The sequence below is a fragment of the Magnolia sinica genome, chromosome 13 (assembly GCF_029962835.1).
Source record: "Magnolia sinica isolate HGM2019 chromosome 13, MsV1, whole genome shotgun sequence".
Lineage (NCBI taxonomy): Eukaryota > Viridiplantae > Streptophyta > Magnoliopsida > Magnoliales > Magnoliaceae > Magnolia > Magnolia sinica.
Window position 1 is genome coordinate 50,199,703 of NC_080585.1, and position 72,089 is coordinate 50,271,791.

At 42.1% G+C, this 72,089-nt stretch overlaps 1 non-coding gene and 1 pseudogene across 1 annotated transcript; one reads left to right on the top strand and one right to left on the bottom strand.

The window, feature by feature from the left end:
* Positions 1–33,074: 33,074 nt before the first annotated feature.
* LOC131224279 (uncharacterized) lies at positions 33,075–39,828 on the bottom strand (annotated as a pseudogene).
* Positions 39,829–40,564: 736 nt separating this feature from the next.
* On the top strand, positions 40,565–40,671 carry LOC131224615 (small nucleolar RNA R71). The gene has a single exon (XR_009161085.1). It is a non-coding gene; the product is annotated as a small nucleolar RNA R71 (small nucleolar RNA).
* The last annotated feature ends 31,418 nt before the right edge of the window (positions 40,672–72,089 follow it).

A 72,089-nucleotide genomic window follows, 5' to 3' on the forward strand; every position in this document is an offset into this window, starting at 1 on the left:
ATACCGTAAAATGGATGAACGACATGGCTGTTGCTGTCATGCTTGCTGCACCGTCCAGCAACTAGATGGTGCAGATAGAGCCATACATCATGGTGCAGTCCACGTAGTGGCCCACTATACATATATTATATAATATAATATAATATAATATAATATAATATCATATCATGTAATATAATATAATATAATATATTATAATATACATATTGTATATGAATTACAAAAAGGCCACTGTCCAGACCCCAAGGTGCTCTAGACGGTGGAGGTTTAGTGCATGAAAATATGGTGGGTCCACACAAAGCAGTGGCCCACCATAGCATATATTATATAATATAATATATTATAATATATAATATACAATGCATTTATTTATATATGTATGTGTGGGTGTGTGAAACCATCTGGGTGGCAGCGTCCAGTGTCCACGGACACTAGACGGCTTGAAAAAAATGGGCACACCCCACTTATAGGCCCCACATGGACAGTTTAGATGGCCCTATGAAATAGGGCGGGCCCACGTCAAGTGGGCCACACTCTTGGATCAAGCTGATATTTGTGTTTTTCCTTCATTTGGGCCCATCCAAACGGATTTGCATGTGAGCCACTCGGTGGATGACATGGATAAAATACATACTTTATGGTGGGCCACACACACACACACACCATCCATACAAGAGAGAGAGAGAAAGAAAGAGAGAGAGAAAGAGAGAGAAACGGTGAGATAGAGGGACCCCGCCACTATGGGCCCCTCTCTACATTGCGTACATCAAAGTGGGTCCCACAACAAGTGGGCCCTAAAATTGAAATTGACGATGGATCACCCACCTGTTGCACTCCTCCTTGGTCCCTTGAACTCCTATGCTCCTTGCTTTCAACTTTGATGGAGGTTGATGGAGATTGGAAGGTTGAGATGGGAGATGAGAAGGTAGGAAAGTGGGCCACACTTGGCTTGGTAGATTTGGAGAGCTTTGGACGTTGGAAGCTCTCTCTTGGGAGTTAGGGGAATTGCTAGAGAGAGAGAAGAGAGAGATAGAGAGAGAGAGAGGTAATGGATGAATGGGATGGATGGATTGGTTGTTGTAAGGGATGGGAATGGGAAGGCGTGGGTTGGGTTGAAGTTTGTGTAAAAGAGGGATGGGTGGAGAGAGAGAGTTGACTTTGGGAAAGGGAAGGGGATGGGTTGCTTGTACTTGAGGTATGGAGTGTACTTGACTTGATTAATCGATTGATTGATGTGACGGGTTATAGAGATTCTCTCAAAATTTGCAACGCGTAGCATTTTCTTCGAAATGAATGTGGGCCCATACCTCCTGACTCGGGTATCTCCTCAATGCGCAAGTGCGGTGTCGGAACTGTGGCAACGGCACGATCGCAAGGATACAAGTTTTAAGTCAAGCCGACTTTGATACATGGGACACGACTCAGGATCGCGTGCAAATGCCGATAACAGATCGCGGGTTGCCGAAATTCGACCGGGAGGACCGCGGAGGCATACGGAATGGTACGAGCTAGGATACGGGTCTCACAAAAGGTCTGAGCCACGCTACTCCTGGCAAGTTGTGCTGGCCCATGCAACTTCTCAGCCCGCTCAACTCTCATAAGTTGCACAGGTACTCTTTGAGGCGGCTGCCATGTTGTAATTTTTTAGATCCTCAGGCCATTCCAGATATTTTAAAGGGATCCAAGCACTCCTTTATCATGCTAATAAGGGACAAAATGCATGGGAAGCCCGCACAGCTCATCTCCCTTGGAGATATGATCCATATGAGCTGGAATGCTACCGAAATTTATATTTTAAGCTTTACTTAATACTTGTATTTTTACATTTCTGAGAAATTCCATCTTGGAATCAAAGGATCAAAAGGATGTAATGAATTTAGAATGAATAAAATTGATGATTATTCTCTTTGCTCTATCTTTCGTCACTATTGAGTAAGATAATTCCCCAAATCAAACAATATTCGTTTCTGGTTGAAACAAAATGATGACTCTACTGGGGACCATATCTTGCTTAATACTGACATAAGGATGACTTGGAGAATTTCATCACTGTTTGGCGTCCTATAAGGTGCCAAAATGGCGACTCTCAGGGGGAACATCCTTCCTTTCATCTCCGAGATAGAATACATTTACGAATAAACACTAATTAAATTTTATTATTAATTTCTGACAAGCACAAGAGTGATACATCTATAACATGCGTACCGATTGTTCAAGAAATCACTGGTAAAAAGGCGAAAGGGTAGGAGAAATGGATGATGGTCATTTTCTAAGGTGAATAGGCAAAGCCGCAGTAGCTATGTTACGCTTAGGAAAAAGGATAAAGAGCCCCCATAAACAGAACACTGAGGTAACAAGAAAAGAAACATTTAAAGAATGACATGACAGTATCAAAGAAAAAGGAAACAATAAGGTTAAGGGGGTAACATACGATGTGGTGAGTCACCTAAAAGGCATACCAGCTCGACTAAGTGTGTATGATGCATTACGATAATCAGAAGATTCTCGAAACAGTCTGATTTAAGCTCTACCCGATGATAATGTTAGAAAAGCATTATTCACAGAGATGGAACACGAAAAGCGAAATAATTGCATGCCAGTCATCTCTTTCTCCGATGATGACCTAATTTCTGGTGAAGAGCATAACAGACCGCTAATGGTTGTGGGCCACGTCGGCAGTAAACAGATAAAATGCATAATGCTAGATAATGGGTTCGTGGTGAATTTATTGCCATTAATGATGTTAAACAAACTGGGATATTGTCGTTCTCATTTGCGCCCTAGTGGGATGATGATATAGGGGTTTAATCAAGATGGACAGTGGGCGCTCGACAACAGTACATTAATGTTGGAGATAGGGGAGTTAATGACATATGTTATTTGTCATGTGATCAATGCGGTAACTACATACAATCTCCTCTTGGGAAGGCCTTGGATGCATCAATACAGCATTGTACCATCGACCCTCCATCAATGCTTTAAATACTATAAGGAGGGGATTCAACATAAATTGATGGTAAACGTAAAACCGTATATGAAAGCAGAGTCTTTCTTTGCTAATGCCGGTTATTATGATGAGTTCGCTGCAGGAAATCAAAAGGAAAGTAATGAGAATAAAATAGCAAGAAGCGAAACAAGCGCAATGTGGGATGGGGTCACCAAAATAGAGTTGTCTGGGAAAGAGAATGTGAAGTAAAAATTTATTTCATGCCAAGACACCTGAGACGACTAGGGCAACCTCCGCTAACGTTGTTATCGCCTAAGCAATTAGAAATTATGCAATCAAATTACATGATGCCACTACCACATGCAGAAAGGAAGAAACCATTCTCAGTCATTCCTAAGAGGTTTCACGTTGTAGTTAACTCGAAATACCCCGAACCCATTAAATTCATACGGTCTTAGAGGCAGATATAGAAGAGAAGGTAGATAACCAGATAAACATCATGAAGTTGACAGCTGAAGATCTGGAAAGATATAGGTCTGTAAGCAGAAAATAATGACGAATATGGGTTTCGATTGTGGAGAGTCGACTGGGTTGAACAGTGTAAAAGGTATCTTGACCTCGATCAGAGTCAATAAAGAAAAATGAATGAAGTTTCGCAGATTGGGAGGAGAATTGTCAGTAAATATGGTCACTATAGGATCAGTAGAAGAGACGGAAGCTAATATGATCAAGCATCCTGAGGTGGCTCCGAAGCAGATAGAAGACGGGGGGTAACCGACGATTGATAGCTTGCAGGAAGTAAATTTGGGGATAGAAGAAGAACCCCGGAATACATTTATAAGTGCCAGTCTCCCTGAATAAGAAGCTAACCGGTGTATTGAATTGTTGAAAGAAAACAAAGATGTGTTTACTTGGACATATGTAAAAATGTTAAGCCTAGAACCATCAGTGGTGATGCATCGATTAAATATTTCTAAGGATAAAAGACTGACCAAACAAGCGCAGAGACGATTCCATCCAAATCTGATTCCTTTAATTAAAGATGAGGTGAATAAGCTAATTAAAGTTGGGTTTATCAGAGAAGTCAAGTATCCTAGATGGATATCAAATATTGTACCGGTGAAAAAGAAGAATGGACAGATTAGGGTATGTGTTGACTTCAGAGATTTAAATGAAGAATGTATGAAGGATGACTTCCCATTACCGATTATTGAGTTATTGATTGACAGTATAACTAAGTATGCCATTATGTCTTTTATGGATGGCTATGCTAGGTATAACCAGATAAGAATGACACCGGAGGATGAGGAAGCTACGATATTGAAGACGTCGCTGGGAATTTACTGTTACAAGGTTATGCTATTTGGACTCAAGAATGCTGGTGTAACATATCAGAGGGCAATGCAGAATATATTCCACAACATGATAAATAAATATGTTGAGTGTTACATGGATGATTTAGTGGTCAAGTCAAATGACCATGAGGAACATTGTGAACATCTGGTATCAGTGTTTCGTCGGCTCAGGAAAAAGCAATTGAGAATGAATCCGTCTAAATGCGCATTTGGTGTCTCGTTGGGAAAGTTCCTCAGTTTTGTTGTCAGGCACAGAGGAAATGAAGTCGATCCAGGAAAGATCAGAGCTGTTCAAGAAATGCCACCTCCAAGGACATTAAAAGAATTGAAGAGTTTGCAGGGAAAGTTGGCCAATATCCATCGTTTTATCTCTAATCTCGTAGAAAGATGTCAGCCGTTTTCCCATCTAATGAAGAAAGGGGCAGAATTTGTATGGGTCTAATCGTGTCAAAACGCATTCAATTTGATCAAAGAACTGTTGAAACAGCCACCAGTACTAGCAACGCCTGTGAAAGGTAAACTCCTCATTCTTTATATTTCTACAGCAGAGAATTCATTAGGGGCCTTGTTAACACAAACACTTGAGTAAGGGAAGGAGATTGTGCTATATTATCTGAGCAAAACTTTGATAGGAGCTGAATGCAACTATTCGCCCATCAAGAAAGTGTGTTTAGCTCTGGTTTTCATAGTGCAGAAATTGAGACGTTTAGCTCTGGTTTTCATAGTGCAAAAATTGAGACATTATTGTCTCTCCCATGATATAATCTTGATATCGCGAGTGGATCATCTGAAGTTCTTAATAACAAGGCCAATGTTATCAGGGAGACTAGCTAAATGGATGCGTTTATTGTCAGAATACATGATCACTTATGAACCGATAAAAGCGGTAAAGGGACAAGTGGTGACAGATTTCTTAGCAGCCCACCCTATGCCGGATAACGATATGATCAGTGATGACTTTCCAAATGAGTGGGTAATGATGATAGAATTGCCTTGTTTGTGGTAGATGTACTTCAACGGCACTTCTAAAACTTTAGGAACGGGTGCTAGAGTAATATCTATCAGTCCGTAAGGTGACTTACTGCCATATTCCCTTACATTAGGTGTAGCATACACTAATAACAAAGTTGAATATCAAGCTCTCATTATAGGGTTGGAAATAGCCCAGAAAATGAAGATAAAAGCATTATTGATTTTTGGTGATTCTAAGCTAGTCAAAAATCAGTTTACAACAGAATTCCAAATAAGGAAGCAAGAGCTACTCCCATATTATCGTCAAGAACAAATGTTGTTGGAGAAATTTCAAGATGTTGAAATCAAGCATATACCGAGGGCAGAGAACATAAGCGCAGATGCTTTGTGTAACGACCCGGAAGATTTTGTGCCAAGACCCGAGTACTACCTCTATTTTTCTTAGAAGCTATTTGTGGGGTAATTAGTGCTAAACTCGATTGCTTGTGATATTAGCATCAATCATTTTAAATTTGATCAGCATGACTCAAAACCTGTAGAATCATTAGCGCTATGTTACTCTGAAATCTGCGATTCATCGCTAAATCCAGTTGCTCTTAGGAATTTTTAGAAGATTTGGATCGGACCTGGACCGCGCGTCAAAAGTCTGATAGCGATGATATTAGGTAGTATTGGTCATCATGTTGGACTTGGCCATCACCTCAAAAATCAAGTCCAAATGATGTCCTGGGTCGATTTGATTAAGTCCGGAGTGAAGAGTGTGAGAACGGTGAGAAATTAAATGTGATTTTATGAAATCTGAGTTGTGTCGCTTGCGCGACGATTTTAAGCAATCTGACCGTTGGATTCTGACCCAATTTCACCCTCTGATCAGGGAAGGTGGCCCAGGTAGGTCATTATGCTCGTGGTCCTGATCGAGTTTCAGTGACCGTTGAATTAAGTGTGGTCCGCTACGGCTGATCTGTAGATCCGATCGGTACGAAAACTCAGCCTGACCTAGATCCATGGTCAGTGAGCTTAAGTCCGACCGCACGTGGAAAAAGACCCACCAGAAGTGCACCGTTGGATCGAGAGAGACCTATTTTGGTTATAACCTAAGTATAACTTGGCCCTGGGGTTATTTTCATCAATGTTAGGCCTATATAAAGACCTTAAAACCCTAACTCTCTTTTCCATACGAATTTCCTAACCCTAGCTAAGAAAGAGAGAGGAAAAGAGAGAGAAAGTGAGAGAGAAGTTGGTGAATCATCCTTAGATTCTTTCCTGTTACTCTACATCCTTAAACCTCCACCTTTGAATCATTTTTTCGGCGATTTTAAGTTCTTTCTTGGGTAAGTTAACCTAACCCTAATCTGTTTTAGAGTTAAAATAGTTTATGTGTTGTCGTATCTCATTTCTATTCTTGCTTTAGGTTATCTTGTCGCCGTTGACGAAGACATATCGTCTGAATCAGTTTGGTGTTCTATTTCTGGTTTAAGGTGCAGACTTTAATCGTATAGGTTATGGTTTTCAAGGCTTTCAATGCTAGTGAATGGTTTATTCTTGTTATGGATGAGATTTCACATGCCAAATGCTATGTTTATTTTGCGTTCCTGATATGCATGTGATATATTGAGGTTGGTGTATTCTATGTGTATGTAGGAAGTACCGTGTATGTATAAAATATGAACATGTACTTGCCATGATTATTTGTCGTATACTTGTGCTAATTGTATGTGTGACAACTCCTTGGTAAAAGGAATTGTCCAAATGTGTGTATTTCAACATGCGTCATGTATGTTGAACTATGTATTCTAAGTGTTTGTAGAAATGTCTGAATGATCTAAAGTGTAATATATTAACCTAATTGCGGTCGTTGAGAAGCGATTCTCAACACTCCTATTGAGGTGTATGATTTACCACATGCAAGTCATATTCCTTGTTGTTTAATTTCAAGTATTACTTATGTGAAAATCCATGTTGAGTTGATATTCTTCAAATGCTTACATACCATATGATTTGAGTTGTTGTTCCATTACTATTCTAAATTGTTGATATGAATATCTGTTGTAGTGGAATGTGTTTAGGACTATGGAATAGTCCAGGAAATCGGTAATCGGCCTTGAGTTCGTGGCTGAGGTTGCTTTCGCCACATAGGACGTGATTTGACGAACCCGAGTCGTATTAGAGTTGTCGGCAGTGGTTTAGCCACATGAAGTGTTTGTGCACTCTATGTCGTTCAACCCAACGTGCACTCGTGCTAGTCGAGCTCGTCAAGTAACCCGATTGTCCGATGTCTGTTCACCATGTATGGACGCTATTGTTTGAATCGAGGGTACCAAACTTACTGATGAAATCCTATTACCATGGTACCTTGATCCGCTAAGACTCATGAGCCAGACATGGTGATATGAGACACCGTGGTCGAGCTGTTGGCCTACGCTGGGGTGACGAGCCTCCCTGTAGTGAGCAGTGAGCAACCAAACTCGTGAACCGATTATGGTGGTATGGGACACTATATTCGTGCTGTCGGCCTACATTGATTGGTGACGAGCCCTTTGTAGTGACCTGGAGCATACCCGGATACCGCATTGAAGTGACAAGCCTTATTGTAGTAACGAAGGTATGATAGGCGTGCATTGATTGGTGACGAGCCCTTTGCAGCGACCTAAAACCATATGATCATATGAGATTGTCTAGGACTGACGACCCTAGAATGGATCACTATTTGGACGTTGATATGAGGAAGGTACCTTAGCTTCCCAATCCTGCTATATGAAAAGGACTAATAAAAACTTGGTAATCATGTTCATGCACCACATTGCATGTGCCTGGAAGAGGTGGAGTACTTTGAGGTGATGTCATGCGTTACGTAAGATGAAGACGCTGAGGGTGTACCGGCGAGGACACGCATCATTCTACATACATCCTTGCACTAACAAGAGTAATTAGGACATGTTTGATTATTCTGCTTTATCATTACTGCTTGATTGAATTGATAACATGTTAACCTTTGCTTTATTGTTCCACTGAGTTGATCACTCACTCCCACGTTCTGGGACGGTGTGTAAACACCCACCAGACTCTGTCTTAGTTGCAGATATTAATGCGACCCCTGAGGCAGAGCAGGAGTTCGAGGATGATGAGGCTGCATTTTCTTTCATGCAGTTTTCAGGCAGGTTCTAGTGAGCCTTGTTCTGATGTGTGGGATTCTGGGATTTCTTTTTGGGAATAGATGATGTCATTTGATACTTGTAATATTTTGATAGTAACACTTGTAAGTATGACCTGGTATGTATATGTATTTCAGGGATTTGCATATGTACACATATATTTCTTTAAGTCTTCCGCTTACGTTTCTCACTCATCCCTGAATTATCTTTACAGTTTGGCTTAATCTATTCCATGTTTTATGTACTCATACAGACAACATATATCCATCATTAAATATGTTGCATAAGTGATGTTTTGAAACTCGAGAGCTGAGTTATGCTCGACCCATAAATTTTAGGGCGTTACAAGTTGGTATCAGAGCATGAATTAGATTAAACCGGACCTGGGTTATGGTCACACACCACACGCTGTCACCACTTTAGTGTATTTAGGTGCGAGTTTATCGTAGATTTTGTGTTTGTGTCTCGTTTCTTCTATCGGCGAAAGTTAATTGAAAATGATCGCCTAGATCGAGTTTGTGCTCTCTCCTGATCACACACAGTGATCCAAAATCTCTTCTAGACCATCTATTAATGGGTCTAGATGGTTTATCTTCCCATCTCAACCCTTCAATTGTCAATAAATCTGTGTTTGTATCAGATTTTAACTCTAATGGCCCGATAGGCGTCGAATCTGACAAAGGGGCCGATCGGGGCATTTCCAGGGGGACTCAAGGGGGACCCACATCATTTTCCACATAAGGGACTAAGAGGACCTCGCCCAAATGGCGAGCCATTGCCGGACGGTCTAGAGACCGGCGATGTCCTTGCCGGTTCGGCGAGCCCTCACCGATCAGCGGGCCGGCTCGAGCCGACGACTTTGTGGCCTAGTGTGCCCCACCCCTCCACGGTTTGCTGATTAAAACCTTCCCTAAACCCTATCTCCTTCATAATCCACCCTCCCAAGCTCTCCTTTTCTTCAAGTTCCTCTCAAAACTCCACCAAATCCCTCCCCAATCTCCTTCTTATTCCATTTTCGTGCACACCCCACCAACCCATCTCAAACCATCATCCCCATTGCTATTTACACTTTCTTTTCTTCTCATTTGAGCTCCCAAATCCTCCCTTGGGATCTCAAGTGTGTGGAAGCTTCACCATCCTTCCTATTTTCCCCTTTCTCTCATTTTCCATGGCCCTCATTGAGTTTATCATGGCCATTTTTCCATCTCCACCCTTTTTTCTTTGATGGGGAAGAAGAGAGCGCCCATGGATGAAGTCGGGCCTAGTCGCCCAACCCGTGCACCGAGGCCGAGAGGTGCCGCCGCGAGCACGACTGCCCTCCATGAGTTTCAGACCAAGCGGGACCTTGATCCTTAAGCTCCCATTGGAAGAACCTTATTAGCGGAGTTATCTCATGGAGTCTATGAAGGCCGTAGGGTCCTTTTTGAGGCTCATGTTGATCCGTGGCTATTTGGCGAGTTTTTGTTGTTGGCGAGTTTTTGTTGTTGGAGTGTCTGGAAGGGGCGGGTTGGTGTCCCTTGTTTGAGGGTGAATATCGCGCTAATGCAAGCACTGTTCGAGCTTTTTATGCCAACATTCATAATCCTTCGCTGGAGCCTCTGCAGTTTAAGATTCCTTGTGGTAGTGGTCGGGAGGCCATGGTCAACGTCACTTTGATATCCCGACTCCTGAATGTGCCACTTGGTGAGATGCATGCCAGTGAGAAGAATTTGAACAGTATGCGCGAGAGGGATCGTCGCACCTGGCTCTTGTGTGGTCGTCTGGTCGAATGGCAGCCTAATATAAGTCTTCTAGCTAACAACATTACGGACGACTTCCGCTTGCTTCACGACATGTGTACATTCAATGTATATCCAAGGTGGAGCAACCGCAACGAGTGTACGAGCCTGATGGTAGATTTTATGTATCAGGTGGGGCAAGGAGTGAAGTTATGTGTGTCGACGTACATCTTGCGTCTGATTATCCTTATCGCTCGTTCGACTAGGAGGACCGAATCGCTCCCATTTGGCCGACTCATTTGTAAGCTTGCACATGAGTTTGGCTATAAGCTTGGGGCAGAAAAGCTAGTACCGGTTCACCACATTAATCTGACGACTCTTAAGCAGATGGAAATTGGTCCTCGTCGACTGCCCTCAAAGAGTGAGGATGAGTCAGAGAGTGATGAGAATGAGAGTTATGTTGAGGGTGGAGCTGAGATTGAAGAAGAAGCAGAGTAGGACGAGGAAGAGGTTGAGGCACAAGATACGAGTGAGAGTTCTCCTCCTGTGGCACTAGAGCAGAGCGCAGATCAGGTTGCCAGGGATGCCCGTATCGCTCGGCTTGAGGAAGGGTAGGCTGTTCTACGCCCGGATATCATGGATCTTCGAGGCCTTGTGAAGCATAAGTTCAAGAAGGTGACTCGAACTCTAAAGTCTATCCTGTATTGTTTGCAGGATAAGGGTGCCCCGCCTCTATCTCCTAATTTCGACGAGTAGTTGTCATTGTAGTCGTCCTTTGCTTTATTTTGTGTGTTGCCGTTGTTGGCTTAGTATTTGGAAGTTGTTTGCTGTTGTTTGAAGTTTTAGATGTTTAGTTCACATGTTTTCCCTGTTGTGATTCATGTAATGCTGCACTACTTGTATTGCGACAAATTAATTTGTCAAATGGAATGCATGTTGTTTATCTTTGAAGTTGTGCTGTGATTGCTGTGTGGGTGGATTATGTGGATGTAGAATCTTACAGGTTGCATCCTCTGTTGAATGTAGGGTATGCCTCCTAAGGGTTCGAAGACTTCAGCCTGTCTCTCCTTGGTTGAGTCGCTTGTCGAGGTTCCTCCTCTGAGCGATAGCCAGACGGATCCACAGTCGGGCCCGTCTCATGCTGGTGTTGGGCCGACACCTGTGATTCCACCTATGGCTCCTCCAGTCATGCCTTTGGTTCCTAAGCCGAACCGTGCATCTTCGTCTGCTTCACCTTCTGATAGGTTTGAGCAGATGATACTGTTGATGCAGCAGCAGCAGATTCAGCAGCAGCACCACCAGCAGCAGTAGCAGATTCAACAGCAGTTTCTGTCTTTCATGGCTGGCATCTTTGCTCAGTCAGTGGGGGCGACTCCACCTGCTTCACCTATGCCCCCATCTGGGAGCGCCAGTGCGAGCGGCACATTTGAGCGATTCCAGTGCTTACGACCTCTCACATTTGGGTGTTCTCATAGACCTGAGGAGACCGAGTACTGGATCGATTGCATCTCTAAGATGCTGAGACCGCTGCACTGTTCAGAGGTTGAGCAGGTCGAGCTTGCCTCCTTCATGTTTGAGAAGGAGGCCAGTTTATGGGAGGACAGTGTTCTTCGCACTGTCGAGGAAGGATATGAGTGGTCGTGGCAGGCGTTTGAGGCACGCTTCCACGAGAAGTATTTTCTGGTTACGTACCGACATGAGAAGGAGAGTGAGTTCCTTCACCTCCACCAGGGAGGGATGTCGGTGACGGAATATGAGAACTGGTTTAATGAACTAGGTCGCTATGCTCCCTTGATTCTGAGTGATCATTCGATGAGGATGCGGCATTTTTCTGAGGGATTGAAGCCTAAGATCCGATCAAAGATGTGCTGTGCTAGCATATCTTCTTATGCGGAGTTGGTGAGCATGTCCTTGCGAGCAGAGCAGGACGGGGACAGGTCATCCCGTATGCGAGCACCTATGGTTCCTAGGCCGTGACCTGACTTTTAGAGTGCACCTTTTCTAGGCAAGAGGCCGCGGGTGGATTCTCCTCTGAGGCGTTCAGCGCCGCCCACTCAGTAGATGCGAGCTGATCTTCGCCATTCATACTGTGGGAAGATGGGGCATTTGGATTGTTTTTGCTTTTCGCGTATGCGGGACAGTGGTTTTACTCCACCGCAGAGGATCAGCCGTTTGATGCCTTAGGTTATTTCACCACCACCTCTTCGTTCAGCGCCAGCTTATCCATCCTTCAGACCTGCTGTACCTAGCTTCAGGCCACCTCAGCGGCCCATGGTTCCTCTGCCGAATCGTCAGCAGCAGGCTCGAGTTCATGTGCTCTCAGCTGAAGCGCCTTGTCTGACTTGGTACCGAGATCCTTCGAGGTTACAGCGCACATTGAAGGTAGTCCCGTTTCTATGTTAGTGGATACAGGGTCCACTACCTCTCTTATATCATATGCGGCAGTTAGGCGTCTGAGTTTGAGCACTGTTTCTATGAAAAGAGTGATGCTCACTACCGCTACGGGGATTTCCTCTGCTATGAACAAGCGTCGTATGGATTATTTGGTTGATCTAGGAAGTGGATCGATTCGTGTTGACTTTTTTATTGCACCTCTTTTTCATTATGATGTTATTATGGGTATGGATTGGCTCACGTGGATGCGAGTAGAGATTGATTGTGAAGAAAGGTCGATGACAATTCATGGACCTGAGGGTGAGACAATTACTTTCCCAGTTTAAGTCAGTTACCCTTTTCATCTTGATTATTATACTTCTCTGTTAGAGAGTATGGCTGAATTGGCGTTTTAAAGCACGCCTGTAGTTCGGGAATTTGAAGATGTGTTTGAGTCGATTCCTGGATTACCTCCTCAGCGCTAGATTGATTTTACTATCGATCTCATGCCTGGTGCGGCGCCCATTTCTTTGCCCACCTGCTGTATGCCTCCGAGTGAAATGGAGGAATTGAGGAAGCAGATAGATGGTTTATTGAATTTGGTCTTTATTCGGCCTAGTGTGTCTCCTTGGGGAGCACCTGTCTTGTTTTTGAAGAAAGATGGTTCATTGTGATTATGTATTGATTATCGCAGGTTGAATCTGGTGACTGTGAAGAATAAGTACCCTTTGCCTAAGATTGATGATCTGTTTGATCAGTTGAAGGGGGCACGGTACTTTTCGAAGGTTGATCTGCAGTCAAGGTATCACCAGTTGCGCGTCAAGAATGAGGACGTGCAGAAGACTGCTTTCAGGACTAGCTTCGGTCACTATGAGTTCCTTGTGATGTCGTTCGGTCTTACGAACGCACCGACCATGTTTATGGATCTGATGAACAGAGTGTTTCGGCCATTCTTATTCCGATTTGTCATTGTCTTTATCGATGACATCTTGATATATTCTGCGAGTCGGGAAGAGCATGAGGAGCACTTAAGAACGATCTTGGATACTCTTAGGAAGAATTAACTTTTTGCGCAATTCAAGAAATGCGATTTCTGGAAAGAGGAAGTCAAGTTCCTGGGACATGTGGTGTCCAAGGAAGGGATAGCTGTCGATCTTGCTATGGTAGCTGCAGTGCAGGACTGGAAGCAGCCTGGTTTAGTTACTGAGGTAAGGAGCTTTCTGGGTCTAGCAGGCTATTATCGACGCTTCATACAAGACTTCTCGAAGATAGCCAGACCGTTGTCTCAGTTGACACGAAAAGATTTGAAGTTTGCTTGGAATGAGAGGGCGGAGATAGCTTTTCAAGAGCTGAAGGACAAGTTGACGTCCACCCCGGTGCTAGTATTGCCAGAGCAAGGGGTTAAGTATATTATATATACTGACGCTTCTTGCATTGGCCTGGGTTGTGTCCTTATGCAGAAGGATAGGGTGATTGCTTATGCTTCGAGACAGTTGAGGAAACACGAAGAAAATTACCCTACACACGACCTGAAGTTAGCAGCTATCATTTTTGCATTAAAGCTTTGGAGACATTACCTCTACGAAGAGGAGTTCGAGCTCTTTTGCGACCACGAGAGCCTTAAGTATATTTTCACGCAGCGTGATTTGAATATGAGACAGCGTCGATGGATGGAAACATTGAAAGACTTTAAGTTCAATGTTTCTTACTATCCGGGTAAGGCGAACCTTGTGGCAAATGCGTTGAGTCGCAAGAAGGCTATAGAGTTTGCGACTCCGCTAATGATAGCAGAATGAGACATGTTGGAGTTTGTGCGAGACTTTGAGCAGAAACTTACGGTGGAAGAGCCGTATGAGGTTATCGCACACATTCATGTACAGCCCCTCATTGACGAGAAGATCGTTGCAGCTCAGGCAGATGATGAGCACTTTTGGCGAAGATGAGAAAGCGGGTTGGTACAGATGAGAACTCCGAGTGGAGAGTTGGTTCTGATGGGGGCCTACGATTTCATGGCCAGTTATGTGTCCCAGACATTCCTGACTTGAGACGGGAGGTTCTCGAGTTAGCTCATAGTTCTAAGCTTGCGATGCATCCAGGTAGCACGAAGATGTATCAGGATATGAGAAGATCTTATTAGTGGGACAACATGAAGGTCCATATTGCTGAGTTTGTATGTCGTTGTCTCACGTGCTAACAGGTCAAGGCTGAGCATCGCCGACCTCCTGGGCTGCTTCAGCCCATGCCCATAGTAGAATGGAAGTGGGATTTCATCTATATGGATTTTATTTCTGGGTTACCGAGAACGAAGAAGGGACATGACTCTATTTGGGTGATCGTCGACCGATTGACGAAGTCGGCTCATTTCTTACCAATCAGAGTTACAAATTCTGCAGACGAGTTGGCTAGGTTGTATATCAAGGAGATTGTGCGTCTGCATGAAGTTCCCTTGGAGATTGTGTCTAACAGAGACACGCGTTTCACATCTATCTTCTGGACTCGTATTTACGAAGCGATGGGTGTGAAATTGAAATTCAGCACCACGTTTCATCCGCAGACAAATGGGCAGACGGAACGTGTGAATCAGATTCTGGAAGACATGTTGCGAGCTTGTGTTTTGGATTTCAAGGACAGTTGGGATGATTGTCTCTAGTATGCAGAGTTCGCGTATAATAATAGCTTCCAGGCGAGTATTGGCATGGCTCCCTATGAGGCATTGTATGGTCGCCCGTGCAGAGCACCGCATTGTTGGGCAGAAGTTGGTGAGCGTAGTTTGATTGGCCCGGAATTGGTGTAGGCGACTTCAGAGAAAGTTGACATTATTCGACGTCGACTTCTGACAACCCAGAGTAGGCAGAAGAGTTACGCTGATACGAGGCGGCAACCTCTTGAGTTTAAGGTTGGAGACCATGTGTTTCTTAAGGTTTCCCCTATGAAGGGAGTTCTACGGTTCGGTAAGAAAGGAAAGCTCATGCTGAGATTTATTGGTCCATTTCAAATTCTGGATCGAGTGGGAGCGGTAGCATACCGCCTTGCTTTGCCCACACCTCTTGCGGGCGTGCATAACGTATTTCATGTCTCTATGCTGAAGAAGTACGTTCCTGATCCTTCGCATATTATCAGTTGGGAGCAGGTACAGTTGAGCGAGGATGCCACATATGTACTGCGACCGACGCGTATTCTAGACAGGAAGGAGCAGGTATTGCGTAGCAAGGTCATCCCTCTTGTGAAAGTTCTATGGACGCATCATAGTGAAGAAGAGGCTACTTGGGAGTCTGAAGCTGAGGTCAGAAAGAGCTACCCTCAGATCCTTGAGGAATATGAGAATGTATGAATTTCGAGGATGAAATTTTCTTTAAGGGGGGTAGATTGTAGCGACCCGGAAGATTTTGTGCCAAGACCCGAGTACTACCTCTATTTTCCTTAGAAGCTATTTGTGGGGTAATTAGTGCTAAACTCGATTGCTTGTGATATTAGCATCAATCACTTTAAATTTAATCTGCATGACTCAAAACCTGTAGAATCATTAGCGTTATGTTACTCTGAAATCTGGGATTCATCGCTAAATCCAGTTGCTCTTGGGAATTTTTAGAAGATTTGGATCGGACCTGGACCGCGCGTCGAAAGTCCGATAGCGATGATCTTAGGAAGTATTGGTCACCATGTTGGACTTGGTCATCACCTCAAAAATCAAGTCCAGATGATGTCCTGGGTCGATTTGATTGAGTCCGGAGTGAAGAGTGTGAGAACGGTGAGAAATTAAATGTGATTTTATGAAATCTAAGTCGTGTCGCTTGCGCAACGATTTTAAGCAATCTGACTATTGGATTCTGACCCAATTTCACCCTCTGATCAGGGAAGGTGGCCCAGGCAGGTCATTATGCTTGTGGTCCTGATCGAGTTTCGGTGACCGTTGAATTGAGTGTGGTCCGCTATGGCTGATCTGTAGATCCGATCAGTACGAAAACTCAGCCTGACCTAGATCCATGGTCAGTGAGCTTAAGTCCGACCGCACTTGGAAAAAAGCCCACCAGAAGGGCTCTGTTGGATCGAGAGAGGCCTGTTTTGGTTATAACCTAAGTATACCTTGGCCCTGGGGTTATTTTTATCAATGTTAGGCCTATATAAAGACCTTAAAACCCTAACTCTCTTTTCCATGCGAATTTTCTAACCCTATCTAAGAAAGAGAGAGGAAAAGAGAGAGAAAGTGAGAGAGAAGTTGGTGAATCATCCTTAGATTCTTTCATGTTACTCTACATCCTTAAACCTCCACCTTTGAATCGTTTTTCTGGCGATTCTAAGTTCTTTCTTGGGTAAGTTAACCTAACCCTAATCTGTTTTAAAGCTTAGAATAGTTTATGTGTTGTCGTATCTCATTTCTATTCTTGCTTTAGGTTATCTTGTCGCCGTTGACGAAGATATATCGTCTGAATCAGTTCGGTGTTCTATTTCTGGTTTAAGGTGCGGACTTTAATCGTATAGGTTATGGTTTTCAAGGCTTTCAATGCTAGTGAATGGTTTATTCTTGTTATGGATGAGATTTCACATGCCAAATGCTATGTTTATTTTGCGTTCCTGATATGCATGTGATATATTGAGGTTGGTGTATTCTATGTGTATGTAGGAAGTACCGTGTACGTATAAAATATGAACATGTACTTGCCATGATTATTTGTCGTATACTTGTGCTAATTGTATGTGTGACAACTCCTTGGCAAAAGGAATTGTCCAAATGTGTGTGTTTCAACATGCGTCATGTATGTTGAACTATGTATTCTAAGTGTTTGTAGAAATGTCTAAATGATCTAAAGTGTAATATATTAACCTAATTGCGGGCGTTGAGAAGCGATTCTCAACACTCCTATTGATGTGTATGATTTACCACATGCAAGTCATATTCCTTGTTGTTTAATTTCAAGTATTACTTATGTGAAAATTCATGTTGAGTTGATATTCTTCAAATGCTTACATACCATATGAATTGAGTTGTTGTTCCATTACTATTCTAAATTGTTGATATGAATATCTGTTGTAGTGGAATGTGTTTGGGACTATGGAATAGTCCAGGAAATCGGTAATCGGCCTTGAGTTCGTGGCTAAGGTTGCTTTCACCACATAGGACGTGATTTTATGAACCCGAGTCGTATTAGAGTTGTCGGTAGTGGTTTGGCCACATGGAGTGTTTGCGCACTCTATGTCGTTCAACCCAACATGCGCTCGTGCTAGTCGAGCTCGTCAAGTAACCCGATTGTCCGATGTCTGTTCACCATGTATGGACGCTATTGTTTGAATCTAGGGTACCAAACTTACCGATGAAATCCTATTACCATGGTACCTTGATCCGCTAAGACTCATGAGCCGGACATGGTGGTATGGGACATCGTGGTCGAGCTGTCGGCCTACGCTGGGGTGACGAGCCTCCCCGTAGTGACCAGAGAGCAACCAAACTCGTGAGCCAATTATGGTGGTATGGGACACTATATTCGTGCTGTCGGCCTACATTGATTAGTGATGAGCCCTTTGTAGTGACCTCGAGCATACCTGGATACCGCATTAAGGTGACGAGCCTTATTGTAGTAACGAAGGTATAATAGGCATGCATTGATTGGTGACGAGCCCTTTGCAGCGACCTAAAACCATATGATCATATGAGATTGTCTAGGACTGACGACCCTAGAATGGATCACTGTTTGGACGTTGATATGAGGAAGGTACCTTAGCTTCCCAATCCTACTGTATGAAAAGGACTAATAACACTTGGTAATCATATTCATGCATCGCATTGCATGTGCCTGGAAGAGGTGGAGCACTTTGAGGTGATGTCATGCGTAACGTAAGATGAAGACGCTGAGGGTGTACCGGTGAGGGCACGCATCATTCTACATACATCCTTGCACTAACAAGAGTAATTAGGACATGTTTGATTATTCTGCTTTATCATTACTGCTTGATTGAATTGATAACATGTTAACCTTTGCTTTATTGTTCCACTGAGTTGATCACTCACTCCCACGTTCTGGGATGGTGTTTAAACACCCACCAGACTCTATCTTAGTTGCAGATATTGATGCGACCCCTGAGGCAGAGTAGGAGTTTGAGGATGATGAGGCTGCATTTTCTTTCATGCAGTTTTCAGGCGGGTTCTAGTGAGCCTTGTTCTGATGCGTGGGATTCTGGGATTTCTTTTTGGGAATAGATGATGTCATTTGATACTTGTAATATTTTGATAGTAACACTTGTAAGTATGACCTGGTATGTATATGTATTTCAGGGATTTGCATATGTACACATATATTTCTTTAAGTCTTCCGCTTGCGTTTCTCACTCATCCCTGAATTATCTTTGCAGTTTGGCTTAATCTATTCCATGTTTTATGTACTCATACAGACAACATACATCCATCATTAAATATGTTGCATAAGTGATGTTTTGAAACTCGGGAGCTGAGTTATGCTCGACTCCCGAATTTCAGGGCGTTACACTTTGACTAGTTTGGCTGCGGCCTTGACTTGTCCTAATCGAAGCCCTCTTCAAGTGACAATCGAAGAAAGAAGGTTTTTGCCACCTGCTGAAGATGTCAAAGTTGCTGACGTATTGCTTGTGTCATGTTTGGAGATTACAGTTGATGATTGGCATCAGCCCTTTGTGGATTATCTCAAATATGATATCTTGCCAGAAGATCCAGCGCAAAAGTTGCAAATAAAGCAAAGAGCGAAGAAATTCATTATGTGTAATGAAGAGCTTTACAGAAAGTCCTATAATGAGGTGTTGTTGAGATGCCTAGCTGTGAAACCCGTATCCTACTCCGTACCATTCCTTAGACTCCCGCGGTTCTCCCGATTGAATTCCGGAGACCCGCGACCTATAATTGGTGTTTGCGCACAACCCTAAGTCGCGTCTCGTATATCTGAGTCAACTCGACTTGAAACTTGTACCCTAGTGACCGCGCCGATGCGATACCCAGGCCAGGAGTTGTGGGCCCGTATTTATTTCGAGAAAAACGCCGTGCATTTCCAAAACCCAAGAGAATATCTGTCAAATATCAAATCAATCAATCAATGTACAAGTCAAGTACACATCCATCACTCACCCATCCCTCTCTCAACCAAAGTCAACTCTCAAGTTAAGTACACCCATCCCTCTCCCTTTATAACTCCTCAACTTTTCACGACCCAAGTAGACGACCTGTTTCCCAAAAACCTGAGTGTTAACCTTAAAGGATGGTCAAATTTGAGTATAAATTGTTTTTAGCTACCAGTGTAAGCAGAAGAGCGTAGAATGGACAAATCATACATAATGAAAATTTTCATTTACATTTAGAAGGTACAAGAGGTTGCCCATAATGACTTATACAACCCAATGTCTCGATATAACAAATACAAGAGTTCACAATATTTAATACATGAAAAATAATAGAAGAATATAAACATAAGCCGCAAGACTGCGCAGCTCCTCTTAGCAATACGATCGCGCATCCCTCACACTTGTACCCGGCTCCTCATCATTCTGAACCTGAAAATCACTTACGCCACTTTTACGACCTGTACAGTAGTATATTTGATGGATGAGTAGCCAACTTAGTGCGAATTCCCCTCAAGATTACACACCGCTACATTAAGTAAGAAATAGTATAAAATATTCAGGCAGCTAAAACAGAGTAAATGTAGTCTTATTATATGTATGGATGCATGAATGCAATCATTGTCCCGGGTAAAACATCCAGACGGACATTGGGCTCGTCACCCATGCAATCATCAACCCGGGTAAAACATCCAGACGGTCTGTGCCCCAGGTAAAACATCCAGACAGGCAAATACGTATGATAATAATAGATGATCATCTGTGCCCTGGGTAAAACATCCAGTCAGGCGAATCCGTATGTCACGTACGACAACAATAGATGCCGGTCTGTGCTATGCATGCATGATTAGCCAACCCTTTATTAGTCTAATTGCAACCAGCCAAATTAAATAAGTTCACGGTCTAGCGTAGGCGGACAAGTCGAGCATAGTGTCCCATGACCACCATCCCCGGCCCATGAGACTACTATCTTAGGATGCTTAATGGAAACCCATCGACTAGTGGCCAATCATATTACAGTATATAGGGCTTACCATCACATGGCTACACAGTATAAAACATCGATCCCATATAAGGAAAATATTAAATCAAGCCACATTGGGCAAGTATCAAAGTAAACCATATAGGGCGAGTATCAAAATAAGCCATATGGGGTGAATATCAAAATAAGCCACATAGGGTGAATATCAAAACCATGTGATAAAAGACCATCTTCGAAAACCATTGGGCACAATAACCCTAGATGGTAGGCCCACATCATTCATCAATTTAAACCACTACTCAATAACCACTAGGTCGAAAGTCCATTTCAATCACAACTAGTCGGGTTACATCCCAAGTATGGGTGTACATTTATAAGTGAGGGTTTCCCATTGATGTAACAGTTTAAGTTCCATAAACAATCTATAAGTAATTCATGAACAAATATACGGATGAACATTAAGCAAGCAATATAGCAATTCAATTTCCATTAGCTAACACATGTGATTATAAAAGACAGATATCAATTATAAATTAAAGCACAAACTATAACTTAAGCTAATGGAAAGATGGAAAGCTTAAAGGGAAGAATCATCACCTGAGGGGTTGTGGCTTCTTTTTTGGTTTAGTCTTCCGAGGCTAGCCAATGGTCCAATGCCGTACAATTGATCACCTAGGATTATTTCCAACCCAAGGACTTACGTTAATTAATGTTTTAAGACTTTAGCTAACTACCATGTGGAGGTTTGAAAAGGCCCGTGCATAAGATGGTTTGGGCCAGCCCTATAGTGGTTAGGCATGTCAGGTTTCCGTCCCAACTGATGGTCCAGATTTGGGCCTGGAATTTTTCTAAGGCACAGGTCTAAATTGGACCTGGCTTGGCCCAATCGCCTAACACTAGTTGTCTAAGGGTGGCCCTATAACTAGGGCCGGACTTGAGGATTATGAGCCCATTGTGATGTGTGGTGCGGCCCACCCATTTTTAAATGCGGTGCGGCCCATCAACAATCTAATGGTGAGGTCCACAGTGGAAGGTGAGGTCCATCGTGTGACCCACCATCCTGACCACCGATTTGTGGACATACGTTAGACCTAAGACCATTGGATATTTTTTCATTTTTAACCGTCAAATGAAAGTCCAGAAATCTACAAACTGGATAACCAGATAATGTTTAATATTTTATGAGTTACACAGCTAAACATGCTATTAAAATTTAGACGGTTAATCTGAATTAAGTATATGCCTGGTATGCAATTTCTTAGTAATTTCTAATTATCTGTGTATCACCCATCACGCTCTTTCAGAGTATCAGGGTATTTCTCACCCAAAAATCTCTCATGGTAGCCCATCTACTATGTTAGGACCATTTAACATTTAACGTGCCGTCGTGCGGCCCACTGTATTCCATGGTTAGGCACGCAATTTGTGTATGTGGGGTTGACCCCACGCCCACAATGTTTGGCTGATCTTGGCCCAAGGTTTGGGTCGGTTTCACCCCAGATAGAGACCCATTCCAAGCCTGATTTTAGCATGATCCCAGGCCCACTTGAGGGCTGCTTCTATTTGGATTCATGGTCAATCTAAAGGCCTATTTTTAGCCTCATGCACGACCCATGTTCAGCCGAACTAATCGGGTGTTTTCAGTACCGCTCTAGGACCCGGGTAAAGAATGTATGCAGCCTAAACCCAGGACTGATGCAAGCCTAGTTTCGGTGCAGGTTCACGGCCCAGTTCAGGGCTGTTTTCAGCCCGAAAATGCGTCTGGTTTCAGCCTACCTTCAAGCTGGATTTTCAGCTGTCTTTAAGCTGAATATTCTACTGTATTCAAGTTGGAACTTCATCTATTTTCAGGCTGAATATCCAGCTATTCTCAAGTTGGTTCAAGCGGAATATTCAGTCAGAGGGGTTTAGATTTAAACCAATGGGCGGTTTAGAAATTTCCCAACTAGCTTGACCTGATGAGTAGGTTGGGAAATCTGATGTACTGATCTGTAGTCTGGCCCGCTGGATGATGCCTGGAAAAATGACCAGCCTTAGCTGGGCGATCAAATTGCGTGGGTGCAGTGCTACAACAGCCCCCCCTCCCCCCATCTTCGTTTCCTTCTTCCTTTCCTCTTCTTCCTTCTCCTTCTCTCTCTCATTCACTCCCCTTTTCTCATACTCATCTAGCAGGGGCCTGGATCGGTTGACTCAGACGCAACTCGCTAATAGCCTAGCAAGGCCCAGTAGTTCGGTCAGGTGGATATGGTGCAGTCAGCCGCAACTCCCCATTCCCTCCTCCTTTCTTTCTTTCTTCTTCTTCTTCTTCCTTTGTTTTTCTTTTCTTTTCCTCATGACCAAAAAACATCTGGATTGACCAGACCCGTCCCTGGCTCGGACCGAACTCGGCCAGCTTGATAGACTCGGATCGAGTCTAGGTGTAGCTGTCCTGGTGCAGCAATGACACCACTTTGTCCCTTGTTTTCTTCCTCTATTTCCTTCTCTCTCTACTCCCTATCTCCCACTTCCTCTTTCTTTCTCTCTTTGCTGCTGCTGGAAGCATCCAGAAGCATTCGAGCCATGCCCAAACCGATCCCCTATTCTCTCCCTCTCTCTATTTTTTCTCGAATGCGGCAGCAAGGGACGATGGGTTTTCTTCAAGCGGCTGCCAATGGAAGGAGTCGTGGCCAAATGTTTAGGGTTTTGTTCCTTTGTTGTAAGCCATGGACCTCCTAGAGCCGTTAGATCAATGTTACATGGTTTGGATTTGATCCAGTTAAAACCACCTCCAAATTCGGTGGGCAAAACTGAAACCGTTTGTGGTTTTCTTTGCTAAGGTGGAAACCGGGTTTGGACGGCTGAGATGCCCCCAAACAGACGTCCAAGATGAGAGGAATTCCCCTCACTCGGATCGTTGAGCTGGCGTGTGGAGAGAGAAATGAGTTTCCGTTTTTTGGCCAAACAGCCGCACGCAGACCTGTTAGGCCCGAGTTGGAGCACATGCACGTGTGCAATGGGTGTGTACGGATGGCATATATTTGTTTGGACGGAAGTCCTATACTTGATGGACGGTCCGGATCGTCTTAAGGTGGCCCATGTAGGTCTTCATGATCTGATTTAGGTGCGGCTGGAAGCACAAACTCCGTTGTACGTTGGTCCTCTTTGGATCGTTGTCGTTCATGTGATCGGGACCACACTCCTGTAAAACCCTCGAGGTTTGGGTATCTTGTGGCTCCTCAATAAGATGGACGGGTTAGATCATGACGCTGCCGATGATGGTGGGCCACGAGCTAAGCATACAGACGGTGTCCATTTGAAAGTCCCATAGGCGGGAACTGAAAACAGAGAGGGGTTCCTCCCATTTTTTGAAATCGTCGGGTCAAAGCTACTTGACCGGATTTTCCAGTCCAGTGCACCATGGGTGCGCGTACCCTACCTGCACAGGCACTATAGAGTTGGGTCCGCATGACAGTTTGTCTTGATCCGTTCCATCCATTCGCTTTTAGGAATCCATGTAGGGCCCTTGGCTAGTTATCATACAGGTCTAAAGCCTAGGTGGGTCCCACAACTTGATTTGGGTCGTCATGGTGGATCCCCGTCAATCTGATGGTTAGATCACCCCGGAATCGAACGTCAACGGCTACGAGGGTCTAATGGATATTTGTATGTCTTTTGTAATGATTTACTAACTAGACAGTAACATTAATACTAATGTTATTATTAATACTTTAGTATAAACTATATACATCATTATTTATTTCCCTTTGTTATTATTATTATATTACTATCATTATTTTCTAAGGTGTTTATCATGGTTTGCATTTTAATTAACGTCCTTTAGTTACTGTAGGGCTCAATAGGAAGAATTTAAATTTATAAGTGAGCCATGTTTTCTAAATACCTAGGTCACTTTACGATCTATGGAGACCTGACAGTGAGATCATTACAAAATATGATCAGTGGTGATTCTTAGGGTTCTTGGCCTAGTTTAGGTGAAACTCATTGAAGAATTTAGTAATCAAGTGGCCTTGAGGACTGCTCATAAGTAGATCAATGTGATCATGATGATTTGAACCCTTAAGTCCTATATAAGAGGACTCTAGTGCTAGTGGGCTGATCAAGATTTCCCATGATCCATAATGAATATTTTGGATGGTCGATCTTTCGGTTGAATAGGCGCATAATCTAAACCTATGATAGCTCTTACAATCGTATGGTTGGCATAAGTCGAACAATTTGTGGATCGTGTGGTCTAAAGCCTGTGATAACTAACGTGGAATTCAATTGTCTAGCATGGTTATTAAAATCCTAAATTAGGCTTCCCTGATGATCTGATAATCTATCTTGAAAACAGATGGCTTGATTGGTCTTTACACTTTATTAGGTTTACATCCTAACACCCGAGTACTAAAAGTATAGGGTGTTACACCCTTACAACCTCTCTCTCTCTCTCTCTCTCTCTCTCTCTCTCTCTCTCTCTCTCTTCCCTACCATTTTTCTAAGCAACCCAAAGGAGAGAAACATCCAAGCATTCTAAGGGAGAAAGGAGAAGTTAGGTGTGGCCCACTTCCTACCCCCAAAACCCTCATCTCAACCCTTCAACCTTCATCATCTACCATCAAAGAAGAAGCCAAGGAGTTTAGCTTGCCATGGATCCAAGAAGAAGAGTAAACGGTGGGTGATTTTTCAACCGTTGATTTTCATTTAAGGACTCACTTGTGATGGGACCCATCTTGATGTATGTACATGGAGGAGCTCATAATGGCGGAGCTCCTCCCATTTCCGCTGTTTCTCTCTCTCTCTCTCTCTCTCTCTCTCTCTCTCTCTCTCTCTCTTTCCTTTTTGTATGGTGATGATGATGATGAGGTGTGTGGCCCACCTAATGTGTGTGTGTGTGTGGCCCACCATGATGTGTTATATTCATGTTGTTTACCTATGGGGTCCACTTTTCTATCATCCAGCAGGTAGCTGGACAGTCCAGCGCTGTTGGCATCATCCAGCAACCTGGATGAAGGAAAAACACAAATATCAACCGGTCCAAAGCTTTGGTGGGCCACCACATGGACCCACCTTGATGTGTGTACGTTGGACGCACCATAATGTGTGTTCCACATCCACACGTCCATCAATTTTGTCCAGATCATGGGCCCACCTGATCCTGACCGTCCAGGCATAGGCGTCCAGCAGCAACTGCTGCTGGACCGTATAAAAGGGAAAACAAATATCAGCTTTGTTCTAATCTAAGGTGGGCCACACGTGTGGACCCACCTCTGATATATGTGTTTCAACCATGTTGTCCGTCCATGGGTCCCATGTGGGGACCACCATGATGTATGTGTTACAGATCCACACCGTCTAGAACTGTGGACGGTGGGTCAGATCATGAGGTATGTGTTATATCCTACCATCCATCTGATGCAATTCCACCATGATGTATGGGTTTTAACCCACGCTGCCTGTCCATTGTGGGACCCACCCCACACGTGTTGCACATGTGGAGGTGGGGCCCACCAGATGTATTCATTGTATATTTCACCATCCATTGCTGGACAGTGATTGGTGGGAGCCCACCCTCCTATATATGCATATCCAAGTCATCTGTCCATTTTTCCTTGGACGAGGGGCCCACCCCACACGTGTTGCACGTGTGGGGGTGCGGCCCACCTTGATGTCTGTATTCTTTAACCCACACTGTCCAACCCTCTAGACGGTGGGACCACCTCAATGTATGTGATTACATTCAAGCCGCCCATTTGTTTTGACATGGGACCCACCCCACATGTGCTGCATGTGTGGGGGTGGGGCCCACCTTGAGATATGTGTTTTATCCCTGCCGTCCATAAGTTTGGGATGTTGAGGCCCCATGTGATGTATGTGTTTGTCCACACTGTCCACACGTGGACAGGTGGGACCCACCTTTATTAATGTGTTTGCATCCACGCTGTCCACTTGTTTTGCATCCACACCGTCCATCTGGATGGTGTGCTGAGTGGGGCCAGCTTTGATGTATGTGTTATATACACACCATCCATTCTAGCTACACGTGGACCCCACCTTGATGTCGTGTTTCTTCTATGTCGTCCACTTGTGCGGCCCACTGTGATGTATGTGCTTTGCAGCCATGTCATCCATTTGTTTTCTGTTGTGCGGGACCGACCGTGATGTTTGGGTCTCATCCATGCCATCCACCTATTTTACATCAATGTCATCCATCTGTTTTATATTCACACCGTCCAACTGACGGTGTGACCCACCTCTGATGTTTGTACAACCTTGCCGCCCATCTATTTTGGCTAGGATGTGGGGCCCAGATGATGTATATCCACCATCCATTTGCTAGATGGGTAGGGCTCACCTTGTAATGTGTTGTACATTTGCACCGTCCATCCATGTGGCCCTCACGCGATGAACGTGTTTGACCCAAGTTGTCCATCTAATGGGGCCCATTTAGAATGTACAGGGCCCACCTTAATATGATGTATTGATGCGGCCCAATGTGATGTACTTGAGGCCCATGCGATGCGGCCCATTAATGTATATTGAGCCCATGTGAAGCAGCCCATTGTGATGTAATGAGGCCCATGTGATGTGACCCAATTGTGATGTGATAAGGCCCATGCGATCGGCCCATTGATATGTATTAGGCCCATGTGATGAGGTCCATTGTGAAGTATTTGAGGCTCATGTTATACGGCCCAATGGGATGTGTATTGGGCCCTTATATGAGGCCATGGGCCCACTATATGTTAGGCTCTATGCGGACCACTCCTTGGGAGCAATGTTGGTTAAATGTCCATATTGATGGGCAATGATGGTTAAATGTCCACATTATGACATTCCCTTAGGCCTTGTTAGGCCCATTCTCATCGATGCTGATTATTGAGGCCAATTATCAAGGCCGACGCTGATCATCGATGCCGATTATCGATGTTGATTATCAATGTCGGTTATCGATATCGATTATGAATATGTGATAGTATAACATCATGATATATGCCCATACGCATCTTTTGTATGTTTTTTATGAGATATGGTTGACCATTGCATATGCTATAGGGCAAGTTATTTATGGGACTCCTTGATAGGCGGAGTCGTCCCACATGAGCGCACGGTATGCATATGATTGATGCATGATTGGACTGTGTGACTCATGCATCTCGTATTTTGGGATATGACTATTGTACGCCCTAGTAATATTAGGGCCGTAGCCTCCACAAGCATATTGTGGATGGCCAGATGGGACATCAGAAATCTTTTTCTACATGGGGTGCTATAGATGTCCCTGGGTGAAAGTCCCTAAACCTTTGTGGCCAGGAGACGCTTCAACGTCTAGACCGAGTGGACACATGAGCACCCGAGTGCCGAATACCAATAGGCCGCGTCTCCCACTGTGTCGTGGTTGGTTGGAAGGGGATGTAGCCTTATCCACCCGAGTGAGGGGGCTATAAGTTAGGCTGAGTTTGACCAGCTCACAAATGGGTTTGCTATTGACGAGCCGGGTAGGCATTGGTTACTGTTGGTAGGCGGATAGTGTGGTCTCTTCCACTCGCTGGGCTGTACGGCTAGGGAGGCAATAGTCAGTGTGGAGTGTACTAGACCTCGGTGATATGCCATAGATGTACAGTACTGATATGTGGACTTATTGAGTAGGAGTTGCATACTCAGTATTTTATTCATTCATTCATTCATTCACTATCCACTCGGGCTGGTGGTGCGCAACTAATTGTTGTGTACCTTCACAATGGCCAAGATTTCGGTTAGGGCATGCGACTAACCTGAGATCAGGAGTTTACCACATTGAGTCTGGTTATCCAAATTTAGGTATGGGAGTGGTTTGGATAGAAGTCCCTTGTGATGGACCCCATAGCCTGCGGTACTACGTATTATCATCACGACTTCACACTCCAGCTTGGTCATTTATTCGCACCGCATATTACATTACATCCTCAGCACAAAGCATTTGGCTTACTATGTCTCCGCATTGCATAGTTAATCTACATTGCTTCCTCAGTATATGGTATTGGTTTATTATGTTTTTGCATCGCATAGCTTAGATAAGGCTGATTGTATTTATGGACTTAGTAGCATGTTTCCATATTATTCTAATATTGTATACTTGGCACTTACCTTGTGGCACACTTACACCACCCTCTAAGCTTTCTATAAGCTTATGCACGATAGATGCATGCAGGTGGCGTTAGGTCGCAGCAGCATTGAGCTTGGAGCATGCAGCTGTCTTCTGGAGCTTTGATTTTCGATATATGTATATTTCCCTTTTAGAACTATATTCAACTATTTATATTAGTGGATATGTGATGATGATATTGCCTTTATGATTTGGGTAAACTTGTGGTTATGCTTCTTACGAGATAAACATACGTTGAAAAATCCTCCTTGTAGGATCCCAAGATTGGAATCTGACGTATGGGCGCTAGGAGCCGAGAATGGGGTACTATGGAGGATATCGGCACCGGATTCGGTAATCAAAAATTTTGTGAGCCTGGTTTTCGAGTTTGGGGCGTGACACTAGCTATAAAAGAAGCAAAGAAGATATTATGAGAGGCTCATTCAGGGGAATGCGGAGCTTATCATGCCAGTAGAAATCTATTTCATCGGGTGCGTCGAATAGGGTATTACTGGCATACAATATTTCATATGCAACCGCTACGACATTCTGTTCACTCCCCAAGTATAGGGTTGTGATGTAGTAATAAACTCAGTAAGACCGAGGTTGAATCCACAGGGACTGATACCTGTACGTTATCTGAAACCAAGTAGAACTAGAACTAGACTAAGATGTGATCTAAGCCAAATAGAGTTTAAGGAATAATTATGGAATAATTATCTAAAACTTTAAGGAATTCAGAGGAAGAAACTAGGGATTCAGAGGATCCACTTGTAGAGATCAGGGAGAAATTATGCCTGCTTCAGAAATCATGGAATTTAACTAGACTTCCTTTGATATAGTTTTCAAGAGGTGAAAGGTATATGAATTAGAATGGATTCCATCACCAAGCCATGCCCAGGAGATAAAGTAAACAATAGAATTAAACTAATTACCAACCAACCAACAATGTATGAGGATCAGGAAGGGTACTGTTATCCTACCATGCCCATGGGACAATGATGAACAACAGGGGTTCCTGACTTCATAAACATAAAAAGGGAAAAGAAATTGTAACGACCTTGGAATTTCTGTGCTAATCTTTCCTTAAGTAGCTGTTTTGGGGTAATTAGCGCTTTACTTGATTGCTTATGAAATCCGCATCAATCACTTTAAATTGTATCTGCATGGCTCTAAACGTGTAGATTAGTGAGCGCTACGTTACTCTGAAATCTGGGATCCATCGCTAAATCCAGTTGTTCTGGGGAATTTTTGGAAGATCTGGATCGGACCTGGACCGCGCGTCGAAAGTCCGATGGCGATGATCTTAGGCTGTTGCGGTCACCGAGTTGGGCTTGATCTTCACCTCGAAAATCAAGTCGATCTGATGTTCTGGGTCGATTTGCTTGAGCTCGGAGTGAAGAGTGTGAGAACGGTTGGAACTTAATAAGCTTTTTATGAAATCTGAGTCGTGTCGCTTGCGCGACGATTTTAAGCATTCTGACCGTTGGATTCTGACCCAATTTCACCCTCTGATCAGGATGGTTGGCCCAGGCATATCCTAGTGCTTGTGGACCTGATCGAGTTTCCGTTGAATTGAGTGTGGTCCGCCACGGCTGATCTGAAGAGCCGGTCGGTATGAAATCTCTGCTTGACCTAGATCCATGGTCAAGGAGCTTAAGTCCGACCTTTCGTGGTTATAGGCCCACCAGAAGTGCTTCGTTGGATCGAGAAAGGTGTGCTTTGGTTATAACCTAAGTATACCTTGACCCTGGGGTTATTTCCATCATTTTAAGGCCTATATATAGTCCTTAAACCCTAGTTCTCATTTCCATACGAATTTTCTCTAACCCTAGCTTGGAAAGAGAGTGGAAAAGAGAGAGAAAGTGAGAGAGATAAGTTGGTGAATCATCTTGATTCTTCCTTATTCTTCTTCATCTTTGAACCTTCACTTTGAATCGTTCTTCTGACGATTCTGAGTTCCTTTGGGGTAAGTTAACCTAACCCTAACCTGTGTTAGAGCTTAGACTAGACTTGGTGTTGTGGTATCTCATTTCTATCCTTATTTTAGGGTATTCTAGCGCCGTTGACGAAGACAACTCGTCTAAAATCAGCCCGGCGGTTCTTTCTTCGCTTAAGGTGCGGACTTTAAGTGTATAGGCTATGGTTTTCAAGGCTTTCAATCCCAGTTAGTGATTTATTCTTGCTATGGATGAGATTTCACATGCCAAATGTTGTGTTTACACTGCTTTCCTGATATGCATGTGCTATATTGAGATTTGTGTATTCTAAGTGTATTTATAAAGTACCGTATACGTATAAAATACGCACTTGTGTTTGCCATGATTATTTGTCATGTATGTATGCTAGATGCATGTATGACGACTCCTTGGTAAAAGGAATTGTCTAAGTGCATGTATTCCAACATGCGTCATGTATGTTGTTCCATGTATGCTAAGTGTTTGTAGAAATGCATGAATGATCTAAGTGTAACTTATTACACTTGTTGCGGGCGTTGAGAAGTGATTCTCAATACTCCTATGGATGCGCATGTTTTCCTTTATGCAGTTACATTCCAAGTTATTTAAATTCAAGCATCTCCTATGCTTACATTTATGTTAAGTTGATATTCTTCAGATGTGTATGCACCATGATCTGAGTTGTTGATCCATTACTGCTTTACATTCCATATGAATATCTGTAGTAGTGTAAAGTGTTTAGGACTATGCCTTAGTTCAGGAAATCGGTAATTGACCCTTTGAATCGTGGTTGAGATTGCTTTCGCCACGTAAGACGTATTAGACGAACCCGAGTCGTATTAGAGTTGTCGGCAGTGGTTTGGCCACGCGGAGTGTTTGCGCACTCTATGTCGCTCAATTCGACGTACGCTCGTGCTAGTCGAGTTCGTCAAGTAACCCGATTGTCCGATGTATGTTAACCATGTATGGACGCTACTGCTTGAATCTAGGGTACCGAACTTACCAGTGAAATCCTAATAACCATGGTACCTGATCCGCTAAGATTCATGAGCCGGACATGGTGGTATGGGACACAGTGGTCGAGCTGTCAGCCTACGCTGGCGTGACGAGCCTCCCCGTAGTGACCAGTGAGTAACTAAACTCGTGAGCCGATTATGGTGGTATGGGACACTATATTCGTGCTGTCGGCCTACATTGATTGGTGACGAGCCCTTTGTAGTGACCTCGAGCATACCTGGATAACGCAAGGAGGTGACGAGCCGATCTATGGTAGAAAGGGCATGAAAGGCGTACATTGATTAGTGACGAGCCCTTTGCTATGACCTCAACTATATGATCGTATGAGATATCTAGGATTGACGACCCTAGTATGGATCACTGTTTAGATGGTGATATGAGGAAGGTATCTTAGCTTCCCAATCCTGTTGTGTGAAATGGACTAATAACAACTTGGTAATCATATCCATGCACCGCATTTGCATGTGCTTTGTAGATGTGGCGCACTTTGAGGTGATGTCATGCGTAACGTAAGATGAAGACGCTGAGGGTGTACGCGTGAGGGCACGCATCATATTGCATTCATACTTGCATTAACAAGAGTACTTAGGATTTATTTAATTGTTCTGCTTTATCATTACTGTTTGATTGAACTGATAACATGTTAACCAGTGCCTTATTGTTCCACTGAGTTGATCACTCACTCCCACGTTTCTGGGGCGGCGTTACACACCCACCAGACTCTGTCTTAGGCCCTGATGTTGCAGATGTGGATGCGACGTCTGAGGCAGAGCGGGAGCTGGATGACGACGAGGCTGCCTTCTCCTATATGCAGTTTTCAGACGGGTTCTAACGAGCCTCGGTCTGTTGCGCGGGATCTTTGGGATTATTTTTGGGATCTTAAATGATGTAACTTGATACTTATAATTTTGTTAAATAACACTTTCAAATGATCTGGCTTGTATATGTAATTCAGGGGTTTACACTTGTACACATATTTTCCTATAAGTCTTCCGCTTGCTTTATTCACTTATCTCTGAATCATATCTGTGTTTTGGCTTAATCTATTCCATGTTTTATGCACTAATACAGTCAACATACATCCATCATTAAATATATTGCATAAGTGATGTTTTGGAACTCGGGAGCTGAGTTATACTCGACCCCCGAATTTCAGGGCGTTACAGAAATACTCAAAGCCATTGCAAACCCATTGTAATTTTAGTCACAACAGACCATAAAAGACTAAGAAAAATATTCCTTTAATAATCGACTATATCAAATTCATTTTATGAATTAAAGGCACACAGTAAAATCTCCCATCTCACTACAGGCTTCAGCTCTTAGCCCTAGCTAAGAGGTTTAGCCACACATGAATGGGCTAAATTCAAATATCAAAAACAGAAGAAGGAGAAAAGAAAAAGACAAGAAAAACCAGGTCTAGGTCCAGCCCAAGCGATGTTGCTCACGTCCCAACTTCTCCTTTTTCCTTTCCAACCACGCTCGCTCCAGCAGCCAATCCTCCTCATGTCCCTCCAAAACTCCTCTGTTCCCGTGCTCTCTCTCTCCAGCCATGTCTAGCAGAAAGCCAAGCTCCCTGTCTTCCCATTTTTTTCTCCCCCCGCTGCCAGCAGCCAACCTCCCCTTTATAGAACTATCGTCCGGGCAGGATTTCCGCACTCCCTGCAGAAGTTTCACGAGCCGGAAGACTCCTTACACAACACGGCCGGTGCGTAGGTGTTTCCGCGGCCAAGAAAATGGAAGAAAACGACTTCCACTTCCCTCACATTCTTTCCAAATAAATAACGTCCCTACGGACTGTTTTGGCCCCTCTACACAATAGACGGTCCGGATCACTGTTTTGATCAGCGATGATGGCCCACCTGGATCGACCGCAACTTCCTGTTGCGAACAGAGCTCGCGCGGTCGGGCGCTGTGAAGGTCGGTGAGCTGCTTATTGACGCCGTGTGTAAAATCCACTCCGACCATTCGATTCGCGTCGAAAAACCAGTAAGATTCGGCTGGTTTTATGTTAGATTCGGTGTGGCCCATGCGATCTTTGTTCCCACCGTCCATTCCTGCGTTTACATGAAATCTACCTCTGTGTGTGTGCATGGGCCAAAATGGAAAGCTAGGCGACGGTGTTGGTCACCTCGCAGAGCATATGGACGGCTCTGATTATCGAAAACTGTGATTGATGGGGCCCACTACACGAAAACGGACGAACAACGTCCGCCCGCTGTTCTCCGTATGCAAGAAGGATCGGGTCAGCGGCACTGACCCGATCAACTTGATTCGGTGCACATCGAGTGCACTTACGCACTGTGCACTGGTGATGTCGATGGGGTCCACTCGTGATGAATCTGTACAATCCTCTCTGTCCATCTTCTTCCCCATTCAAATTAAGATGTTGAGTCCAAGACTGAAGCGTATCCAAAGATCAGGTGGGCCCCATATCACTATTTTATAGGTTGATATGTCCATTGGGACACTTCCAGAGCGATCCAATGGATGAAATTTTACGTGTACGGTTCATTTATGGTCCTCAGGCCACGTATGGAGTTTCGAACTGATCAGATGGTGGGAACCCTATGATCTTGCATTCTGGACACTTTTCAGGCTACTTGAGCTTCAATTCCTCGATTTTCTTGGATCCTTGGCGTGCAAATCTGTCGATCTTGGTCTCCTAGGGTCCATCGCTTGCCTTGGTGACTTTAGACTGTTAAATCCATGCTTTTAGTACCCTTTCCCAGTCCAGGCTCGTGAATACTTTCTGCATTACAAACATGATTAAATCAGGCTGATAATAGTACTATGTTTGTAAATCCAGGCAAAAACTGGGGTTTGATATGCAATATTTAACCCTCAACACAACCCCCAACCAGCATCTTGCTAGTCCCGAGCAAGGTATGCGAAAAATAAATTGAGACTTATAGGACAATTTCTACGAACTCAAGAGATTTATGAAAAACAATTCAGATACTCGAATTCTAAGATTCATGAATGTTGGCATTACTTTCTCCTGGAATCAAGCTCACATATTAATCCATTAATTAGAACGATTCAAAATATTGAGTTCCATGAGTGTATAGTGTAATCTCAGCTTAATATTATTAAGATTCACTTCTCTATTTCAGGTAATCATTGGTAACCACAAGAGAATTCATGATAACCAACACCTAAACCACAACTTGATTCATTCTTCCAGCTTTTAATGATTTGTACACTATGTCAACTTTTTTTTTTTTTTTAAGTATAGCCAAGGAAGAGAATCGAATCTACACCTATAGGGAGCAAACCTATGGTAAAGACCTGTCGCCAAAAGTTTATGAATGTCAACCTTGGGGAATCAAACCTTCACCCGTAGGGAGCAAACCTATGGTGAAAACCATTCGCCCAATCTTTTCAATTTCTCAGGTTGGTTCCTTTCAAGCTTAGTGATCACCAAATTAATCCTTCAATATCGAATGAAACCTTAATGTGTAAGCGAGATGTGACATGTAAAATTATAATTCAATCAATGTTTAAAACTTCTAATCATGGATTAATAGTTCAAACTCTGAATCCAAGAGTCATAAATTACCAACATCATGTATTTTGTAATTCCAAGTGTCCCAGATGGCCATCAAAATCATTTTGAATTCATACGAAATTCCAGAAAAATTTAAAATTTTCACAATTTTCGCTCAAGACTAAGAAAATACAGATTAGGAAACCTAATCTCCCACCCCCAACCTAAAATCTACATTGTCCTCAATGTAAAAGAAATAAGCATGCAATGCACATGAGACAACGGAAATATAGGAGGAGTGATGGAAAGATAGTACCTGGACGAAAAAAATCAAGAGGCTTTCTAAAGATATCTACGTAAGAGCGGGTCAGCACAAGAGAGAAACCAAAAAAAATAAAATAAAATAAAAATAATAAAAATGAAATCCTACCGACACCACTTTCGCAGGTATTCTCGATTGCATTTAGCATATGCAACAAGCCTTTAAACCCCTAGGTTACCCCTAGTGGACGAGTTGTAGTCTCGTGAGGGTTTGCAGTAATGTTACCCACAAACATTGAACTAACTAATGATAAAAATGAAATGAAATGAAGAGCTGGGTTGCCTCCCAGGAGCGCTAAGTTTACCATCTTCAGCCAGACAAATAAGGCAACTACCCTAGTCCTATGAAAGCTATAAACCTACCTATACCTTCATCAGACTAGGAGATCAATCCTGGTAAACAGGAGCAGTCAAGGTCATGGACATGTCCTCTGAATCAAATTTCTCAACAAATGGTTTCAATCGATGTCCATTAACTTTAAACTCCTTGCCATTGGCGGGATCTCTAATTTCAACGGCCCCATGAGGAAAAACAGTAACAACAATGTAAGGGCCAGTCCAACGGGATCGAAGCTTACCCGGAAAGAGATGTAATCAAGAATTATACAAAAGGACCTTCTGACCAGGCGTGAATGATTTTCGTAAAATGTGTTGGTCATGAAATGCTTTCATCTTGTCCTTGTAAATTCTCGAATTATCGTATGCATCATTCCGGATTTCCTCTAGTTCATTCAATTGAAGTTTGCGTAGCGAGCCAGCGTTGTCCAGATTGAAATTAAGATTTTTGATCGCCCAATACGCTTTATGTTCCAGCTCCACAGGCAAGTGACAAGCTTTCCCATAGACAAGTCTAAAGGGAGACATTCCAATAGGGGTTTTAAAGGCAGTACGGTATGCCCATAAGGCATCGGTCAATCGGATTAACCAATCCTTACGGTCAAAGTTAACCATTTTCTCCAAAATGTGTTTAATTTTCCTATTAGAAATCTCAGCTTGCCCACTTGTTTGTGGGTGATATGGGGTGCTCACCCTATAAGAGATACCGTATTTCTTCATTAAGCTCTCGAATGGTTTATTACAAAAGTATGAGCCCCCATCACTAATGATAGCTCGAGGCATTCCGAATCGAGAAAGGATGTTTTCTTTTAGGAATTTAATGACCATGCGATGGTCATTAGTTCGACACGGAATCGCTTCGACCCATTTAGTGACATAATCCACGGCGAGTAAAATATACAGATTTCCAAACGATTGGGGGAATGGTCCCATGAAATCGATGCCCCAGCAATCAAATGCTTCAATGATAAGGATGGGATTTAAAGGCATCATATTTTGACGGGACAATGCTCCCAATTTCTGACAACACTCACAAGCTTTGCAAAACTCATGAGTGTTCCTAAACATAGTGGGCTAGTAAAAGCCACACTGCAGAATCTTGGCTGTGGTCTTTTTAGTAGAAAAGTGACCACCACAGGCCTGTGAGTGATAGAAGGAGATGACGCTCTGATGCTCATCGTCTGGTACACATCTTCTTAGAATTTGGTTTGGGCAATATTTAAATAAATAAGGATCATCCTAGAAAAAGTTGCGCACCTCAGTGAAAAATTTCTTCTTATCTTGCGCAGTCCACTATGTCGGTATGGCACCTGTAGCAAGATAATTAGCAATATCAACAAACCAAGGTGAATGGGAGACTCTGAACAGTTGTTCATCAGGGAACATGTCATTGATATGAGTCGTCTCAAGGGACTCAGAGGTATTAAGGCGAGAAAGGTGATCGGCCGCTACGTTCTCTATTCCCTTTTTATCTTTAATTTTCAAATCAAATTCTTGGAGTAGAAGGATCCATCGTATCAAACGGGGCTTAGAATCATTCTTCGAAAGAAGATACTTAAGTGCCGCATGATCTATGTAGATAATGATCTTGGATCTGATCAAGTAGGACCTAAATTTGTCCAAGGCGAACACTACAGCTAAGAGTTCCTTTTTCGTAGTCGAGTAGTTCACCTAGGCAGAATTTAAAGTTCTACTTGCGTAATGAATGACGTAGGGCCTCTTATCTTTTCTCTGGCCTAGGACCGCCCCAAGAGCATAATCAGAAGCGTCGCACATAAGCTCGAAAGGAAGGCTCCAGTCGGGTGGCTGCATGATAGGTGCAGTGGTTAACATGCCCTTAAGCTTGGTGAAAGCTTCCTGGCATTGCTCAGTCCACTCGTACGGAGCATCCTTTTGAAGAAAAGTACATAAAGGATGAGAGAGGAGACTAAAGTCCTTTATGAATCGCCTGTAAAATCCTGCGTGTTCTAAGAAGGATCGCACGTCTCTAATGTTCTTGGGTGGAGGTAGGTTAGAGATAAGATCGATTTTTGCCTTATCTACCTCGATTCCCTTAGACGAGATGATATGCCCAAGGACAATTCCCTTCTGAACCATGAAATGACACTTCTCCCAATTATGTACCAAGTTCTTCTCTTCACATCTTTTCAGCACACATTTAAGACTTTCCAAGCACTTACTGAAAGATGGACCGTAAATAGAGAAATCGTCCATGATGACCTCTAGATATTGCCCCACCATATCAGAAAAGATACTAAGCATACATCGCTGAAAGGTGGCAGGGGCATTACATAACCCGAATGGCATCCTTCGATAGGCAAAGGTGTCGTAGGGACATGTAAATGTGGTCTTTTCCTGGTCTTCAGGGGCTATCTCTATCTGGTTGTAGCCCGAATACCCATCAAGGAAACTGTAATAGGAATGACCAGCTAACCTTTCCAGGATTTGATCAATGAATGGTAAAGGAAAGTGGTCTTTCCTCGTGACGGTATTCAACTTCCTGTAGTCAATGCACATTCTCTAACCAGTAGTGACTCTAGTTGGCACGAGTTCATTATTAGCATTAGCTACGATGGTGATTCCGGACTTCTTAGGGACCACTTGAGTTGGACTTACCCATTGACTATCAGATATAGGGTATATAATACCCACATCCAATAGTTTAAGAACCTCGGCCTTAACCACTTCCTTCATGTTTGGATTAGTCTACGTTGTGGTTGCCGAGCGGTTTTTGCATTATCCTCAAGATATATGTGGTGAGTACAAATCGAGGGATCGATTCCCTTGAGGTCCGCTATCGTCCATCCCAGGGCTCCTTTATGCTCAATGAGAGTAGATATGAGCATACTCTTCTGTTCTTTCTCCAGGTGGGCAGAGATCACCACCGGGTATGTCTCATCTTGACCTAAATAGGCATATTTCAAATCAGAGGGCAAAGGTTTTAGGTCAAGCTTCGGCGGCTTGAGGTTAGACGGTAGAGGCACTATATCGGTTTGTGGCAATTCTTCAAATTGTGGCCTCCACCGGTTAACTTCAAGTACCGGTGCAGTATCAAGTAAGGCACACGTCTCCCTAATCATGTCATCATCAAAATCATTGGAGTGGGCCAGGCACATCTCCAGATGGTCGGAGGATAAGGTCAGCGGTGTCGTATCTTCCACGAAAGAGTCAATCATGTTAATGTCGTGGAAATCGTCATCATCCTCTGAGTTGCTGCCATTATTGAAAAAAATATTTGACTCCAATGTCAAATTTCTAAAAGACATAGTCATGACACCATTCCTGCAATTGATAATTGCATTTGACGTGGCAAGGAATGGGCAACCAAGAATGACGGGAATCTGAGTGCTCATGTTATTGATGGGTTCGGTGTCCAGGATGATAAAATCTACAGGATAGTAAAATCTATCGACCTGGACTAACATATCCTCAATTATCCCTCTTGGTACACGAACAGAGCGATCAGCAAGTTGTAGTGTGGTTAGGGTGGGTTTTAATTCACTCAAACCTAACTGTTTGTATACCGAGTAAGGAATCAGATTGACACTCGCTCCTAAGTCAAGAAGTGCGTGATCAATTCGATGGTTCCCGATTACACATGATATGGTTGGGCTACCGGGATCCTTGAATTTCTGCGGCACCTTACTTCAGGATGACACTCACTTTCTCAGTCAAGAAGATTTTCTTTTGAATAATTTTTCATCTTTTGGTCGTGCATAAGTCTTTCAGAAATTTGGCATATGAAGGAATCTGTTTCACGACATCAAGTAGAGGAATGTTGACTTTCACTTGTTTCAACACCTCTAGGATATCCTGAGAGTTAGAAAGAGGTTTTGGTGAAACCAACCGTTGGGGGAACGGAGCAACTGGCTTCTCTAGAAGTTCCAGTTCTAATTTTTATGGGGCATCACTAGCTCCATCATTGTTGTCCTCTTCTGGTTCTTGAGGTTTTTCAGGTCTAACCGGAAGAGTTTTATCAATGATCTTCCCACTCCTAAGAGTGGTGATGGATTTAGCATGCCCCATCTGATTTGAAGAGCTGGGATCATTAATCTCGTACTGTGGTTTAGGATTGGGGAGAGGTTGTGCAGGATGCATCCCCTTTTCTATAACTGTCATACAAGAATCTATCTTTTGCATAAAATCTGTAATTCCCCGCATTGCCTAAGCCAGCTCTTGTATGGGATTTTGAACCGGTTCCTCTTGAGGTTTCACTTGATTTGGATTTTGATTAAAGAAACCTGGAGGAGTAGCCATTTGTCCATTCCTCCAACTAAAGTTTGGATGATTTTTCCAGCCAGGATTGTATGTATTGGAGTTAGGTCCAGTAAAAGGTCTTTGATAGTTGTTTACGGCATTAGCTTGTTCATTCAACACTCCTCGAAAGGCGGGTATTGTAGGACAATTTTCAGTTGTATGAATGTTGCAATCACAGATGCCGCAAACAATTTCATTGACCTTATCCTTCTTTCCTTCCATGGCCTCAACTTTCCTTATGAGCGTAGTCACTTTACACTTGAGATCATCCTCTTCTTTCAAGAGATATAATCCACCTTTCTCCTTTAATTGAGTCGGCCTAGACATGGTGTTTGACTTTGGGTAATAGTCCCAAGATTGTGTTTTTTCAGCCAAACTGTCGAGGTAGTCCCATACCTCGTCGACATCTTTATTAATGAACTCTCCATTACACATTGTCTCGACCATTTGACGCATGGAAGATGTCAGTCTATCGTAGAAAAAATTTGTAATGCACCACGTTTCAAATCCGTGTTGTGGGCATGAACTGACCAAATCTTTGAACCTTTCCCAACATTGGAAGAATGTTTCATCTTCCTTTTGGGCAAAGTTCATGATTGCTTTTCTGAGGGTAATCGTTTTATGATGTGGGAAGAATTTTTTTATGAATTCCCCTCTGCATGTCGTTCCATGTGCCAATGGATCTAGGACGCAGTGAATGTAACCACGTCTTAGCTTTCTCTTTTAAGGAAAAAGGAAAGAGTTTCAGCCTAATTGTATCCTCAGATACATTAGGAAAACATAATGTAGCTATAATCTCATCGAACTCTTTTAAATGTAAATATGGACTTTCTAATTCAAGTCCATGGAATTTGGGAAGGAGTTGGATAACTCTTGGCTTGATGTCCATTTGTCCTGTGTTTTCAGGGAAAATCATGCATGAGGGCATACTCACTCCCACCGGTTGTAGATAATCTCGTAAAGTACAAGGCAGGGGTGCCTGTTGCACCTCATTTTCATCTTGGGTATCCTCCACCCTGGGTGGAAGTAGAGGAGGTTGGTCTTCAGCCATAACTTCAGTTAACTCAGGGGATTTCGAGCGGTGTCTAGTCCTGCCATGGATAGTCAACCCCTCAACCAATCCTCCTTCAGTCAAGAGACGTCGAGTGTTGTCACGGGCCCACTTGGGCATGAAACACTCGCAGCCCTTAATCAAATTTAAAGCCTCCTCTACTAGAAAGGAAAAGAAAATTTAAAAAGAAAGAGAGGGAGAGTTGGAAAGAAATTACCAAATTGGAGTCCTAAGTTAAAACCTGCAAAATAAAATAAAATAAGTTAGATTTTAAAAAGAGAAGAACGATCCTTTAAAAGAAAAATAGCAGTAAATTAATTTCTAAAAGAAGGAATTCTTAAAAAAAAGTGGAAATTTCTAAAATAAATTAGGAAAGACCTAAACTAGAAAGTAAATTATTAAAAGAGAACTGAAAAATAGAAAGTAGGGAAGGAGCTTACCGAATTAGAAATTTCTATCTTAAAGGCCTACAAAATAGGAAGGTTAGTTTCTAAACAAAAATTCTAAAAATAAATTAGGAAACAAATTAGATTCTAAGAGAGTTAGAATTAGAAAGTTACTACAGAACAAGAATAGAAGGTTAATCTCTAAAAAGGGAAATAACTAACCTTAATTCTAAAAACAGAAAAAGTAGAGAAATTAGGAAGGAATTACCAATTTAAGAACTTATGTCAGGATCCTACAAAACAGGAAAACAGGTTAAGTTCAAAAAATAATAGAATAAAATAAAATAAAAACTTTTATCCTAAAGTAAGTAAAATCTTAATCATAACCTAATTCTAAAACTAATTAATTTTAGAAAAACGTAGCCGTCAGTCCCCGGCAACGGCGCCAAAAACTTGTTCACTCCCCAAGTATAGGGTTGTGATGTAGTAATAAACTCGGTAAGACCGAGGTCAAATTCAACAGGGACTGATACCTGTACGTTATCTGAAACCAAGTAGAACTAGAACTAGACTAAGATGTGATCTAAACCAAATAGAGTTTAAGGAATAATTGTGGAATAATTATCTAAAACTTTAAGGAATTCAGAGGAAGAAACTAGGGATTCAGAGGATCCACTTGTAGAGATCAGGGAGAAATTATGCCTGCTTCAGAAATCGTGGAATTTAACTAGACTTCCTTTGATATAGTTTTCAAGAGGTGAAAGGTATATGAATTAGAATGGATTCCATCACCAAGGCATGCCCAGGAGACAAAGTAAACAACAGAATTAAACTAATTACCAACCAACCAACAATGTATGAGGATCAGGAAGGGTACTGTCATCCGACCATGCCCATGGGACAATGATGAACAACAGGGGTTCCTGACTTCATAAACATAAAAAGGGAAAAGAAATACTCAAAGCCATTGCAAACCCATTGTAATTTCAGTCACAACAGACCATAAAAGACTAAGAAAAATATTCCTTTAATAATCGACTATATCAAATTCAGTTTATGAATTAAAGGCACACAGTAAAATCTCTCATCTCACTACAGGCTTCACCTCTTAGCCCTAGCTAAGAGGTTTAGCCACACATGAATGGGCTAAATTCAAATATCAAAAACAGAAGAAGGAGAAAAGAAAAAGACAAGAAAAACTAGGTCCAGGTCCAGCCCAAGCGATGCTGCTCACGTCCCAACTTCTCCTTTTTCCTTCCAACCACGCTCACTCTAGCAGTCGATCCTCCTCACGTCCCTCCAAAACTCCTCTGTTCCCGTGCTCTCTCTCTCCAGCCACGTCTAGCAGAAAGCCAAGCTCCCTGTCTTCCCATTTTTTCCTCCCCCCGCTGCCAGCAGCCAACCTCCCCTTTATAGAACTGTCATCCGGGCAGGATTTCCGCACTCCCTGCGGAAGTTTCACAAGCCGGAAGACTCCTTACACAACACGGCTGGTGCGTAGGTGTTTCCGCGGCCAAGAAAATGGAAGAAAACGACTTCCACTTCCCTCACATTCTTTCCAAATAAATAACGTCCCTACGGACGGTTTTGGCCCCTCTACACAATAGACGGTCCGAATCACTATTTTGATCAGCGATGATGGCCCACCTGGATCGACCGCAACTTCCTGTTGCGAACAGAGCTCGCGCGGTCGGGAGCTGTGAAGGTCGGCGAGCTGCTTATTGACGCCGTGTGTAAAATCCACTCCGACCATTCGATTCGCGTCGAAAAACCAGTAAGATTCGGTTGGTTTTATGTTAGATTCGGTGTGGCCCATGCGATCTTTATTCCCACCGTCCATTCCTCCGTTTACATGAAATCTGCCTCTGTGTGTGTGCGTCTGCCCGCTGTTCTCCGTATGCAAGAAGGATCGGGTCAACGGCACTGACCCGATCAACTTGATTCAGTGCACATCGAGTGCACCTACGCACTGTGCACTGGCGATGTCGATGGGGTCCACTCGTGATGAATCTGTACAATCCTCTCCGTCCATCTTCTTCCCCATTCAAATTAAGATGTTGAGTCCAAGACTGAAGCGTATCCAAAGATAAGGTGGGCCCCATATCACTATTTTATATGCTGATATGTCCATTGGGACACTTCCAGAGCGATCCAATGGATGAAATTTTATGTGTACGGTTCATTTATGGTCCTCAGGCCACGTATGGAGTTTCGAACTGATCAGATGGTGGGAACCCTATTATCTTGCATTCTGGACACTTTTCAGGCCACTTGAGCTTCAATTCCTCGATTTTCTTAGATCCTTGGCATGCAAATCTGTCGATCTTGGTCTCTCAGGTTCCGTCGCTTGCCTTGGTGACTTCAGACTATTAAATCCATGCTTTTAGTACCCTTTCCCAGTCCAGGCTTGTGAATACTTTCTGCATTACAAACATGATTAAATTAGGCTGATAACAGTCTATGTTTGTAAATCCAGGCAAAAACTGGGGTCTAATATGCAATATTTGACCCTTAACACATTCTGAAGAAGATCATCACTGGTAATGGGACCCCATTTAAGAACATGGGAATGGAGAAATTATGTTAAAAGTTTGATATCCAGCATTCATTGTCGACACCTTATTACCCGCCGGCTAATGAATTGGCCGAAGCATTCAATAAGACGATTGTGAAAATATTGAAGAAAACAGTCGCAGGAAATAAACGCGATTGGGATGAGAAGTTGTAAGAAGCTCTATGGACTTATCAAACTACTCATTGTACTGCTACAAAAGCAATGCTATTCTTTGGTTTATGGAGTTAATGCTGTTATCCTCATTGAAATGCAAGTTAGTCGCTCAGAATAGCAGTACATCAGTTGGTTACTGATGATGAAAATGCCAAGATCAGGCTGGCAGAATTGGATTTGCTAGATGAAAAGCAATTAGCAACTCAACAGCGATTACAGATATATCAAGCAAGAATCTCTACTACTTTTAACAGAAGGATCAAGCATCGCTCCTTCAAAAGAGGCGATATGGTATTAATGCTCAAAAGGTCGATAGTGGTCACTCGTAAAACAAGGGGCAAATTTGACCCTAAATGGGATGACTCGTATATAATATTCGAAGTATATTCTAATGGGGCTTATCGGGTGATAGATCAAGATGGGCAAGGCATAAGTATACTAGTCAATGCCCATTTCATAAAAATATATCATCCCTGAACGTATACGCAGTTTTGATTCAAAAGATTCGCGACGTAATTCTTCTCAATAAAAAAGGGGCAAGAAAAAGCATACAAAGGCAAAACTCTGTATTTCCTTTTAATATTGTATTTCTCTTTGAATACTAATGAAATGTAGGCCTTCGAATCATATCAAGTCCATATCGTCAAATATAAAGCGCTAATGAATGTCTCCAATGATTATCGATAAGTCACCACTGATTATCGCCATGTCGCCAAACATAGAAGCACCTACTACTATCACTATTGCCAATTGCTGAATGATTATTGATGAAGTGCCAATGACTATTACCAAAGCGTCAAAAGCTCTTACTACTATCATTATCTTGCTAGCACAAGGCCATTTAAATTTATCAAAATTAATAGCACCACGAGCTGATATACTATCTTAATTATAAAGTTTCGTCTCATATCATGAACGAGCGTGGTATATTAATTTTGATTTATTATTTCAGCAAGATCAATTCATCATTTACAGGTGACAAGATAAGCTTATAAAGCTAAATACAAGAATCGCGACAATGATGGCTTATAACATATGATGGCAAGGAAGATACCACTATGAAGTCGAACATGCATAATGCTTATCATTATTGATGATGGTGATATGGCGGGACTATACGGGTAGCAGTGTTGCATGTGGCCTTAAAAAGTCTGGAGAGAGCATCACACGCACCCATGCGGGCAGTGACCTATGTCGTCTGTATAGCTTCAGGAAGCGTCACATGGATGGCCAGAAAGTGCATCCTCATGAATGGGTCTGACCTTGTAGGCGAAGAAAAAGTGAGTCTCTGAAGCAAGATGACTCCCCAGATCCCTAGTTTGATTTCAGTAGTAATGCGTGAGGACAGGTCTCTAAAGTAAGATGACCCCTCATTGATGGACTGGTGGCCTTGAATTTGGTACCCGATGATAGCCTTGTGCACCCCGTGAACTCTAGAGAGTTACTATGGCCAACCCTGTACGTAAATCCTATTGAGCTCATGGCCCCGGTAGCTTCGCTAGGCCCCTCTGATGGATCGCGCTTTGTGAATTCCTCGGCCGTGATAAGCCCTGTAAACTCTAGAGAGTTACAATGGCCATTCGTGTAAGACCAACTCCAACTACTTATGAGTCTAAACTGTGATCCTTCAACTACTTATGAGCCTAAACTGTGATCGCTCCAACTACTTACGAGCCTATACTATGTGTGCAACTAACTGGAACCGAAACTTAGTTCCGCCCATTCTAAAATATCACATAGGCAATGTTGTGCTAACAATTATAATAGTTTATTACTTTGATTAGCATGTGTCTATCAAATATGCTTGTGAGAATTGTTCAAGCTAAGAAATACTGTGAATCCTAAACCAATATGTAATTCTGAAAATGCATATACTCATATGTTTTATATAGAGATAAGCTATCAAAATAGTTGTAAGAAAGAAAAATGTTATATTTCTTGTTCGAATACAACAATGTCGAGTTTGATCAATACATTTACTATTTTCTACTCCGAAGAAGATGAACTTTCAATGATGATATGTTTTTCCTTTTGAGGAAAACGATGATGTTTTTCTATCTCTTGTCTTCTTGATACTTCAGGAGTACTACCTTCCATAATTCACAAGGGAGGAGGAGGATAAAATTGCAAAGAATCATCATTCTTTTCTGGAAAATCTGAAGATTTGTGGGTATTCTTCAGAGGCGTACCAAAGGTTACCCATCCCTCAAGGGTATCAACTGGTTTCATTTCAAAGATGTTATCTGCAAAAGGAATTCTCATGTAGAGTTGACTTAGAGAGGGGACGCGATCCACCTCTTCGAAATAGATAATACCTTGGTCTCTTTGGAAATTCCTTAGGCAGGGAAGAGGAATCCATATAGCGTGATCAATTGGGTAACAGTGTTTTACTAAATGATAATGGTGGATCCACCATCGCATCCAATAGTAATAAGCACTATAAGGGTAGTCATAGCCGGGAATTATGAAATATGACCTAGTATTAACAATCAAGAGTTGCTTCCATATTAGAGCCCAGTTATATGGCCCGATGTCGTAACTTCTCATTGCTCTAGTAACGATATCAAGAGTCTCCGGAACTGTTTGATCAAACCCAAACTGGCGAGAAAATCTGTTAGGATAGTATGGTTTGCGCCAGAATTGATTACCTTCTCTCCAAGGAAGGGTGTCGGGCTTGATGGAGACAAGAAATGAATGTTCGTCAGATGAGATAGAATCATCGTTAATAGCTATCACATCGTCAGAATGAGTATCAAAGGAGAATTGATAAAAGTTGACAGGATCATTGCTCTCTATTTTTTTGGTGACGTGGCCGTTTGATTTCTTGATCATCTCGGAGAGGAAGTCGATCAGGATGCAGATATGCTCTTGCAGAATCAGCGAATGTCCAAGGGAAATATACTCCTAGCCAACCCACAAAGAAATTCCATGGAGCACAAACAGAAAAAGATTCAGAAGAAGGATCTTTGGAACCAGAGATGACATCCCCGAAAGCACGGTACAAAGAACATAGGACTTGGGGAGCTAACAAATATTTTTTGCCTTCTGCCATCGCACCTGTAACTTTGAAGAAGGATGGTCTGATGATGTCTGTCTGTTCAGAATCTGGGAATATCACTATGCTTAACCAGTAGGCTAAGAAGGCAGCTAGTTCGCAGGAAGAACTATATTCGACAGTACCCTTGGCACTCTGGCAGATAGTCTGAAGTTCTTGATGATTATGACCTGCGAAGCTATTAAAATGAAGAAATAATCATTAAAATCAGACCGTACAAGATTGAAGTTAAAAAATAGAAAGGGTAAAATATACCGTAATTTTTGAGAAAAGTAAGTTAGCCATTCAAGAGAAGTAATGTGACCAGGTTGAGGGAAGTTGGCCAGTGTACTGAAGAGTTTAAGGATGGTCTTTAAAATTTCAAATTTGTTATCTCCTGCAGAAGCTAGAGCGAGTTCTCCATTAGAAGGTACAGATGCATCAAGGATATTACCCATGATGGGAAGGCCTGATATGAAGAGAAGATCCTATAAAGTAATACTCATTTTGTTAGGAGGAAGGTGAAATGAGTTAGTAATTAGAGACCAATGATTGAGGAAGCCTCTGAAAATAGCCGCATCCTCGTGAAAATGCTCTGACGTAGTTATGATTGCATCAGAAAGGTTGATTTGTTCTAAAACAGTAGTATGCTTTCGAACGATGGTTCGAGCCCGAGCACTATAGAAATTGTGAAGAGATAAGAGTCCAATCACTGAGAACTTCTCTGTGTTCGAAGGCAATCTCTAGGAGAAGAAGAATTGTTGGGCAGTCTCAAAATAATGAGTCAGGAAAGGATGCTGGGAATCATAGCATTGATGTAAGATCTCATTTTGTGAATTTTGCCAGCTCTCTGATAAGGCTCACTCTTTTCTAGATAACCTGTCAGAATTCTTTGATCTTTCATGATCCAGTTGTCTATGGAGATGAAAATATTTCATCGATCAAATGGTTCACTATGAAGAATTGACCAGTGATATCACAAGTTGATGGGAATGATGTCAATTTGTTGGTTTAAGGGTTATGAAGCTCCAAGGTTTCTTCATTTATTTCTACATAATTCTAAGAATGATGGAGAGGTTGTTTAGATCTTGAAGAAGATGAACAGTTCTTTCTTCTCGAGGAGGATGCCAAAGAACGATGCATAATGAATTAGGAGCTACTGGATTGAAGGCGAAAATTTTGAAAGGTAGAAGAAATTTCGGCGGAGTTTCGGAACAGGAGTTTCTAGCACTAAGTGCTGAAGACTTGTGTGAGAAAGTTGCGCGCACGAGTTGCGCAGAAGAGGGATTTGCTAGGACAAATAAGAAATTCTGAAGTGATGAATGAATGGGTGGTCTGGTATTTATAAACCAGTGGCATCGGCAGCAAGTTGCAAGGGTGGGAGTTGCACGGACCCGCGTAACTCAAGTTCTATAAGAAGAAGTTGATCCTTCAAGTTGACTTAGAGAAGTCAAATTTTGAATCAAGGGGGCATCTGTTGGGGTATAAAAATTTGGTTAAGGGGAGAAGCTTCAAGGAGAAGAATTGGTGAAAGAAGTGAAGGATACAGATGAAAGGTATGTGAGTTGTGCGGGACCTGAGTTACGTGGGAACCATGTTGCGCAAGAAATGAGTTGCGTGGGTTCGCACAACTCAGCATTGGTTATGTTCGACCGCACAAAAATCTTCAGAAAGAGACAGATTGGGAATGCGAAGTAGGGTCCACGGCACAGGATTTGAGGGCTCACATTTGCAAAAGCCTATAAATAGCCCCTACGCCCTCATTTGGAGCATCGGATGTTCAGAAGACTAGTACCTTTGACAGGTATTGGAGACAGGGAGAAGGAGAGGGAGTGCAGAGTGTTGAACGGTCCGGGCCACGCTACTTGTTGAGGGTTAAATATTGCACATTAGACCCCAGTTATTACCTAGTTTTATGAACATGATAATGCTTAACGTTCTGTTTTAATCATGTTTTTGTTGCAAGGTGAATTTAAGAGCTTGGATTGAAAAAGGGTGCTAAAGGCATGGATTTGATGCTCAAGAATCACTAAGGCAAGGGACGGATCTTAGGGGACCGAGATTGAAGAACTCACACACCAAATATCCGAGAAAACCCAATGATTGAAGATAAGGAGGCTTGAAAATCATCCTGAATGCAAGATCACAGGGTTCCCACCATCTGTTTGGTTCAAAACTTTATATCTGGCCTAAGGATCATAAAGTAACCGTACACGTAAAATTTCAGTCATTGGACCTTTATGGAAGTGGCCCACTAGAAAGATCAGCCACAAAACCACCGATTTGGGGCCCACCTGATCTCTAGATATGCTTTAAACTTGGGCTCAACCCCTTAAATTTGATGGAAGGATGGATGAACGGAACGGATTTCTCAAAACATCACTATGGACCTCACCTTGAATGGTGTGTGTGTGTGCACAGCACACGTGCACTCGCAGTGCACTGGAAATCAAGTTGGGTCAAACCAACTTTGACCTGACTCCCGCCCGGATTCATGTCTAACGTCTGCACACTGGGACGTTGAAATGATGAATGGCCCACCACCATTGTCCTGATGGTTGATCTGGACCGTCCACTCGAACCAGATGATGGGGCCAACCATAACCATGGAGTCCAAGTACCGTCATGCACGTGCACACACAAAACTTAAGTTCAAACGCAGGATGGATGGCAGAAGCAAATATTCAGTGGGCCACATCAATGCCAATCCAAAACCACCCATCTCCGACTGAAATTCCGCCTCAAATCTAATGGACGAAGTGGATTTCTCTTTTGACAGGGAATGTGGACCCACCCCACAGGTTACGCAAACATGGGTTCTTTGCATGCACACGTCTTAGAGAAATGACCACTGTGGGTCATTTGATGATCATGGATAGGGTTGGACTGATGATCCTAGCCATCCAAACCCCTCCCATGGGACAACCAACCATGGCCAAGAAGGTCGAATGGAACAGATCGCACGCCTGGATCTTCTTTGTGCCAAACTTCAATCCAACGTAAGAAGGTTTTTCATTTCCGCTGTGTAATGTGCAAAAGGAGCTGCGAAAGCTCCCCCTGACTCCAGCCTAGCTGACTAACCTACTCCAGCCTGTAAAAGAAAGAGAGAAAGGGACATGGAAGGCATCTAGGACATGAGAAGCGAAGGCGAGAGAGAGAGAGAGAGAGAGAGAGAGAGAGAGAGAGAGAGAGAGAGCGTGGAACGGCCAAGGAGTTCTTCTTCTTTCTTTAGTTTTTCCTAGTTCTGTTTACATCTTTCCTTAAGAGATTTTAGTTCATGATGTCTATGATAAGCTAAACCTCTTAGGTAGGGCTAAGAGGTGAAGCTTGTAGTGTGATGGGATATTTTTTATAGCTTGATTCATGTTTATTAAACTCTCTTTGATTTTGGTTTGACTATAAGGAATATTAATAGTTTTTAATGGTTTGTTGTGACTTGAATTGCAATAGATCTGCAATAGCTTTGAGTATATTTTGTTCATGTATCGAGGTTGTGAATTTAGGAATCCCATTGTTCACCATCATCCCATGGCCATGGTTGGATGATGAACCCTTCCTAACGTTCACGATTCTCTCAAATTGGTTGCAGATTGGTACATTCTATTGTTTACTTTGTCTTATAGGCATGGTTTAGTGTGGAATCAATTCTAGTTTTAATACCTCTCATCTATTGAGAACTAGATCAAAGGAAGTTCATAATTGAATTTTAATGAATTATCTTCTAATTAGATGAAGATGAGACTCTGATTCTGAAAGGACCGAGCTAAACGTCCTAGGGGGGGGGGGGGAGGGGGATAGGACTATGCCAAATTAAAAAATTAAATGTGGAATTGAAAGAAAGATAACACAATCAAATAATAAAGATGCACAAGTAAATAACAACCTCAAATGTACTAGTCTTGAGAGGTTAATACAAACCAAGTTCTAAGGACAACCTAATACTAAAAACCAAAGGCTTATGGTAGGATAACCTTACTAGAACATTTGTAAGTATAAAAAATCCAAACCAATAAAGAGGCAAAGGAAATAGCAAAGGAAATAAACTAAGTTATTGCAACATTCCCACAAGTGCATAAAATAAATTACACCATTCACCACAAATTCTTAAAGAAAATTACAACATTCACACACATAAGTATATTCAATCATCCGCCACAACTCCAGGAATTATAGTAGTTCGTTTGTGTGTACACCAACTGTTAGAAAATAGCCACACAACTACTCCACTCCTAATACCCACTCCCTTGGGATATTAGCGTTCACTATGAAAAAGGTTTTCCAAAGTTCACCTTAAAACCTTCACAATTGTGTCTTTAAATGGGCTTACACAATTACAAAAACCCCACACTTTGAGATTTTTTGGATTACCTTAAACAAAACTAAAAAGAGATTTTTTTGGAACAACCTCAAAAACCAAAAAAGTATATACAAAATGTAAATGTACTTATCTGGAATTTCTCCTTTTGAAGAAGCCCGGTAGAACTAATCCGATGTAGACGAAGATGTTTAATGTCCAGTCTCAAAGATGAAAAGGTTCTAGTACTAAATGATTTTTAATTAAATCAACCTAGGCTAGCTTGATTTGATTTTGATCTCAAGAAAGGGGAAAACACAAATCCCTTCTTAAAGTAAGATTGGAATAAAGATCACAAAATCAAATTACAAAAGCTAATTAAAGAGAATCTAAAATGAGCACAATATAGCTTAATAAATTCACAGACTTATCTCTCAGAGTGGTGTCTTGATATAGCTTTCAATGAATGAATAAACTCTGAAATTCGTGCTCTATTTATAAATGAAAATATTGTTCACTCAACTGGTCTAAGGGTCGGTTTGACTAGTTTAAGGACCAACAAAATTTTAAATTTTCTGACACAATAAGATAAGACCGTTACTTGACTGGTCGAGTGGCTTGCTCGACTGGTCAAGCAATGCACTCGACTAGTCGAGTGGGACCAGAAAGGCTTGCTGGACTTTGAGTTGAGCCTGCACGACTGGAGGAGTACTGTTCACTCGACTGGTCGAGCAATCTCCACGACTGGTCGAGAGTCTAACAAAAAATTTCAAAAATTCACAACAAACTTTGGACTGATCGAGAAAACTCTTAGACTAGTTGAGCCAGTACTTGGACTAATTGAACAAGGACTAAGACTAATCGAGAAAATGACCAATAAACATATAAAATGACCCACATAAAATATGCAATGAATATGACTTGACCTATGGTCAATATAGGGTCATCCTTACCTTGTTTGTGAGTTGGAACAATTGACACATCATTCGCTTCAGAATCTTGATTACTTGTGATACGTGAAGCTTGAGTTCGATCTCTTAAACTTAAGCTTGAGTTACGCTTGAGTTCTTGAGTCTTTAGCGTACAATATTTGAACTACAATCTTGAACTTGAGTTACGCTTAAGTTCTTGAATTTGAGCTTGAAACCATGATCTTCAACAATCTTCTTTGCAATTTGAAGATGTAGGCAAGTTCGACAAAGATACATACAACTTTAAAATGCACAAACCTGATCACTTCAACTTAAAGCATGATACAAGTTCTAAATGGTTTGGCACAACAAAATTTGACAACATTGCGGGTGCTAGATTTACACTATAGCATTTACAAATTCTAGTTGCGTTCTTGATTCAAGCATAGATCTCCCTGATCTTTACGAGTGGATCCTTGGAAACCCTAATTTCCCACCTTTGAATTTTACAAGTTTTAGTTAAATAATTCACCACTACTTTCCTACATTCTCCTGATTTAGATTACATCTTCTTCTAGTTCTAGTTCTGGTTACTTTCAGAATATGTACAAGGTTCAGTCCCTGTGGATTCGACCTCAGTCTCACCAAGAATTATTACTACATCGCAGCCTTACACTTGGGGTTGTGAACACTACTCTTGGCAAGTTGCGCGGGCCCGTGCAACTCCTCGGCCCGTGCAACTCCCATGAGTTGCGCGGGTACTCTTTGAGGCAGCTACCATGTTGTAAATTTTCAAATCCTCAGGCCATTCCAGATATTTCAAAGGGATCCAAGCACTCCTTTATCATGCCAATAAGGGACGAAATGCATGGGAAGCCTGCACAACTCGTCTCCCTTAGAGATATGATCCATATGTGTCAGAATGCTGCCAAAATTTATATTTTAAGCTTTACTTAATACTTGTATTTTTGCATTTCTGAGAAATTCCATCCTAGAATCAAAGGACTAAAAGGATGTAATGAATTTAGAATGAATAAAATTGATAATTATTCTCTTTGCTCTATCTTTTGTCACTATTGAGTGAGATAATTCCCTAAATCAAACGACATTCATTTCTAGTCGAAACAAAGACATCTTCCACAGAATCATTACGAGTTCAGAAGAATAAAGAGAAAGGCATCGCGACTACCGAATGTTCACTCACAACACCTCTTGTATAAGATTTCAAGCAAACTTATGCATTAAGAATACAATGATCTGAGCTAGCTAGTCCTTTGAAGCGATAGTACACTGGTTTCAAATCAAAGAGTAGTTCATCTTCTTCGATAGCGTCAGCAGTGCAACACTCGCTTCCTCCTTCAATATCAAGACAATCAAAGAATAAGAAAACATAAGTTTCATCAGTAGACATCAATCAGCCTAACTGACCTTCACTAGATAAGCATGTAGTTGAAGGAGTCTCAAAATTTCCAATAGTTACTATTGCAAATAACATTGAGCCATAAGTAGAAGGCCACAACCGTAAGCGGTTAGATTTCAAGAACTGACACTTAATATTACTCAGAATATAACACAGGAAGAAATCTGACAGATGGTCATCGAAACCATTCATCTAGAGAAGGAGCGAGATCAGAATCAAAATTTTCAATACCAGACACCGTATCCTCATGAAATAGAAGAAATGTCATTTCCCATCGATTTCAAATGCCCAGACTTCTAAAAATTTAATGGGAACGGATCACCAGAAGAGCATATGATGCATTTCATAATAAAGATGGAAAATTTCTCTAGAGTTCCTCAATATTGTCTGCAATTATTCAGATCTTCTCTGACAGGAAGAGCTTTCAGATGGTATTCAGGTTTAATCCTAGGATCTATTCATACTTAGGAACAGATGCAGGATGCTTTTATTTTGAACTTTTTCTCTTCTAACAGAGAAGTTAGTTTGACCGAACTGGCCTCTATTCACCAAGAAGAAAGTGAACCAGTCAAAGAATTCATCAGTCGATGGAAGGACTTGGGGGCATCATATCGACATCCTCTGTAGGAATCAGAACAAGTAAAACTATGTTTAGAAGGCATGAGACTAAAACTGGCACGCAACCTAATTAGTAAAGATTGAAAAACTTTTCATGATCTTGCTACGAAGACTTATTGTAATGACCCAGAGAATTTCGTGCAAAGACCCAAGTACTACCTCAGATTCTTGAGAAGTTAATTGTGGGTTAATTAGCGCTAAACTCGATTGCTTGTGAAATTAGCATCAATCACTTTAAATTTGATCTGCAGGACTCAAAACCTGTATAATTGTTAGCGCTATGTTACTCTGAAATCTGGGATTCAACGCTAAATCCAGTTGCCCTCAAGAATTTTTAGAATCTTTGGATCGGACCTGGACCGCACGTCGAAAGTCCGATGGCGATGATCTTAGACAGTTATGGTCACCATGTTGGACTTGACCATCACCTCAAAAATCAAGTCCAGAATATGTCCTGGGTCGATTTGATTGAGTCTGGAGTGAAGAGTGTGAGAACGGTGAGAAATTAAATATGATTTTATGAAATCTGAGTCGTGTCGCTTGCACGACGATTTTAAGCAATCTGACCGTTAGATTCTGACCCAATTTCACTCTCGGATCAGGGAAGATGGCCCAGGCATGTTATAGTGCTTGTGGACCTGATCGAGTTTCGGTGACCGTTGAATTGAGAGTGGTCCGTCACGACTGATCTGTAAATCCGATCGATACGAAAACTCAGTCTGACCTAGATCCATGGTCAGTTAGCTTAAGTCTGACCGCACGTGGAAAAAGGACCACCGGAAGCGCTCCATTGGATAGAGAGAGGCCTGATTTGGTTATAACCTAAGTATACCTTGGCCCTGGGGCTATTTTCATCAATGTTAGGCCTATACATAGACCTTAAAACCCTCACTCTCTATGCCATACGAATTTCCTAAACCCTAGCTAAGAGAGAGAAAGTGAGAGAGAAGTTGGTGAATCATTGGAGATTCTTTCTTGTTTCCTTGCATCCTTAAACCACCACTTTTGAATCATTATTCCGGCGATTCTAAGTTCAACCTTGGGTAAGTTAATCTAACCCTAATCTGTTTAGAGCTTAGAATAGTCTATGTGTTGTTGTAGCTCATTTCTATTCTTGCCTTAGGTTATCTAGTCACCGTTGACGAAGACATATCGTCTGAATCAGTTCTGTGCGATCTTTCTGGTTTAAGGTGCGGACTATATTCGTATAGGTTATGGTTTTCAAGGCTTTCAATGTCAGATAATGATTTATTATTGTTGTGGGTGTAATTTCACATGTCAAATGCTATGTTTATATTGCGTTCCTGATATATATGCCTTGTGTTGAGATTTGTGTATTCTTGTGTATGTAGAAAGTACCGTATACGTATAAAATATGAACATGTGCTTGCCATGATTAACTGTCGTATATTTGTGCTAGTTGTATGTGTGTCAACTCCTTGGCAAAAGGAATTGTCCAAATATGCGTGTATCACCAACATACGTCATGTATGTTGAACTATGTAGTCTAAGTGTTTGTAGAAATGTCTGAATGATCTGATGTGTAATATATTAACCTAGTATGGGCATTGAGAAGTGATTCTCAACTCTCCTATTGGTGTATATGATTTTCTACATGCAAGTCACATTCTTTGTTCTTTAAGTTCAAGCACTACTTATGTTGAAATCCATGTTAAGTTGATATTCTTCAAATGCTCACGTACTGTATGATTTGGGTTGTTGCTCCATTACTGTTCTAAAGTGTTGATATGAATATCTGTTGTAATGGAATATGTTTGGGACTATGGAATAGTCCAGGAAATCGGTAATTGGCTTTGAGCTCGTAGCTGAGGTTGCTTTCGCCATGAAGGACGTGATTTGATGAACCCGAGTCGTATTAGAGTTGTCGGCAGTGGTTTGGCCACACAGAGTGTTTGCGCACTCTATGTCGTTCTACTCAACGTGCTCTCATGCTAGTCGAGTTCATCAAGTAACCCGATTGTCCGACGTATGTTAACCATGTATGGACACTATTGCTTGAATCTAGGGTACCAAACTTACCGATGAAATTCTGTTAACCGTTGTACCTTGATCCGCTAAGACTCATGAGCCGGACATGGTGGTATGGGACACCGTGGTTGAGCTGTCGGCCTACGCTGGGGTGACGAGCCTCCCCATAGTGACCAGTGAGCACACCAGACTCGTGAGCTGATTATGGTGGTATGGGACACTATATTCGTGCTGTCGGCCTACATTGATTGGTGACGAGCCCTTTGTAGTGACCTCGAGCATACCGCGATACTGCATTAAGGCGACGAGCCTTAGGGTAGTAACTGAGGTATGATAGGCATGCATTGATTGGTGACGAGCCCTTTGCAGTGACCTAGAACCATATGATCGTATGAGGTTGCCTAGGACTGACGACCCTAGAATGGATCACAGTGTGGAAATTGATATGAGGAAGGTACCTTAGCTTCCCAATCCTGCTGTATGAAAAGGACTAATAACAACTTGGTAATTATGTTCATGCACCACATTGCATGTGCGTAGCAGTTGTTGGCACTGCAGGAGTTTGTCATGCGTAACGTAAGATGAAGATGCTGAGGGAGTGCAGGCGAGGGCATACATCATTTATACATACATCCTTGCATTAGCAAGAGTACTTTAGACTTGTTTAATTGTATTACCTTATCATTACTGCTTGATTGATTTGATATCATGTTAACTTTTACTGTATAGTTCCACTGAGTTGATCACTTACTCCCACATTCTAGGACGGTGTTTCAACACTAACCAGACTCTGTCTTAGATGCAGATGTTGACGCGACCCCTGAGGCAGAGCAGGAGTTCGAGGATGATGATGAGGACGGGTTTTCTATTATGCAGTTCTCAGGCGGGTTCATGTGAGCCATGTCCTGATAGATAGGGATTCTGGGTTTTCTTTTGGAATTGATAACTTCATTTTGATACTTGTATTTTTGAGATAAACACTTGTTATTATGACCTGGCATGTATACGTATTTTAGGGACTTGCACATGTACACATATGTTTCTTTAAGTCTTTCGCTTGCATTTTTCACTTATCCCTTGTTTATGTTTGCAGTTTGGCTTAATCTATTCTATGTTTTATACACTCATACAGACAACATACATCCATCATCACATATGTTGCATAAGTGATGTTTTGGAACTCGGGAGCTGAGTTATGCTCGACCCCCGAATTTCAGGGCATTACACTTATGCTCTTGAAAAGATGATCGGAAGAGCATCTGGTTTTTAGGCAACATCAGCCCACATCACTCAGAAAGAAGAAAATAAAGAAGATTATCAGGATGTTGAAAGAGACGATGATGAAGAAGATAGAAATGGTCATGCAATTTTAATGATATATAAAAGGTCCAGGCAAAATAAAGACCATATGAAGTATTCGTTCGCAAGAAAAGGCATACTTCCTATGCCAAAACAATTGTTGACTATGAAGAGTATTGAATTACCCCGACTAAGACACCTTGAAGAAATTGAAAATACAAGAGGAATGGAGTATTGTCATTATCACTATACATGTGAACATCATACAGAAAGTTGTAATGCCCTTAGAAAAAAGCTACAAAAGATGATTAATAGGGGAGAAATTGTGATGGAAGAATATGATAGAAAGAGAAGAATGGCGATTCCAAAACATTGATAATCTCTCGATAAAGGGAATGAGATTTTTTTAGTGTTAGTATGGTTCATTATGCTTATGCACAAGAAGAGAAGAGGATGAGTTGTGTAATAGCATAATAGATAGAAAATCCTCATACAGAGTAATCTTTAGTCATATATCTTCATGGGTTTTCATCTCTCAACGAAGCAAAGATGAAGAGTGATTAGCAAATGAAAGAGTCAAAGAAATACAATTTCTAAAATCATCCATATACTTTTAAGTAGCAAGATAAAATTCTCAATCCACCTAATCATAAATGAGGTAATTGTTGATTCCCTGAGATGATAATTGTTGATATCAATTTTTACAGGTCAAAATTGGGACAAGAATTATTACCACGATTGAATTATTATATATTAAAGCTCAAGCCCATAATTGTTATTGTAATTGGATTATTGCTACGGCCGATGAAAGTGGCTCCGAAGTTATATATATTTTGAAAAGGAGGCCATTGCAAGATCATTTTTAGCCATTTACTGCAAATATTTATGAAGCGACAATTATATCCAGATTATTCTGCAATTATCAGGCTTATAATGTCAGTCAAGACATAAAAGGAATTAATATTCAAGAAAGGTGATATACTGCAGTTTATTGGAGGACCATGGATCAAAATAAATAAGACATCAGAATGCCTGCAGATATTTATTCTATCAAAATTATTGTTCCCGAAAGATAAAGAAGTTTTGATTGTAAAGATTCTCAGAGAAAATCTTATCCAATCAAAAGGGGACATGACAAGTAGAAAGATTAACAGATGCAAAAGACAAAAGTTATGTTGTTACGCCCCAAATTCAGAAACCGGGCTCACAGAATTCCTAATCGCCAAATCCGGCGCCGACAGCCTCCGTAGTACCCCATTTTCAGCTCCTAGCGCCCATACACCATATTCCAATCCTGGGATCCTACAAGGAGGATTTCCAGTATAATTTTTTTTTATAAAGGAGCATAGCCACAAGCATAACCAAGTTACAAAACAACATCACCACATATCCACTATATCAAAAACTTTGAATACAATGAGGAAAGGGAAATACAAGATGATCAAAAAGCTCTAAAATGATCTGATATGCGCTCCTGCCTCAGCGCTGTTATGATCCAATGTCACTTGCACGTAACGGTCAGGCATAAGCTTATAAAAGCTTAGAGGATGTGTGTGTGTGTGTGTGCGCACAATGCATGTAGCAAGCATACAATATCAAAGTAAGCGAAAATGCCGATAAGTCCATAAATGCTATCAGCCATACCACGACTATGTGATGCAAGGGCTATGTAGCCAAATGTCATATGCAAGATGCAATGCAAGCATGCCAGTCCTCGTATCAAGTACATATATCAGTACAGTTCCTCTCTGAGATATCACCAAGGTCTAGTACACTCCACGATGATTACCGCCTCCCTAGCCGCACAGTCCAATGAATAGAAGAGACCACACTATCTGCCTGACCAGTAGTTTGCTAATACCTACCCGGCTCATCTATAACGGACCCATTTATGAGCTAGTCAAACTCAGCCTAACTTACAACCCCCTCACTTGGGTGGATAAGGCCACATCCCCTTCCAACCGACCACGACACAGTGGGAGATGTGGCCTTCTGGTATTCGGCACTCGTGCGCTCATGTATCTAATCGGTTTAGACGTTGGAGCGTCTCTTGGTACCAAAAGGGTTTTAAGACTCTCACCTAAGGACATCCTATGTACCCATAGTGCTAGAATCAATATTTCTAGTATACAATTTGGCCATCAACGATGTGCCTATGGAGGCCACGACCCTGATGTCGCTAGGGCGTACAGTGATTATTTCACACAAATGTGAGATGCATGAGTCATACAATCCAGTCATGCACCAATCCTGCGCGTATCGCGTGCTCATGGGGGCAACTCCATCTCACAGGGAGTCCCATAAACACCTCAACCCAAAGACATATGCTATGATCAATCATTCCTCATAACAGGCATATAAATGATGCGTATGGGCATGTATCGCGATGTAATACTAAGCATGTTCTCTGTGTATTCTACTAGACTAAGTACACTAGCATGGTTATCAGAGATAAACAATAATCAGCCTAAATACATGGCGGGGTCCACAAAGGGATGGCGGATCTAGCCCAACCACTAAGATAGGCTCTAAGCAGTGGAAATACCAACTTGATACTACATATTCTTCTATCTACAGCAAGGGTAAATGGAAGGGTGAAACTAGGTACAACAAGTAGGCTTCTTCACCCTAAATCATGAAATGAATCGGGCCTTTCTATGGGCCCGATCTGTGCATAAGGTGGACTCAAGGTTAAGATAATTACTACAAGGCATGGTGGAAAGCTCCATCATTAATGGGGGCCCAACGGTTTAGGTTAGCCCAATGGGTATTACTAACTTAAGTAGAGGCCCAATAGTTAGGGATAACCCAATGGGGTAAAGATGGAAGTGGGCTTACAGTGGGCCATAGGGAGGTTTACGATGGTGGACTTTAACCATTATTGTCTAGGTGCGGTCCATTTGGAAATCGAAATCATAATGGGGCCTTTGGCCCTCCAAATATCTTGGAGATGGATACACAGCGTGAGCATATAACACACACATCATGGTAGGCCTCTCACATCACAATTAGGCCTCGTCACCTGGACCTCAAATACATCGCATTAGGCCTCGTCACCTGGACCTCAAATACATCGCATTAGGCCTCGTATATGGGCCTCAAATGCATCTCATTGGGCCTCAAACATGGCCGCATATACATCATAATGGGCCTCATCACCCGGGCCTCAAATGCATCGCATGGGCCTTATATCGGGCCTCATATTGGGCCTTAAACATGGGCCTAATACACATCACAATGGGCCGCATCACATGGGCCTAATGCACGTCACAATAGGCTGCATCACATGGGCCTAAGGGGCAATCCATGATCCAAAAAATTGATGAACGGTGCTACATAACACATACATCATGGTGGGCCTCACGTCCAAGGGACGGACGGCATGAATATACAACGCATACATTGAGGTGGGTCGCATCGTCCAGAGTGTTGGACGGTGTGGATAAGACCCATATATCATGGTTAGCCCCACATTGCACCATCCAGAGATGGATGGTGTGGATCAACGCATACATCATGGTCAAGCCCATAGAACTTGCTGACGTCAACCCAGTAGCCATATGGCTGGATGGTTCCCACCATCCAGATGGACGGTCTGGATGGAAGGTGTGGATACAACATCATGGTGGGTCCCATGGATGCACGACATGGATGAAGCATATACATCATGGAGGATCCCACCATCCAGATGGATGGTGAGGATAAAACACAAATATTACAGTGGATTTCATCATCCAGAGAGCTAGATAGTGTGGATATAAAATACATACTTCACTTGGTGCCCACGTGTGGACAACACACATCAGGTGGGTTTCCACCTGTCCACGGATGGATGGTGGAAATAAACAAATACAATGGTGGGTCCCACAGCTACTGGATGTCGGTCTAGCAGCGTCCAAACAGATGGACGGTTAGGATATAACACATATCAAGGTGGGTCCACGTCAGCGTGGTCTACAACATCAGATCAAGCTGACATCTATCCCTTGCCTTCCCAGCAGCACCTGCTGCTGGACGGTGCAGATGTAATACATATAAGAAGGTGGGGTCCATGTGTACGTGGCCCACCAAATTCAGAATCAAGCTGATGTTCGTGTTTTCCCACCGTCCACGCCTGCTGGACGATGAGGATGAGACATACCCCATGATCAGGTCCATAGATGGACGATTTAGATATAACACTTCAAGGTGGGTCCACATGGTGGCCCATCAAGGTTAAGATCAGACTGATATTTGTGGTTTCCCTCATGCAGGCCTATCCAGACAGACAGGCAGCAAGCCTGTCCGCTGGATAGTCCAGCAAGGTGGGCCCATTATGAGGACGGGGTGGACAGATACGTCAAGGTAAGGCGGACCATCAAACAGGGAAAGAGAGAGAGAGAGAGAGAGAGAGAGAGAGAGAGAGAGAGAGAGAGAGACGTGAGGTGGGGAAGCTCTGCCACTATGAGCTCCCCTAGATTTTACAATACATACATTAAGATGGGTCCCAAAATAGGTGGGGCCTAAATCAAAATCTATGGTGGAAATCCCATTTCCACCACCAATATGAAGGTCTAGATGACCTTTAGCAAATGGATAATAGCTAAACATCATGGTGGGGTCCATGGAGAATGGACCCCTCATGGGTAACACATGCATATCATGGTGGGCCATAGGCCACACCTTGGGTCCAAAATGAGATCCCTACCATTGACCAGTAGGCCCCACTTGCCCCATGAACAAAGATCACTATCTATACCTAAGATCACCCACCTAAGGTCCTCTTCTTTAGCTCCTTGGAATGCTAAGCTCCTAAGCTCACTCTTTGATGGAGGATGATGAAGATTGAAGGGTTGGATGGTGAGATTTGGGGGTGGAAGTGGGCTTTAATCTTGGGTTCTTTCTCTCCTTAGGATTTTCTCTTCTTAAGTTTTTCTTTCCTTAGTTTCTTGGAAATGGTAGAGAATGAGATGGGATGAAGTGATATGAGAGAGGAGTGATGTGTGTAAGAAGGATGGGATGAGAGGGATGGTTGTGTAAGAGAGGTATAGGTTGTGTAAGAGAAATGTTGTCTTTGGGGGTAGCTTGTGTAAGAGAGGTATGGGTTGTGTAAGAGAGGTGACATGTGAGGTATGGGTGTGATGGGTTGAGTACTTAACTAGTGATTGATTGATTGATGTGATGGGTTGTAGAGATTCACTCGAAATTTGCCATACACGGCGTTTCTTTGAGATAAACGCGAGCTCATATCTCTTGGCCTGGGTATCACATCGGTGCGTAAGACACGATATTGGAACGGCGGCGATGATGCAGTCGCAATGGTATAAGTTTTGAGTCGAGTCGACTCAGATCTACAAGATGCAACTTAAGGTTACGTATAAACGCTGTCTACAGATAGCAAGTTGCTGGAATTCAACAGGGAGAATCGCGAGAGTCTATGGAACGGTACAGACTAGGATACGAGCCTTACACACATGCTCCTCTTCATGTGAATGAATAAAAGGTATAAATTTTCAAGCAATGCTTCTCAAGCATATAAAGCATATTAAGGTCAAGCATTGATGATTGTTGCCAAGCATTGATGATTGCCGCTAATCGTCAATGATTGCCACATTTGTCAATGACTGTTGACGTTAATTACCGCTAATGTCGATGATTATCTCCAAAATTAACAACTATTGTTTTCGTCATCAATTGCTTATATAAACTCATCTTATCGAAATTGCTATCATTGTCGAGCTAATGCACTATTATAAATATAACAGGAATGTTCTTAGAACATTATTAGCAGTGGTGAAATATCAATTATTGATTCAACATTTTTGGCAATAGAATAAAACTATATGGCCAACCACATATAAAGTTGATGACAGCGATGGTAGCTTATCATTTAAGGCAGCTTAGCCAAGCCTTATACGGCTAACTATGCATAAGGCCTATCATTGTCATCTATATATGGCAGCAATGAGCGCCTAAGTAGGTCTATATATAAAGCTTTAATGACTTAAAGAGCCCGAAATCGACGGTAATCTATAATTGCTCTTTGAGCCCAGCTCGAAATTTGCAATAATCTATAATTGCTCTTTGAGCCCAAGCCTTGTCCAGTCAAGTTGTGTCCAATTTAGTCTAGTCTAGTCAAGTCAAGTTCAGTCTTGTCTAGTCAAGGTATAGTCAGTTAAAGTGCACTAGCTCTATTATTCAAGAGCTTAAACTATCTGTAGCATCAAAATGCTGTAAAAATACATGATCATCTATCTACTTGAAATATGCTCGAAGAAGTAAATTACTTGATATGATATAAGTCATGAAAATTTCATGTTTAGAATGAACAAATATATAAAATGTGTTTCTTTTGAAACAGGTACAAATTACAATTACATCAAGTCTGATCAAAATATTCGATATTTTCTATCCTCAAGCTAAGTGCTTTAAAATATGGTTATTCTTTCGAAGAGGATGGGTCTTCGATGATAATATGTTTATCCTTCTCGAGAGGGCAATGATGCCTTTGTCTTCTGTCTTTCTGATGCTGAAAGGCTATTATCTCTTAAAATCTGTAAAGGAGGAGGATAGAATCTTAAAGAGTCATCATTCTCTTTCGAGAAATCAGAGCATTCATGGGTATTCTTCAAAGGCATACCAAAGGCAATCCATCACTCAAGAGTATCAGCAGGCTTTGTTTTAGAAATATTATCTGCAGAAGAAATTTTTGCATAGAGTTGGCCTGAAGAGGGAGCATGATCTATTTTTTAAAAAAATATCCAATGCCTTGGTCTTTTTGGAAATCTTTTAAGCAAGGAGGAAGAATCCATATAGCATGACTTACTAGGTAGCAATGTTCCACTAAGAAATACTGATGAGCCCACCACCACATCCAAGAGTAAGAAGCACTAAAAGGGTAATTATAGCTAGGAATTGTGAAGTATGACCTGGTTTGAACATTCAAGAGTTACTTTCATATTAGAGCCCAATTATATGGCCCAATGCCATCACTTCTCATTGCTCTAGTAACAATATTGAGAGTCTCCGATACCATTTGATCAAACCCAAACTGGTGAGCAAACCTGTTAGCATAGTGTTTCGATAAGAAACAAATGCATTTAATTTGGAAAAACTATCTTATTCAATCATAACAGAGAGAGTGTATGGGGAACAATCATCATATTTATTTATACTAAGTTCATTTACGACCTTGGTTCTAAGATTAATTATTGAAATACAAGAATCGTAGAAGTTCGAATATCAAATCCGGCAGCATTTCGGCTTGCGATTTGATCATCTCATCAAGAGGAATGTTATGCGGATTCGATCATCTGATCTCTCCTTCTTAAGATTATATCCTTGCACAAAAGGGAAAACTGCAGACGGCGAAGGCTAGACCAAGGATTTCGGTAGTATTTTGGCTTTTCAAGCATTGATAGCAGTGCAACAACATACTGTTGCGTGGGCCCGCGCAACAGGCTTAGAGGGAAGCCCTCCCTTTCTCCTTCCTTCCATCTTTCTCTGGTACCTTGAGTCTTCTCTTCTTCTATAAAGCTCCGGTCTTCTCCAAAATCTTCGACGTGTACAAATGAGAGGGGGGTGGGGTATTTATACGCCTCCACAAGTACGAACCATTGAAATCTATGTTGCGCTCCCACCTTTCATCAATCTCAGCCATCCATGTCAGCATACCCAAATCGTCACTTGAGCTTATCCGCGCAACATTACACACCCTTTGTACGGACCCGCACAACACTACACTGTTGCACAGTCCATCACAAAAGATCCCAGCTCCTTAATCAATTTGCCTTTTGTGCAAGGGCATACAACCAAGATAGGGTTTTGTGCCGACCCATTGTTGACGCATAAAAAGAGAGAAAGAAAGATAGCAAAATGAGCGTTATGCGCAAGTCATTGTGCGAGAAATGACCATTGTGCGTAAAAGATCATTGTGCGTAAATGAGCATTGTGCTCAGATGATGGTTGTACGGAAGGAGTTCGCACAAAGAGATCCGCACAATGAAGACAACACAAAGAGTCCACAAAGTGAAGACCGCACAAAGCGATCTACATAGTGGAGTCCTCACAAAGCGATTCTCACAGTGGAGTCCGCACGAAGCGATCTGCACATTGAAGACCCCAAAAAGCCATCCATGTTGTGGGGTTCGCACAAAGGAATGTCGTACAATGCCAATGTGGCATGATCACATGTGTGAGAGAGCTATAAATACCCCATGAGCCCTCTAAGGGGGTCATTAGCATCCAATCACGGAAAAGGAGAAGATTGTGAAAGAAGAGAGAGGTAGAATCCGTACCCATTGTGAGGAACAAGTGTTGTGCAGCGCGTAATGATGCTGACACACGATAAGAGATAGCGCACAATAGGATGGAGCGCACAACAGTGCCCAGCACACAACAGTGTCCAACGCATAATAGCTTTTACCAGTGAACAATGGCCTCTACCAGCGCACAACGGCTTCTAGCATGGCATTTAGCATAGTGTCTTAGTGCTTGATGCCCTTATGCATAATGCTGCTTCCTAATATTGGTTTTATATTATAATTCATAAACATTCTATTTTGGAATCAAAGGAGAAAAAGGATGTAAAAGAACTTAGAATGAATAAATGATGTAATTATCTTCATTATCTTTGTTTATAATTAAGTGAATGATCGTCATCACTCGTAGAAGGACAAGGATTTAAAATATCACTGTCACAGGAACAAATGCACCACTGAGAAGATATAGGGGACCGGTAACGTGAAATACAACCAGGAAACATCCTGAACTTGCTCCATCGGCAATCTACCCCATGCGGGTGATGATTCCTCCAGCCGCACAAGATTTCCCTGCCTTGCCAGTTAAGAGCTCCTGATGGATAAGAGAGCAGAAAGGAAAGGCTTTACTGACAAGTCCACCAAGATCCATGTCACCAATCTCTATGTCTTCCCAATCGGCCAATTACTATAGAAATATGCAAAGATCATATGAGTCTCCTCTTTCGGCAACTCCTATAATTTTAATACACTCCCATTCAGCATCAACCACTGCCTTGTTAGGGAATCGAGAGGCTGTCATTCACATGGCTGGAACAAACCGAGGGTCTTCTCCAACTATAGAGGATCGAATCGCTGAAATGGTAGAGGCATAGAAATTACTAATGGAAGAATGCAGAAACCTCTGGGAGGCCTTGGGGACTCTTATGCATAATATAGCCCGAATGGCGGCACCCCTAGTGACCAATAACATGAATGAACGAGAACAAAACCCTGAAGGGTCGCAGTTGCCGAGGACTGGGTCACACGGGTCTACCCTTACGATGAGAGCAGTGACACAGGAAGAAGTACGACAAGTTGTCGAAGAAGTGGTTAGGTCAGAAAGAGAACGGGAGGGCACGAGAAGATTCAGATATCGAATGTCATACCCAAGGGAAGTAGAAGATGTCCCATTGCTAAAAAATTTCAAGCATCCTAATTTTCAGAAATTCAATGGGGATGGGTCACTAGAAGAACACCTGATGCACTTCATCACTAGTATGGGGAATTTCTCCACAGTACCCCAGTATTGCCTCCGATTATTCGGGTCTTCTCTAACGAACAAGGCATCCAGGTGGTATTCTAGCTTAACACCTGGGTTAATAAGAACATGGGAATATATGCAAGATGCGTTTATGTCAAACTTCTTCTCATCAGAACGTGATGTCAGTATCACAGAACTAGCTTCGGTGCGATAGAGAGAGGGAGAGCCAATGGAAAAATTTATAGACAGATGGAAGACCTTGGGGGCCTCTTGCAGACAATTACTAGAAGAGAAAGAACAGGTGAAAATGTGCCAAAACTCTATGAAAATCGGAGTAGCATTTGGTCTCACTAGTGATGACATCAGAACCTTCCGCGATTTGGCTACAAAAGTGCACGCTATAGAATTGACGACTCAAAAAATGCTAGCGTTCAATTATGAAATGATTAGGAGAGGATCTCAGAAGTTGATCATAAATGTGGTTGAACACAAAAAAAGGACGTGAGAGAAGTAAGGGATAAACGAACAGAAAGGAAAGAAGAATCGAGTCACCCCAGAGGAAGGTTTTACGACAAAAAACCCCGATCGTTGAATTCCCTCAAGGGTTTTGCGTTTGAAAAAGAGGACGTACTCCCGATGATGAATCAGTTGCTAAAAGCCAGGACAATTGAACTGCCCCTGTCGAAACGCAACATCTAAAACAAGGGAAAGAGACTTCTGTCATTATCACCGCATAGTAGGGCATCCGACAGAAAACTGTTACATACTAAAGTGTATTATACAAAGGATGATAGTTGGGAAAGAGACAAAGAGATAGAAGAGTGACAGCAAACGTACTTATCATATGAGAAGATTATCAGGGAATGACAAAGGTGGGTGATTAGAAAATAATGAGAAAAGTTGCAGTAACTACCTTCTGATCAGGTAAGAAGATGGCCAGCCCAGCAAGTTTGAAAAGTAAAAAATCAAAGATAGAAGCAGTCAAGAATCATATCAACAATAATAATAGTGGCGAGACAGAAAAGGGAAATGAGACACGACAAGTGATTTATGATATTATAAGCCACTTGAAAGGCATTCCAGCTCGATTAAATGTCTATGATGCTCTAAAATTGTCAGAAGACTCTTGACAAAGCCTGATTAAAGCCTTATCTAATGAAGGTATAAGGTGTTGCTGACTGAGATGGAGAATGAGAAATGAAAAGATTGTATGCCGGTTATCTCCTTCTCCGATGACAACCTGGTTTGTGATACAGAACATAATAGGCCATTGATGATAGTGGGTCATATTCGCGGTAAACAAGTAAAGCGAATAATGCTCGATAACGGCTTTGCTGTAAACCTGTTGCCATTAACAATGCTGAATGAATTGGGTTATCGACACTCGAACCTATGCCCTAGTGGAATGATGATACAAGGCTTTAATTATGATGGACAGTGTGTGCTTGGTAAGATCACAATAATGCTGGAGATAGGAGAATTAACTACAAACGTCGTCTGCCAGGTTATAAATGTAGTAACTACATATAATATCCTTCTAGGAAGACCGTGGATGCATCAGTATGGCATCATACCTTCTACCCTGCACCAGTGTTTCAAATACTGTGAAAACAGGGTGCAACATAAAGTATTAGTTGATGCAAGACCGTATATAGAAGCTGAAGCTTTTTTCACAGATGCGAGTTATTATGATGCATTCGCCAATAAGAACGAAAAGGAGAATGATGAAAATAAGGCCCCAGAAAATGCTTGGATGGAAATAGTAAAAGAAAAAGAAACGAAGTCATCTGTAGCAGAAAAGGTAAAGAAGAAGTTCTATTTTATCCCGAGACATCTGCGGCAACCAGGACAACCGCTATTAACGTTATTATCGCTAGAACAATTGAAAATTCTACAGTCAAATTACATAGTACCACTCCCGTATGCTGAAAGGAGTAAGCCATTTCCCCTCATTCTGAAAAGATTTCGTGTTAAACCCAGTGCAAGATATCCAAAGCTGATCGAATTCTATGCTCCCTCAGAAGTGAAGAAAGATGAAGCAGTCGAGAGTGGTATGGGAAATGGAAGATTAACACCCAAAGAGCTGGAAAGATATAGATCAGTGAGTCGAAAAGTCATGAAGAAAATGGGCTTTGATCACGAAGAACCAGTTAGCTTAAATTATGGAAAAGGAATTTAGATTCCAATTGGGGTGAATCAAAAGAAGCGAGAAAAATTTCGAGGACTGGGGGAAGAGGCTTCAGTGAACATGGTAACAATTGACCAGATAGAAGAAACATACCTTAAAGTAATCAGCAAGCCTGACATAGCTCCAAAGTAAATGGAGGATGGGGGGGAGCCGACAATCGACAATTTGAAGGAGGTAAATTTGGGAACGGAGGAAGAACCACGGAATACGTTTATAAGTGTCAGTTTATCAGAAGAGGAAACTAATCAATATGCTAGTCTCCAGAAGAAAAATAAAGACGTCTTTGCTTTGACATATGCAGAAATGCCAGGTCTAGAACCAACGGTAGCGATGCATCAATTGAATATCTCTAAAGACAAAAGACCCATTAAGCAAATACAAAGGCGGTTTCACCCAGATTTGGTTCCCAAGATAGAAGAGGAAATAAGCAAACTAATAAAGGTCAGATTCATCAGAGAATTTAAATATCCCAAGTGGATATCGAATATAGTCCTAGTAAAAAATAAAAATGGGTAGATTAGGGTTGGCGTTGACTTCAGAGATTTGAATGAAGCATGTCCGAAAGATGATTTTCCACTACCGATAACCGAAATGTTGATAGACAGTACTACACAATATGTCATCATGTCTTTCATGGACGACTACTCCAGTTACAATCAAATATGAATGGCACCAGAAGATGAGGAAGCGACGGCTTTCAGAACCCCATTGGGGATATATTATTATAAAGTCATGTCGTTCGGTCTTAAGAACGTAGGGGCGACGTATCAAAGGGCAATGCAAAATATATTTCAAGACATGATGCACAAGCATGTTGAGTGTTATATGGACGATTTAGTAGTCAGGTTAAATCATCATGAGGAACACCGTGAACATTTGGCTTCAGTCTTCCGGTGAATCAGAAATAAATAGTTAAAGATGAACTCGGCCAAATGTGTGTTCGGAGTATCGTCAGGGAAATTTCTTGGTTTTATGGTGAGACACAGAGGTATCGAGATAGATTTGAAAAAAGTTAGAGCTATTCAAGATATGCCACCCCTGAAAATGTTGAAAGAGCTAAAAAGCTTACAAGGCAAGTTAGCATATATCTGCCGTTTCATCTCGAACCTGGAAGGAGGATGTCAGCCGTTTTCTCATCTGATGAAGAAAAGAGTAGAATTCATATGGGACAAATCCTGCCAGAATGCCTTTGATTCGATAAAAGAACTATTGAAGCAACCCCCAGTGTTAACGACCCTAGTAAAAGGAAGACCTCTCATATTTTATATATCAGCAGCCGAGAATTCACTAGGGGCCTTGATTATTTAAGTCGACACTTTATTATTTAAGTTGAACCTTGATTGGCACAGAATGTAATTATACACCAATCGAAAAAATATGCTTGACATTGGTATTTGCAGTTTAGAAATTAAGACATTATTGTCTGTCCCATGACATAACCTTGATATCCTGAGCAGACCCCATCAAGTTTTTTATGACAAGACTAATGTTGTCGGGCAGGCTGGCGAAGTGGATGTTACTGTTGTCAGAATATGTGATTATGTATGAACCAATGAAAGTAGTAAAAGGATAGGCAGTGGTGGATTTTCTAGCTGCTCATCTTGTGATGGACTACGAAGCCATCTTCGATGAGTTTCCTGATGAATAGGTCATGGTGACAGAATTGCCAAACGTATGATAAATGTTCTTTGATGGAGCAACTTGGGCAACAGGAGCAGGTGCCAGAGTAATATTCATCACCCCCCCCTCCAAGGCGATTTGTTGCCTTACTCTTTCATGCTAGGTACTGCCTGTACAAATAACAAAGTCGAATATAATGCCCTTATCATTGGGATGGAAATAGCCAGTGAACTGAAAATAAAAGCACTGTGAATTTATGGGGATTCTAAGCTGGTCATAAATTAGCCGACGACTGAATTTGAAATAAGAAAACAAGAACTTTTGCCATACTATCGAAGGGCGCAACAATTATTCGGACAATTTCTGAATGTTGAAATCAAGCATATACCACAGCACGAGAACACGAGAGCCGATGCTTTGTCCAGTTTAGCAGCAGCACTGTCACACCCAGATTGAAGTCCCTTACAAGTGACAATCGAAGAAAGGAGATTTTTTCCCTCAGCAGATATAATCAGTGACACAATGGAAACACTCCCTTTATCATGCCTAGAAGTGACAATAGATGATTGACATCAGCCTTTCATTAATTATCTCAAGAACGACATTCTCCCAGAAGATTTAGAGGTGAAGTTGTAGGTTAAGCAGAGGGTGAAGAGATTCATTATGTGTAATGAAGGATTATATAGAAGGTCCTATAATGAAATACTATTGCGATGTCTAAGTGAAGAGGAGGCAGGCCAAGTGCTGCAAGAGGCACATTCTGGGGAATGCGGGGTGCATCAGGCGAGAAGAAATTTGTTCCACCGAGTACACCGGATGGGATATTACTAGCCAACAATGTTTAAAGATGCAATAGACTATGCGAAGTGATGCCACGAGTGTCAAATCCACAAGGACATCATACATGTACCCCCTGAAGACCTTCATTAGTCAGCTACCTCCTGGCCTTTTGCCATGTGGGGACTTAATGTCATCGGCCCCATAAATCCACCATCGTCTAGAGGAAAATAGT